The 70,313-nt window shown below is 52.1% G+C and overlaps 2 protein-coding genes and 1 non-coding gene across 8 annotated transcripts; 1 reads left to right on the forward strand and 2 right to left on the reverse strand.

Annotated features, from left to right (window-relative positions):
* Positions 1-567: 567 nt before the first annotated feature.
* LOC105187035 (MD-2-related lipid-recognition protein) lies at positions 568-5,905 on the reverse strand. The gene is made up of 4 exons (XM_011147601.2): positions 5,711-5,905; positions 1,788-1,904; positions 1,243-1,409; positions 568-748 (listed from the first exon to the last, which is right to left on the reverse strand). The coding sequence occupies exons 1-4, from the start codon at positions 5,874-5,876 to the stop codon at positions 665-667; spliced, it is 534 nt and encodes a 177-aa protein (XP_011145903.1). The 5' UTR covers positions 5,877-5,905; the 3' UTR covers positions 568-664.
* A 759-nt stretch (positions 5,906-6,664) lies between these two features.
* Positions 6,665-6,746, reverse strand: TRNAS-CGA (transfer RNA serine (anticodon CGA)). The gene has a single exon. It is a non-coding gene; the product is annotated as a tRNA-Ser (tRNA).
* A 3,721-nt stretch (positions 6,747-10,467) lies between these two features.
* LOC105187036 (echinoderm microtubule-associated protein-like 2) lies at positions 10,468-47,879 on the forward strand. Of its 6 annotated transcripts, none has more exons than XM_025303294.1 (18): positions 10,468-11,014; positions 23,950-24,056; positions 31,765-31,995; positions 34,186-34,342; positions 34,969-35,082; positions 35,552-35,680; positions 36,409-36,477; positions 40,046-40,351; positions 40,546-40,618; positions 40,802-41,008; positions 41,216-41,453; positions 41,682-41,839; positions 41,919-42,176; positions 42,614-42,751; positions 42,977-43,093; positions 44,407-44,494; positions 44,709-44,935; positions 45,147-47,879. In XM_025303294.1, exons 2-18 carry the CDS (start codon positions 24,008-24,010, stop codon positions 45,270-45,272), a joined length of 2,685 nt encoding a protein of 894 aa, XP_025159079.1. In that variant the 5' UTR covers positions 10,468-11,014; positions 23,950-24,007; the 3' UTR covers positions 45,273-47,879. The 6 variants fall into 6 exon arrangements, with proteins under 6 accessions (XP_025159079.1, XP_011145904.1, XP_025159080.1 ...); XM_011147602.3 differs by lacking the exons at positions 10,468-11,014; positions 23,950-24,056 and adding exons at positions 27,256-27,985; positions 30,158-30,485; XM_025303295.1 differs by lacking the exons at positions 10,468-11,014; positions 23,950-24,056 and adding exons at positions 27,256-27,985; positions 30,158-30,485 and having other exon boundaries at positions 34,972-35,082.
* The last annotated feature ends 22,434 nt before the right edge of the window (positions 47,880-70,313 follow it).

Raw genomic sequence — 70,313 nt, forward strand, 5'->3', positions numbered from 1 at the left:
AAAACGCTACGTTACCTGAACGCGGCAAAGTAAAAAGTGAAAGACAGAGACGCGACGAGATGGGGGTGTGTGACACTAAACGTCCATTATTGTAAATGTAACGTGAGACAGAAGGAATCATATCGTGATAAAATTATGAGGGCCCAATTAAAATAAACACCGAGGGCCGTCACTCACCAAGTGGGAAATCTTCCACATCGGCGATACATCGACTGAATATGTTTGCTTTCGGCCGGCCTGGACCGGACAAACGGTGGACGGTACACCCGTTGAATTTTCGACACCACAAAAATTCCATATCCCTGGATTCAAAAGCCCAGTACGACATGCTGCTCACTGTTAGCCACTGAACGCGTGGCGTCTTTTCTATTGTTCTTGATCGTGCGCGTGCATTCTTCTACATACGCATCGCCTCGCGATGAACGCGACTCGCGAGATAATGAGTTCGATCCTTCCAAAGTAGGTAATTTAGCTTGGCGTGTCTGAATCCGTAACAGAGAGACAGAGAGAGAGAGAGAGAGAGAGAGAGAGAGAGAGAGAGAGAGAGAAAAGGGGGAGACAGCATTATCAATATGAATATACATCGTTTATTTAGTTAAATTATCGATCAGCGAATTATAATCATCGCGAAGAATGACGTGCGTTGGATTTAAGAACAACAGTGTCACTTCAGCAATTTAATGGCCAACATGAAACAGCAACTGTTCTCCTGCTCGTTCCACAACTTCCACTTGAGATCGTACTTTCGCTGCAATAAAAGAAAAGCATTTCATGTTACGATTCGTGTTCATGATACTGTAAGGTCGCAATTTGCCTTAGCATAAATTAAGTGCACTTTGCAAACCGCTCCGCGTTTGCATCGTCCTACATTTGTCCTTGGTTTATCCTTATATATTTATTGTTACGTCATTCATTTTAATATATGTATATGCCTTGCATCTATAATGATTTTCTTGTAGCCCCTACTTGTCTCTCCTTCGATCCGAAGATATTCAAAGTCGTGTCTCGACGTGAAAAACTTTGCGTTCACACGCGAGTGCAAAGTCTGAATAAAAACGCGACGTTATCTGAATGCGGTAATGCAAAAAACGACAGACAGACGCGACGAGATGGGGGGGGGGAGGGGGGAGTGTGTAACATCGAACGTTCATTATTATCGATGCAACGTGAGAGAAGAAGGAATCATATCTTGATAGAATTATAGGGGCCAAATTAAAGTGGACGCCGAGGGTCGTCACTCACCGTAGGGAATTTCTTTGATATTGGCAATACTACTGAATATGTTTGCCTCTGACCGGGCTGGACCGGACAAACAGTGGACGTACACGCGTCGAGTGGCATGCCCAAGAACGGTAGATCCATGAGTTCGGAAGCCCAGTACGCCCTGCTGAACACATTGCCGCTGAAGTCTGGAATAAAATACACGCACCGCTGACACATCACCGTACGCATCGTAACGTTGCGGAATTTTCGCACGCGACACGGCCGCGCTCGACATCATTCGAGACGACATTATTCTCACTCTCACTCTGCCGAGAGAAGAGATACTTTCGTTTTCGGAGGGGAGCAGGTCGAACGCCTGATTGTCTCCGTTTGTTTGTCGGTTCGGAGGCCGATTTGAACTCGATCGAAGAGTCCGAGTCTCAGGCCGAGCGCAAAACTCGACCGGAACGAACGCTTGATCCTGAACGCGAGGACGCGAGGAAGGTGTCCATTCTGACCCGCGATGTGATTTTTCGCGTTATAGGGCTGTTATTGTGCCGCGGCAACGCCGCGGCGATACTCACCGGCGGTGTAGTCGAAACTTATGCTCGCATTGCGACCTCTCTTCAAGCCACAGGGCTTCGATTCCAGGGCCTCTGCGCACGGTTCCACGCGTACCTCGTGTATGACGCAATTTGTAGCTGAAATTCAAGGAGTGATGAATTTGTAGACCACGGCTGCAGCAGAGAAAGCTGCTTCGCAACTGTTGTAAAATTGTTGTGAATCTGATTGGAGCATTCTTCTGAATTCAGCCAAATTTAAGAGCACACGCCAATTAGATTCACGAATTTTACGACGATTTTTACGACGAGTCGTAAAAAGCAAAGCAGCTTTTTCTGCTGAACGCAAGCAATGACATCGCCGACGAGCAACAAGACACCGAGGCAATAAGACCGAGGAGAAGGAGAACGATCGATCGTGTCCTGTCACCTGTAGGTCGTTACCGCTATTGTCCGACTTGCGCCTGACGCTCGCGAATATCCGGCTTAATTTTAGAATAACACAGCGAGACTCTCTCCCTGTCTCGCACAATATTCGGATAATCGTCGTCTTTCGAATTCGGCGCGATAATCGCGAGCGGGTCGTTCGACTGCGAGGAGTTCGCACAGGACTTTTAATTAGCGTTTGTACGCGACGCCGCGTGACGAAAGACATTCCGTTCGCGCGACTATTCGCGCGAATTGAATCGCAAATCTTCGCGCTCGCTTCGCGTTGATTTATTCTCGAGTTACTCGAGCGATGAATTACGCTGTCGCCGCGATTATCGCGATGCACTTTCGCCACTCGGGCGAACGTCACATGCGCGGGTCATTATGTTGCAACGAAAACCGGCAAGATCTACTTTCTACTTCTTACTTGAAATGTTTTGCACAAAACGACGAGTTGAGCGAAAATTTTCGCTGGCAATGGGGAAAAAGATGCGCGACACGTGTCATCGGTGGCGCAAGGAACTGATGTAAAGTTGCAGCTCGAAACTATGAGCGATCCGACCGAGTTATCTCGGCTTGCTCCAAGCGAGCTTTAAAAGATACCACGATATACTTTATCTCTCTTCTCTCTCTCTCTCTCTCTCTCTCTCTCTCTCTCTCTCTCTCGGGTTTTCACGCGAGGTCACTCGAGCCATTTGTTACTCAATTTATTTTCCACAAATTAACGGACGATAAAGGCGCGAAAGAAAATCGTCGGCGGGTGTAGCAATAATAAGAATACAAGCAGACTGATAACAACAACGATAAAAATAATAATTACGCACGGGATTGGCGAAACCGCGTCTCGTCTCGGCGAGAAACCGCCCAAGTCCCGCCGCTCCGCCGGCGTGAAGCGGCGGACGCTCAGTTTCTCAGCACGTTTTACGCGGCGCGTTAAAACTACCGTTTATCCCTTTTTTGCGCTTAAACTCTCACGTGCCTTTCACAACCCCCCGCGTTTCTTCGCCTGTAATATCCCCACGCTCGCGCATCGAGCGCTCATCGAGGAACTTCGGTGTTTATTTTTCTTGTGAATGCCTGCAAACTTCTTGTTTACGGAGCGCGAGGATTTTCTTTCTCTTCCTTTTTTTCTTCAACTTCTCCGGCTACCTTATCATTTGATGCGCTTCTTTTTCGTCCCGCTTTCTACATGCTCCAATGAGAAGTCACTGCGCGATCATATCTCCCGATGTGCGTGTTTCGTTGTTGATTAAACAAGAACCGACCGAACCGGCTATTTGCGAGAGCAGAATTTCTTTCAGACTGCCTGTATCTTCGAACGAATCTCCCACACGAATTATTCCACGCTAGCACGGCTGTTTTAGAGCGAAAGTCTAAGATGGTCTTGTCAGTCTTCGACTAGAGAAATGTGCTAGGAATGAACTTTCCACGCGTTCGACGCGTGCTCGTTTCCTCCTTATCGCGAAAGAAGGCTAAATGCAAAGAGACGATTACTCGTAATGATTCGTTGACCCTTTTCTTCGAGGCAACAACGGGAAAGCCTAATCTTGGACTTGGCCCGCCGCGAGAATCATCGAGCGGCCCATGTTCCGATGCGTATGGAACACGTGGCTGGCAAGTGAAAGAGAAAGACTGAGATTGAAGGCGACGCTATTCTGGTCTAGTAGTTCCTTCTTTGTTTGCTTAGGAAGAGGCACCGTTGCTTCAATCTTCGTCTTTCTTCCTCGCTTGCTACTTACACGTTTGTAATTCGTTCGTAGTTTAGAACAATCATGTGTAGTTGAGAGCTGCGCCAGCGATAATATCTGACAAATTAACGGAGAAAGTGCATTCTCTCTAAATTGCAATAAGCTCACGACAAGCGAATTATTAATCCTATCCGGCTCAACATCCGTTTTTTACAATCTGCTGCTCAATTGCTGCGCGGATGCGCCTCGTTCGAGCAGATTTTACTTGCGAATCTTGCGTAAATCTTGCGTCTTGGTGTTAAAAACCACTTATATCACGAGGCGATATCTTTAGGCCTGTTCGTGTTGTCTGCACTGCTGAACTGGTGCGACAAGTTGAAGTGAGAAAACCTACGTTTGTCTCACTTTAACTTAATGCACCAGTTCAGCAATGCAGACAAAACGAACGGGCCTTTTGTCTGCTCAAGATTTACGTGCTAATTTAAAAAAAAAAAAAATATATATATATATATATATCTTTAAACGCGAAGAACTCTTATGACAAATTCACTCCATTCTCCAAATGAAACTCTTCCGTTTCTTCATTAAAGAAATTAAAGGATTATTGTAAGGAGTTGATGAGATTGACAGTGATATCTCATGATAGCGCAATCGCGACTTCACGATGTTGCATCTTCGCTTCGTGGATAACCTCATCAAGAGCGCTATTTTGTTCACACGTACTGACAATTGTCGACTTAACGATGTTGGTCGGCAACTAACGAGAAAAGCTATTCTGTACAGCTGCTAACGACAGCTGTTTACAACGATACTTGACGCTCACGAGCGATAGTCATCGTTTCAAATTTAACGCGACCCATCTCAAGTGACAAGGCACATTTTAAAGTAGACATTTTCTACATATTTTTGACATTTCAAGTTTTTATGACGACTGGGGGGAGGAGAGGTACTTAATATTTAATACCAACCAACCAAGTTTCCGTACTCTTATTTGCTACATAATACTCGGATTGTTTTCTTCTTTGTCTCAGATCTCGTCTTATACGAGGTCTCATACTATACACGACATCGGACTAACATGTAAGAATTTTGTATTTTTTCTTTTATAAATCTGTCATGCCATCGGCTGAGAAATATCCTTTCTAATTTTTAAACGTGCGTGTACCAATGACTGTCGCTTGCAACGACAATTGCAAAAGCTCGCAGGCGTCGCTGTCAGTAGAAGAAGAAGCCGATCAATAGAAGTCGATAGAAAATCAATAGAGGAAGAAAAGAAGAGGTATCAGAATAGTCTACATTTATCTTTGTCGCTCCTGCAAGCAAGATGGATATCGTTAACGTAACCGGTAGTTGTCGGTAGGCATATATCCCAGCGCCATGCGCCATATCGAGATCGCAAATGAAATAATAAACCGAAATAAAAAGCCTCATCGAGAGCGACTTTGAATACATTCGGACTTATTTGCGCGCGCGCGCGCATGCGAGCGAAGTCGATATATCGTAATTGCGCTAAACAGTCATGTTGTTACGAGCCTTGAGCCATGAACCGTAACAATCCGCGATTGGAATTCCTGCGCAACTGCAACGTCTCGAGCGGCAGTTTTCCCCGATTTTCGTCGGTTCCCCGGTTGATCGACGCGAGTCCGATCGCAGATTCCGCGAGCTGCGAAGGCGAAGAGTCACCGACGACGTCACGAGCGAGAGAAACGTACTGTCACTTCTAACGCTATCACGCTAGCCTGTCGCGAGCTCCTTCTCGGGCGCTTCGTTCATTAGCGACACATGGAAATCGCGGGCTCATGTCGCGATCACGACGCAGCGAATACTCACAAATAGGCTCAGGACATGAATGCCAATGCACGACTTCCGCATGAGTCGCGTATACGACCAGGCTCAGGAAGACTGCGGTGACGAGCGCGCTGTTCCGGTTCATCCTCGATGGACGGTGGTTCGTAGTCAAGTGAAAGAAGAGCAACGTGAGGGTCAGTTCACACATAGGCAGGCAGACAACCGAGCGGAGTATCGCGAGAGCAGAGAGAGAGAGAGAGAGAGAGAGAGAGAGAGTGGGGCTATAGGTCAATTGAGATAGAGCGTGGAACTTGTACACACTTTGGCCGTATCTCTCCTCCTCCTCCGAGGAATCACAATGTAGAATTTCGTTTTGATTTAGTGACTAGGCAACGTATTTCTTACGATAATCTTATCCCAAGCAACGTTCGTCGTTTCAACGAATAATGTCGTTTTTTATTGTTTGGTAAGTACGATATATCGCATGATCTAAAAATACTCGAGTCGATTTGACATCCTCCGAGTCGAGACATCGGACGGCTCTAAGAAGGTTGGGCGAAATTAAAGAAGAAAAGAAGTTAACGTCGTCTTATTTTAATAATATTTACACGAATATATTTACACGAGTATATTTACACGAAAAAGCATTCTTGTGACTTTTGCGAAATCATATTTCGCAACGAAGGAAGTTGTGACAATCATCTCGACGAAAAGTTACGCTATTTTAGATATTTAAAGATATTTCGATTTTTACGAGGACAAGTTCGACTCAAATAAATCGGAATGCGAGACAAATCGGCCGAGAGCCAGGGAACAGTGAATGAAATTAGAAAAGAAAGCGACGGTACACGCATAGGTATATTTGCGCATAAATATTAAAAATTACGCTGCATTTGTTACGTTGAGAATGGATGATTCCTTCTATTTTATCGCTACCTAGTTCGTAAATTACATAAAGAAATAGCAGAAAGCATTAATGCGAAAAAAAAAAGAGAACGCTGCGGACAGGATTCGAACCTGTGCGGGCAAAGCCCATTGGATTTCGAGTCCAACTCCTTAACCACTCGGACACCGCAGCTCGTGATAATACTAGTACGTACTGCGGCATATAAAGTCATTTGTCGTATCAGTAATAATATTGTTAAAATGTATAAAACAAAAAATTACTGCAACAATGTCATACCTAAAAATATGTTTGTTTAATAGTGACACGAGAAAAATATAACAACGACCAATGTACGGATACTCGACAAGGATACACACTATCTGACTATAAAATTTTTAAAGATTAATAATTAAATTATATTTTGACGATAATGACTTTTCGCAAATGCAAAATGCGAGCGATAACATAATAATAAGTATATATGTGTGATCGTTACGTTGTATTAAAATTAAAATTATAATTACATAAACGACTCACACACACACACACACACACACACAGCAGTATGTCGATCGTGTACGCGTAGCGACGTTACATCAATTTTTTTCTTTATTTTCTTTGTCGTAGAAAGTAGATTGGTCGTTCTGTGTTAGCAGCTGGAAAAATTCAATAAAACGTCACTGAGAATCCTCTATAGTGGCGACATCTGCCAACGAACTGCCAACGAGAGCGGCACGTCGTCTCGTCGTCGAACTTCATCGGTAAAATAAATAAGAATAACAAAGTAGACACACACAGTATCTTTTATCATAGATTTTTTTAATTTACTTTCCGACACTAAATTCATTTATTTCTAAAATATAAAGAATTGCGATAAAACGAAGAGGAAACATATTTCTGCATCTATAAAAAGTTCCAACATTGTTTTTCTTTAGATTTTCTCTATATTTGCTATTATTCCGATATCTATCCGATATTTTATATTCGATCGAAACGATTACATTTTGCGCCATAATGCAGTAATTAAAATTTCTTGTATAAATGCCCGAATTCTTACACGAATTCTTAGAAATGATATCTTGTATCTGTCTCGTCTCATACAGACACGTTATCAATTTTAAATGATATCCTGATTTTCCTGATCAACTTCTTTCCTGTTGTATCACTTCGACTTTGTTGTGCCGAAAATGAAAGAAACATTTCAAACCGTGAATGCGATTTTCATGTCTCTATTTCTCATCTGTTAGGGAGGAACTTCACGGATCGTGTGACGATCTGACACGTTCTCCCTGGAATCGATACGTTCGCGAATAATACCGGCCGTGAACCGTTCATGCGAGAGGCATGCGGGTTCTATCAGTTTCGCAAGTCGGCGAACAATGTGGTCATCGCGGAGAACACAGCGCGAGGATCGCAACACGGCGCGATCGAGCGAATTCCGCTCGTGCGACACGGCGCCGCGATGCGATTAATGATCAATGGCAAACGCGAACGCGATTTATCGATCCGCCACGCTGCGCGCCGCGCAGCGGTCCACCTGCAGGCCTCTATTGTGTATCGCGCCGGGTGCGCTTTATTACGCGAGCGGTGTCGCGCCTACGTTCGTGCGTCGGATGACCATAGAAAGAGGAGGAAAAAAGGAGACACTCGCGCAATAATTGTCACCCGTGACGCAGAATTGCCGAGTTTGCGAGCTCGTTCCGTACAACTTATCGCGACGACGTTGCACAGGAGTTTAGTTAAACTCCGCCCTTTTCTGCGATCTTGAACAATCCGGCGTCTGCGACAGCTCTGTATTTCGTCTCTGTTCTCAGCACAATCAAACAATTTTATTTTTATTTTCTGTTGTTGAGTTATTTTATTTTATTTCATTTTTATTTTATGCGTGTATGCGTGTTATTTGCTCCCTTCCCCGTTTCCCGTTCTACCGGCTGTCTTTTGTTGTTCGCTTCACTTCCCCCTTGATCGACCCCCCCCCCAAATCAAATATACGTCATTATTCCCTGGATAACATAAAATTAGTCTGCTTATGAAGAAGCTTGAAACATTATTTTGCTGTCTGTATAATAAGCGACGAAATTTGCTACAATGGTCTAAAGTACGCCACGCCTCTGCGGTAATTACTTTCCTCTATGCTACGTCACGTATCCAAGCGTAGAGAAAAACCAAGTCGGGCAGCCAAATAACGACGATCCTCAGGCGCGCGCGCGCGGATTATGTCACTCCGCGTGCTGTAATCACCGCAGAAAATAGAAGTCGCCTGTGGAAGTGATACGAGAAGCGCGCGTGGGTAGCTCACAGCGGATCCGCCACTCGAGAGAGATTCGCATACGCGCGACGGCTCGGGGAAGCGCTTTCGGAAATCGGCCGGATGATTTGAATAAAAAAGAGAGAGAGAGAGAGAGAGAGAGAGAGGATTGTGCAAAAACAGCTCGGCCACGCGCGACGCTTCTCCGAAGAGGCACTTTTACTCTGCACTAGGTGGAAAGGAAGCCGCTAAAGGAAGCGGTGGTGTTGGCACGTTGGGTGCGCGAATGTAACCTACATTCGATATGATTGGCTGATCTCGTTCATTATAACGCAGCGAATCTCCCCTTTTTACAAGATGGATCTTTTCGCGCGTGACTCGAGAGACTCGTGAGATAAGAGAAGATGAGATTTTCGCAAGATTTCGCCGTCCTGCTAATATTGTATCATCCCGGATGAGAATTCGTTTGTGGCGTAAAAGGTCGATTAGAAAAGCACCTTTGACAAACAATTGACAGACGAATGTCGTTACTGTCGTGCAATTTTACGTTGTGTTGCGTTGTGTTTCACACAGACGCGGATTACGCATTCGACGTCGCTCGCACCGTGCTTGTAACGTGATGAATGTTCACGCGTGCAAATTTCAGACAGGAGGTCTCTGAAAAAACGCGCAATTATCGAGCCCACCGCGACGTGCGATTACTCATCGATTTTTGCATTCGCAACATTTTTAATCGCGAGGTCTCCGAGTAACAGAAGAGGGACGCAAAGAGTGAAATTGATCGCGCGTGTCGCGCAGAAATGCGGATGCAGATGTTTCGCGCCGGAAAGCGCGATCGTCGATATTTATGAGAACCGGCGCGCAGCGCCGGTGAATTACCCGGGAACATTTGTTCGACATATGTTTCTTCCGGATTCGGGGGGAACCGGTTCTCTCTCTCTCTCTCTCTTCCACAAACTTCTGCGACTTAATTCAGAGACGATCCAATAGATCCCAATTACGAAATTGTTTCATCGTGCACGAGATTATCAGATACGTCTATCCAACTGTCATCCCCCCGTTTTTACCTAGCACTCGTACCACTTACTCTCCTCCCTCCTCCCCTTACCGTTCTCACATTCGCATTCAAATTTACAGCACAATCGCACCTACCGACTGCAGTCGCGAGATGCAATTAATCTCTCTATTCTGCTCGTTAGGAATCAAAGTCTGGAGAGCGTTCTCAGGAACGACGTGCATCGACTTCGACACTCGCCGCGAGATTTCTCATCGATACGCTCCTCAGTGCCAATTTCCAGAGATATCTCTGATTTCACCCGGACCGTAGCCACCTGGACTGGAACGTGCGTCGTCCATATCAATTAATCCGATTTCTCTCAGCTGCGCGCTTATCCCGCAGAAGCGACAGCTTCGCTTAGAGCCCACCGCAGAGTCTCTCGCAGGATACAGAAGCTGAGCGCCTCTGCCAACGACATCCTTTTTGCCGGTGTTATCGAAGCGACTGCGACCGCGCGCGCGCGAGCGCGCGAGAGCTGAGCGACACCTCGGCAGGCTACGCTCCTGACGTCGCGCGGCGCGTCGTCACACCTGTTGCCCTCGGCAGGATACCAGCGTGGTACGCCACTGGCCGTAAACCGCTGGCACGGCTCACCTGTTGGCCTCAGCAGTGTTACCTGGGTTCTCGACCGCGCGGCACCTTTCGCCCAGCGTTGCCGCCGCCGACGAGTTTCCGTTTGCTATATCCCTCATCCGGCGAGCTCTCGCGAGCGAGCGAGCGAGCGAGCGAACCACACGCGTGTTCCAAGGGACGAGCTCCGGTCGAGCGAGGTCGTCCTCTCTCGTCCGAGGAGACGACTGCTCGAGCGGATGGACGAGGAGCGCATCTTCGTGGGTCGATTTTCCCCGTGACTTCCGGCGCAACGGGAAACCGCACTGGAAGGAAGGAGCAGAAGAAGAGCCCCCGAAGCGAGGCCCTCGCCCTCAGCCTCTCGAGCCGAGCTGAGGAACGCACGACGCGCCTGACGAATAGGAGGGAAGGAAGGTGGGGAAGCTAACCGGTCGGCCGCTTTCCGCGGATTCCTGAACCGCCGTCGGCCACCGTCGTCGGGATTGTATGCAAATACCTCGCGGAAACATCCTCGCGCGGGCTGCTGCCGGGCCAGGAGAGCACAGAGCGCCGCCGTCGTCGTCGCCGCTGTTCTTCCCTGAGGAGGTGAGGAGCGCTGTCTCTCTTCCACTTCCTTCTCCTCCTCCTCCTCCTCTTCCTCCTCCTCCTCCTCTTCGTGCGAGTCGTCGCCGTGCAACGAAGCTCAGGTACGATCGCGTATCGATAGCGTGAAATTTCGCGACTTGCGTAAGCGTAGCGCGACGACAGGCGGTCTCTCGGCGAGCGCGATCTATGCGTGGAGAAGAGAGGTACGGTGAGGAACGAAGGAACCTCTCTCCCGATTCGGCACGTCTAACGTGGAAATGAGCGATCAGTGAAGACGAGTAACACGTCTCGGTCTCGTGCTCGCGATCGATCTCGCTTCACGAAAAATTCCGAACGTGTGATTCGGAGAGCGCGTCGTTTACAGCTGTGACATTGTTCATTTCCGTCTCGTCGGAGTCGTTCGTCCGACGAACGACATGAGCCAATGTGTGAGACAAATTGGGCTTCGAAACGCGCGAGAAAATTGTTTCCAAACAATAGCCAAACGATAGCTGAGAGCCTGCTCGACATCGCCCCGCATCGTGTTTGACGATTAATAGCGTCCTGAGACGCCGAAGGCGACAGAAAACTCTTAATCGCATATTTAGTCATAGTTATTTCAAGACAAAGTGCCGTCTCTGCGAGCGCGAATGATCGGAATCAACGTAGAGATTAGTGCGTGTGTGTGTGTGTGTGTGTCGCGTGTTATCGTTTATACAGATAATCGCCGGGGCAGCGCGTTCGATACTAGAAAATGCCGATTGCTTAGTAATAGACCACGATAAAACGTGTCGCGGTCATTTGCAAAGTTACACTTCGCTCGCGCCGCCGCGATCGCGCGAACAAGCGGACGCAGTAAGATTCGTAGATACACCGGCAAACGGATTTTTAATATCGATGACGCAGATATGATATCTTGCCGGGTATGAGATAAAAAGCTTCGTAAATAGTATCGAGTACTCGTCTCGTTGACTCTGATTGACATCCTTTTTCTCTCTCTCTCTCTCTCTCTCTCTCTCTCTCTCTCTCTCTCTCTCTCTCTCTCTCTCTCTCTCTCTCTCGCACGCTCCATCCTCCGCGCGCGAATAAAACACGAGCGAGTCCGCACGTGTAAACGACTCGCGAGCGAAGACCACGCGGCCGCTGATATTCGCACGTCGAATCATCGGGCGTTTTTCGCGCAGCCTCGCCGTTCCCCCTTTTTCCTCCTCTGCGCAAAGTCGTTTAACGGAACCGCGGACGCGCGCGCGCACGAGACGAAGCTTCAGACAACAAACTGTCGACGCGATAATTCGATAAGATCGAGGAGAAAACTTTGCTGCTCAGGCGAGCGTTTCGAAACGCTTCGCGCAGAAGAAGACAATGCGGTCTCCCTTTAATGATTATTCCGCTAATAGCCCGATACGCGGCGTATAAAGGCGTGCTCTCTTCGCGCATGGTAAACATCTTGCTCTGAATTCAACATTTCTCCCACGTACCACTGGCGATGACGATATTACGGTATCGGCTCTGATAACGGAGTTTCACTTTCTCCTGTACACTCTCCCCGCTGAAATTCTGCCCGCCAATGTCCGACCGACCGGCCGGGATCGGGACGGAATAAAAACGACTCGATGACAAAACAGTCTCGATGACGCGATTGACGATCATTAAACCCCCTCGTCCGAAGTCGCGACCGAGCTCTTCCTCCCGCTCCCCTCCCCCCCCCCCTCTTTCGGATTCGCTCGTGCGCGCGAGTCAATTCCCTATTCTGGAACGCGAAGACCGCGCGTTATTCCCCGGGCGCCAATTCCGCAAGGTTCACGCGACAGAACGGCTGTTTTTGCAGGTGAAACCACGCGCGCGCGCGCGCGCGACTTCCGCTCCGCTTCGAGTCGGTCGGTCGGTCGGTCGGTCTCGCGGAATATATTCGGCGCGGGATGAAACGGCCGAAGATCTCGAGCGCACGAAGATCCCGTGCCGCAAATTACACGAGCGTTCTGACAATGAGCCGAGCAACGGTGCGCGCAGCGGCTTTCTCACGACATTCACCGACGTAATTTCTCTCGCCATTGTCTAAGTCGCCACACGCGTACAGGGAGAGAGTGAGATTCTCATATAGCGCTGACAACGACGACGAGGACGACGCAAAAGCGGAACGTAACGGTGCCGCGGTGCCGGCAGGAAGGCAGGAAGGAAATGTCGCGTGCGAAATCGCCGGGCAGTCCAGAGCTGTCCAGAGCTGGAGATTCGCGCGACGGATGGACCGGCTGGCGGATGGACGCGTTCGCTCGTGTCGTACGTGGCGGAGCGGGAAAACACGTTCGTTCGCACGCGAATTCGAGACGTCCGAAGGCGCGAGTTGGCCGCGACGAGTACACAACACCGGCGGGTTGTTTGTGTCGCCTGAGAGAGATCGGCAGAAAAACACGCGGCGCGCTGAATCGTCGGATCCGCGCAGGGAAGACGCTGGAGACGCCCGCCCGCGCCGTCGCGCTGACAATTATGAGAGCGCGCCTTGCGACAGGATTTATTATTCCTTAGGTCGTTTTAAACAATCTTCCACCACTTGCGACACACGTCTTGAGAGAACGCCAGCGCGTTAATAATAGCGCGTTATATATAAACTTCTTTCTCGACTCACGCGCGCGACTCACAAGAGGTGAGGTGAGAGAGATATCGCAAAGCTCTCGCTTCTCGCTATTTCGCGCGGAACAATGTCCCCCGTCGAGCCCCGTGAGCTCGATAAGACAATGGTGCTCTGGTCTTTTATGGTGATTCAGGAGCTTCGAGAATATACCGTTTCGCCCGGCTCGGCTCGCCGCGCCGCGGCTAAGTAAGGCTGCACAGGGGGGAGAATTTTATCGCAGGATATCGGCGCTCGTAAATCGAGCAGCTGGACGAGGCTAATGCCTCGTCCAGCTGCAAACTACTCGCGAAACTCGAGAGAGATTGTCCGGCGAACATGACAAGCGTGTCAGCTCGAGAAGGCTCATTCGAGCAAAGCGGTTGCCGAGCCCAACCGCCTCATCCAGCACGGTTCTCGTGCGAATATACGGTCGCGGTCGCGCGTCGCAAACACGCTCATTTTTGCCAGCCGACGTGATGTGGGTAAACGTCGCTGATGTCGCGGCAACAGTCGACTACAATAACAGTCGTCGTGCGAACAGTCGACGGGTGTCGAGCGCGCGCGCGGAGTTTACCCGTGCGCGTTCACGGCTTCGAGTCGATTTACGAGCGTGAGAAGCCAACGAGCGAGTGCCAACAATAAACTTGGCGCGTGCGCGAGAAGGAGGAGACACGCTGGTATTAATAAATAATTGATCGGATAATCGCCGTGGCGCCGCGTATCGCGTCCTGCGAGGGTAGTCACGGAGAGGATACGCGATACCCCCCCCCCCCCCGTGGCCGATAACCGTCGGCCACGGTGGAATTACGCGTACGCGACAATGGCCGGCCGGGTTTATCGCGGCCGCCTTAGAGGCTCGCAACGCGCACAATGCCGGTCTGTAAAAATACACCGACCGCCGCCTAATGGCCCTCGCTACCTGCGCCGGTGCATTCCCGCCTGGAAACCCGACGGACCGAACGGACGAGCGAACGAACTCGACGATTCCGCGCGCGAGCGCGCGAAGGAGACGGTGTCGGCAACGCGACTCTTTCGAGGTGGACGGTCGCGTTTAGGTAAATTTGCTGTCGCGCCTGAGGACGCTGCGGCGAGATAGAAAGATACCGCGTAATTTCCCGGCTCTCTAGGCTTACACAATAGCGGCTAAATACGGCTGGCTGTACGTACGGCCGTGCAGGTGGGGAATAATTTGCACTTTAGGTCGGAAGACGCTTCCGAAACGGCGGAGACACTTTTATATCGCGTTGTCTTAATCTCGCGTCTCGATGGCTCGTGGCAGCGGCGGATAAAATATTATTACCTCCAAGTGCGTGATGAAGGTGAGAAAAAGCGGGGGAGGAGGAAAAACAGATAGATCGCCGTGCGCGCCGCGCACATTTCACGCGGCGTTACCGATTGTGTTTAGAAAGTCACACACGCATGTCGCGCCGTTAGAAAGTAAATTGGACGTTGGCTGAGTTGTGCAGCCGCAGAAAGAGGATGGATACGCTCATGCGATCTCCGCGCGATCGGAATCCGTGCGACATTAAAAAAATGTGTCAGTGGACTCTTCATCGCGCTGGACTCAATTCAGACGCTCTCTTCGTCCGCGCGAACCGTCGCGATAAAAAATGCGCACGATCATCACGTTCTGCTGCGAACCGGTGAAATTTCATCGAGGCGCGGAAGCGGGGAATGAAGGGGGGGGACGGATGATATACAGGGGATGTAAAAAATAAGTATAATAGCGCGCGCGCGCGCCCCGACGTCGGCGATAAGAATTTCTTCTTCTCTCCCCGCCGATGCGCGGCGCGGCGCGAGACACTCTCCTTCAGAGAGAGAGAGAGAGAGAGAGAGAGCCGTCTACGAATTTATTTTACGGGAGCGTAGGGTGCGCAGGTTCCCACGGGATCGCGATTCGGCGATAGCGGCGATACGCGTTACGCGAGAACATCGCGCAGTATGCCGGCCTATCGTGCCGTCCTTATCGTCCGTCGAGGGGGAATTTCAAACAAGAAGGCGTATTCTCTCGTGTCGGAGCTCATTATCTGCTTACGATAAGTGTCAAGGCCGCCGCCGAGCGTGGGCGCTCTATCAAAAGTAACCGCGGCGCTTAATTACCGCCGTTTTTAGGCGTGACGGCCTTGGGCCGTGCAGCCGAAATGCCGAAATGGGGAAGAGTTTGGCGTTTCGCGCGCGCTTCGGCAGCTTGCGCGGGAAGAAGACGGTATTGACGAAGCATCTCGCGTGAGTGAAGCGCCTCGTCATCGCCTTATTACGCGGACAGCGAATATCGCGTATTTTCAACACGGAGAAGAGACCTGAGATTCGAGTCGCTGCTCGCAATCGCGTCCCCGTTGTCCGATTGCTGCCGACTGAGGACTGACGAGGCGATCGTAGACGACGAGAGAGCGCGATGTTTTGCGCGGCGGGATGCGCGGAACAGATGCCGGGAGAAGAGCGGGAATTTTTGGCAAAGCTCTCCCGCCGCCTCGAACCGCGCGCCTAAATATAGCCGAACGCCGCTATAATTTAACGTTCGACCCTGACTACTAATGAGCGCTTTTGTGCCTTGATTTTCTCGCGCCGCGATACGCACAACACCGCCGTTCGCCTTTGAGCCGCTGGCTCCTCACTGGCTCCGGACAGGAGCGGAGTGCCCGCCACAAGATTCCGCGCATCGTGCGGGTTCAACACGCTGTTTCAACGTTTGCGCGGTTATCGCCTCGCAAATATTCATCACGCATATTTACGTACGATACGCTGACTCACGTATACGATATCGCGATATCGCGGTGCAATATCGTGCGAAACGGTACGGTGGAAATGGGACAGCCATGTGAGAAAGTTTTACAGTTTCAATATAACGCGCGAATTAAACGACGGAGCGTAATAATCCTACGAGACTCGGGTAGCTGCAGACACCTACCTTATCGTCGCCGTCGTCGTCGTCGTCGTCGCGCGCGCGCGCGCGCGCGCGCCGAGGAGGTCAGTCAACTCACATCGCAACGCGATGTGAGGTATACGTTTGCATGCGCGAGATTGACACGTGGACGACCTGTCAGCGAGTCCCGGGACTTTCTTGATATCGACCGGTTCGATTCCCTCTCTTTGTCTCGCCAATGGGCCAACATACGTGTGTCAACACATCGCCTCGGCGGTGTCACTTTGTCAAAAGCATGCGCGATATCAACCGGCGCTTTCTCAAAGCGCGACTCCGCTATAGCGAATCTCGCAAGACCTGTCCGCGAGGAGCCTCCTCCTCCTCCTCCTCCCTGGGATATTTGATACTTTTCTCTTTTCCAAATTCACCTTTGGAACTGCTCGCCAGATTCACGGACGCGGCGGTAATTTCGAAAAGGAAAAAAACAAAATATCGAATTTCGACGCTGGCGGTTCAAGACGAAGGTAAACCGCGGGGCGGTAAAAATGGTGAATGAGAAGAAGCGGAGCTCTCTTGCTGTAAAGCGCACGCGATTGCGCGCGTTAATTACGCAAATGGCAGGGCAGGTTAAATGTTGACACATTATGCGCGGCTCGATAGCCATGATTCCGCGCGCGGAATCACCGAGATTACGTTGCCTGATTGGTACACATTACCAGCCGCGGCGTGTATTAATATGTATTTACCAGCGCGTGCGGCGCACGCAGAGGATAAGCCGCCGAAGGGTGAAGTCCACGGATTAAAGTTCGGAATTAGCGCTCTAGGCTGGACGTGTAATGAGCGAGCAGCGCGCTTCCTCTGACGACCGCGGCCAGGACGTTGCCACGCAAGACCGTTCTAACGCGAACCTCAGTCAAAGTTAATCCAAACGGGCAAACGCGTTCCCGGGCCAGCTCTGCCAGCTCGCGAGCTGGAAATCGATTAATTAATCCGCCGCCGACACACGAAGCCGGGACGCCGAAGACGACCGCGGTTAACGAATGTTGACGGCGAGGTTTCGAGCAAGCTACGCGACGCGACGCGACGCGACTTGCGGTCGAGCGAGAAGTCGCAAAGGCTCGCGCGCGAATGCGCCTCTTATCGACCCGATCTCGCGCGTAATTGTCCTCGGAAACGCTTCCCCACGCCGGCTCGTAGCGACGCTCGCTACGTCAGATAAGGGAGAAGCGGCGGAGCTGTCTCGCGGATGCGAATTTGCATGAGCCATAAAGGATGCGGCGCGGCACATTTTCTGCATAACTAACGCCGCGTTGCGACTCGTTCCTATCCGGGACGAGATTTAAAAGCCCAGCGGGAACACGGAGGGTCCTTCCAACGGGATCTCGCGGCCGATAACGTTGTCGATTGACGTCATCCTTTATAAGAGTCGCGCGCGCCGGATGTTCATCCTCTCGTCATTCAATGAGCCGTGGAAATTTGTACGACGAGGAATATCTCGCTACTTGGATATCAACTCGAATAGCGGACAACAAGTCCGAGGAATCAAGTGGTCTGTTATTAAACGATAATTACAAACGTTCGACGCAGCTTCAAACGGACGTGTAAGTTTGTTTTGTCTCCATGACCGGTTTAATTTCATATCTCGGCCGCCTTCTCTCGCTTTCTCACAGTAGCTCATGGCTGCGCGCTCTTAGACACACCACAGAATATATTCAGCCACGAGTGCCCGTGTCCCTTGCTGCTTATCTATCTTGACGCTAGTCGCATGCCTTCACGGACGCGTCAGGTTAACGCGAAGGATGCAGCGCCGAAGTTTGCATAGCACTCGCTCACATCTTGTTAACTGAGAATGGGTCCAGGCACGAGACGCGATTGATTTGATGTCACTTCCGGGCGATCGCCGCGAAATGGCATCGCGACTGAGTCGATGGAGACGAAATCGCCGCGATTCGCACGTCCCGTTCCACGTCTTTCGATTCTACAAAAGTGAATTTCTCGATCACCCCGAAAAAAAAGTCACTTCAGAACAAGCGGAATCGTCTAAATTTTAGACAGGATTTTATTCTTATACATGGCCTCAAGAAGATTCCTCTAAGATTAAGAGGACAATATCATTAACACATTAACATATTCCTTTCTTTTTTCATCTCGGTGGGGAAATCCCCTCATGAGGGTACCCCTCATCCCTCGGGGGAGGCGAGGGTTACGCCGGGTTACATATTCCTCTTCATATAAGAGATTAAATTAATTTATATAAAAGGAAATCTTGAAATAAGAGGAAAACAATTAGAATAATATCTAATAAATTTTAGACGAATGACTCACTTTAATCACTTTGTGAAAAGAAGAATCCTTTTTCTATTAAAGGCATCGCTCAGAATATTAGACTATGAGAAAAATCATGTTACAAATGGAATACGTTTTTTGGGTGATATCTCTCGGCGGCCGAGCGCAGTCGCATCGATCAGCATTCCTGTTTCACGTGAAGAAATTCTCGCCTCGCAGCGTCCCGCAGTTGCCGAGAAATTAAAAGGGAGAAATAAACCGAGCGAACGTGACAGTGAATAAAAAATTCAAAGAGCTCCGCAACACGTTGCTCTCTCGAGCAGCCTCATCTGTCGAATGGGAAATCGCTGCGAGAATTAATCGGAATGCAGAGAGATTAGATAATTCATTCCTGCGGAACGCACATCGTCGTCTAGGGTCACGATCGCCAGCACGAACCTCGCGACTCGTCGCGAATGCGGCGCGCGTACAAGGGAAACGCGTGATTAGAAACTGGAAACGCGCGCGACAGAGAGAGAGAGAGAGAGAGAGAGAGAGAGAGGGGGGGGAGGGGGGAAAGATGGAGGATTCTACGCACATAGTCGTTTTATTTAGCGCTGACTGCGTGCGCGGCCATTAGCGCCTGGGATACGCCGCCGAAATTTGCATAACATTCACGTACGCGTCGCCGGCTGTGAGGGAACTCGGCGCATGTCGAAGAGATTATCGCGCCGACGTGTAGCACGGATAGAATTATGTAATATCGCATATAATTCGATAAACAACGCGCGGGGCGACTTTATAAAGTCCGCTGTGCGTGTTCGCGCCTTTCGAGGACTCGCGCGTATCGACTCCAACGAAACGAAAATGTCCCTCTCGCCTTTCGTCGGAAAACCGTCGCTTTCCGCTCCCGTCGAATAAAAGGCGCGTCGGATTGTAGCAGATAATGGATCCTTGCGAGAGGAACGCAAATGTCAACCTGACGAAATGCACATCTCCGGAGAAAAAGAGAGAGAGAGAGGAGAGAGAGAGAGGAGAGAGAGAGAGAGAGAGAGAGAGAGGAGGTTGCTGCAGCGGTCTTTCACGCGCATTCTCACTCGGTGCGTCCGCGAATGGAGAAACGGGAAACGAGGGCGCCGTGAGAAGCGCGTCGCGGCGAAAATTGAGCTCGCGCTGCTCGCAAATAAAGAGTTATTTTATTACCGCGGGAACAGGCAAGGTCGAGGCTGCGACGGATCGATCGCGCTCATGTTGCGAGCGCGCGTCCTTGCTCTTTCCGGCGCTCTTACCGAGCCGAAAGCGGAAAAGGGGTATAAAACGAAACGGACGCGCAATGAAATCCTGCGCAAATTATTCGCGACTCGGAGAGCGGCTCGCTCGGCGAAATCCATGAGCCGGATACTTGATACTCGCGCACGCTTCTCTTCATTACGCTCCCCCGCTGAGAAATTACACGCTGTCATACCCGCGAGCAGCGGGCTAATTGAGAATATTTAACCCGATGGAGTCACATGTACCGCGCGAATCGCGCGCTGTTACATAAGAGACGGCCACGGATTAATTAAGCGGCAGCTTGATTAGACGCGCAACACATCTGCGCGGCGCATTGTTGCGTCTCCCCCTCCCCCTCCTACCACCCGCTTTCTGCCCTAATTCGCCCTCTTTTTTGCATAAAAAAATTATATTACAGTTGCGCCAGAGGCTACCGCCCACAGTCGCGTCGCGCGGCCGCAATTAGCATCGATTAACAGACCACGCGCGACAATATCGAGATATCGCGTGAAAGGAGACGCGCGCGCGGTCGTCCTCTCACCGACGCGGCGCGGCGAGGGCGGCATCGCCGAGGACGTTACGAGAACGTCGTCACCGACGACGCCTCGGCGACGTTAATGCAATAACGACGACCTGTCGCATCAAGCAGCAAGCCCGCCTAGAACGATTAGATTCACGACTAATACTTGGAGAAAAGAAAAACGGCTAAACACCGCCGGGCCATCGGGCGCGTTCCTGCCGCCGTAAATCCAACGCTGTGGTCCACTTTCGACGCTGCCTGCCGAATGTCTATCAAGTCTATCCGGCTGTGTTTAACGAGGCAACCGAGAGGGCCGCGTATTGGCCGTCGTCGCGATTCGCGCTCAATGCAAATTCGCCTCGCATTCCGTCCGTAATTGTGCGAAACGCACAAACGCGAACGCCGCCCTCGCCGACTTCGCCGGCTCTATTTCGACCCGTATGCCCCTATTAGGCTCGGCGACCAGCGTGCGTCGCGGATTAAACAGATGCAGCGGCCGCGGGAATTTTCCCGCGATAGAGAAAGTTCGCTCTGCCCTTTCCGAGCGCGCGCCTGTCGCAAGGATTGAGATACGCGCAATCGGTCCGATGCGCGATCGCTCCCTCCGAGACCCGATCGCTCTCGTCGAACGACTCGATCGTTACCGTTCGATTCTCTCTCTCTCTCTCTCTCTCTCTCTCTCTCTCTCTTATCCGGACTCATTTGACTTTCACTCTTGCCGCGAACTTGTGAGAAACGCACCGCGCGCGCGCGCGCGCGAGAGGCATGAGCGGAATGAGCAATTGCGAGCGCGAGTACGCGGTTGGCTTTCGGCAGGTTGGAAATGTCAAAAGTCGCTGTAGACAGTCCGCCGATGTGCGTCATGTGCGCGCCACAGCTGCTCCGATAAAGGCCGCGATTAGTCCGCGGACGAGAATTGCGATGAAAGAGAGAGCTTTGGGATTCACGGCGGGACGCGTGGAAAAAGCGCTCGGATCGTCGTGTCGGCTGGAAAAATGCAGTTCAGACTCGGGCGAGACCGCGTCCGGTATACGCACACGCGCGTATCCTTTTTCGCCGATCAATCTCGACCGCAACTCGCGATGGTGGATCCTTACGGCGACTCCTGCGGCGATTTTTCACGGTCTATCAGCCGGCGAGTCGACGTAACAGAGATACTCCAGCCGGGCCGATGACAACGGACGATCGTCTCGCGAGATTCGACGCGGTCAAAAGTCACGCGTCCTCGCGTCTAAAACGCCAAGCGGAATATCGTAAAACGCCGCAGCGCGCGCGCGCGCGCACTCTCATGGGCGCGGCTGTTTATGTAAAGCTAATGTCGCTTGACTGGCTCGGCAGTCTTAACATTGGCTTAACACTGTGATCTCTCTCTCTCTCTCTCTCTCCCCCCCTCCCTCTCGCTGTCTCTCTTTCTCTGCCTACAGACGGAGATCGGTGAACCAATTATCCACGTCGTGTGTAATACGTATAAGGCGGCGTATACATGTCGTTACGGCACCGCGGCGCAATGGATATCTCGTAAAATAAGCACCGTGGGGTTCGGCCTTACTTACGCACCAATAAGGCAGCATTCTGGCCGGGTCAATGCTTACTGGTTTTGTGTTTCGAGTCGACGCGACTCTCGCTCCCGTTCGCTCCTCCGTCTCTCCTTTTCCGAGGATAGAGCCGATCTCGCACTCTCTCGGAGATGCGGTCGATTCTCCGACAAGCGGAGGAGCGCCAGGAGGAGAATCCAGACTTTGCCCTTCGAAGGTGCGCGATGGCGTCGGACGCAAATTTTCTCGTGAAGATTCGACAAGGCCTTTTGCGGCCTCGTTCGACTCTCGCACCGCGTTGAAAAGCTTGCCGCCGGCTGAGCCGGCCGTTGCCCGGCGCCGGAATTGGGATACCGCCAATCCGTCAATTTCCGCCAGATCTTATCGGCTTTTTTGCAGGAATACGTCGCGCCAAGGAATTCCAGTTGGCGCGCTTCACGGGTCGCCGCAATGCGAATCGCCGCTGCGCAGCGGCGATCTTTAATTCGAGTGGCCGAGGAGCGAGCATCGCGTCGACATCGCGGGCGTAGATTGCGAAGCAGCGAGTCTGGGACGCGTATCCTGGCCATATTCGCCGAGTAATACACTCTCGGCGTGTCCCAGTTCGAGATAATGCACTGGAGATCGCTCTGCGTTTCCGACACACATTCGAGCCCGCTCGGCCGAAGCGGGTATCAATGGTCGCGGGACGCGTAAAAGCGGAGGCGCGCGCGCGCGCGCCGTGAGACGCAAAAATCGAGAGCCGGTCACAATGACGACGAAGAACGAGATGAGACGAGACGGGACGAAATGATGTCTCTCGGGCGATTGAGAAATCGCGACTGCGAGAAAGCGGAACACGGCGAAAGGACGTGCGAAAGCACACGCCTGAAAAATTTGCGCTCGCCTCGCACTTGCGATTTTGGACTGCTGAGGCTACCCGAGACGAGCGATCAGGTAGGGGCCGCGCTCCTCAGCAACTTGACGTCTGCTCGCGCGCGTCCTCGGAAATTGCGAATTTATCATCCAAGAATATGGCTTGACAGTCGCAACAATTTGAACAATGTTTCAATTCGCTGATGTTGATAAACTCTTCTCGTAGATAATTGACGATCAAATATGAATAATCGACAAATGGTCCTCTGGCGTGGGATTCGATTACGATTTAATTTACCACATGAAGAGAGAGAGAGAGAGAGAGAGAGGGGGGAGATCATGTATTCGAATCGCATCGCGTTTGCGCGACAGACTTGCGTGAAGAGCCAATTGCTCGCTCGATTGATAAAAGTCTGCCGGCTGTGCACTTTCTTCTCGCATCGACTGCAGCGTAAACATGAAAGGCGCGCGCGATGCGTCCTAGATTCTTCGGTAATTCTTTCTGCACGCACACACACGCACACACACACACACACACACACACACGCAGACCGGCAGACCGGCACATGATCGCGTACGCCACTCGTTTTCATCGGCCAAGGTCGTTATACGTCGGGTGTTCCTCCTTTCGAGCGAAATCGCCGGCGATTGAGGTGCCGCGGAAAAACACACGCGTTTAAAAGTTACGCGATCCTGCTGCCCACAACTCCTTACGTAAAGGCCGAACGCGCCCGTCGGACTTCCCCGATGGGGGGAAATAGTCCGCGCGCGCGCGCGCGCGCGCACTCTGAGCATTTTAATGTTTCGAGGAGAAAAAAATTACGCGACACGCGTGAACGCCCCGTTCCGTTTCCGCGGCTGATGGATTTTGCGCGAGCGATCGTGGCGCGAATCATGTAGGCGGTTAATAGGAAGGCGCGATTGAAAGTAGCGCGTGTGCGATATTTCGATGAGAATGAGGTAACGATCACTCTCGGTGAGCACCTCACGGTAAGCGGCTCACCGCGCGCGCAATAATGTTACCCTCTTCTTTCGCAGACAGACGGAGTCTTCGAGCGGGCCGCTGCGGCAGCATGAAGAGGAAAGTCCGGAGTCGATGATGCGCGTAAACGGCCATTCGGCACACGGTGCGAAGCAAGAAATGGGTAAGTCTTTCGACACTTTCGACACTCGTAACGACGACGACTTGACGAATTTGCTCGATCGACAAGCACCACGAGCTCGCGGCGTTTCCCTACGTTTCCCTACGTTTCCCTACGTTTCCCTACGTTTCGCTGCCAAGGTTACACTTTCAGAAATGAGTAACAGTAGGCAGTAGGCAGTAGGTAATCGTGGACTCGATCAAGATATCCGGAGTTTACAACACAAGGATAAGATATAGTTGCCTCAGATCGTTGTCGGTGGTATTATGAAGTGAAATTGAAGGGTCTTTCTTCTCTTCCGTTTGAAGAATCAGCCAACTTTCTCATCAGTCGTCGAATTAACGTGAGAAATGAGAAGGGATAAAAGTCATGACGTGTGTTGGTCCGCGCAAATAACAGCGCGGAACAGCTGAGAGAAACTCGGGAAAGTGATGCTAAAGTGGAAAGGAAACATCCTTGGAGGAATATTCAAGGTAAAACCGAGACTTTCCCTTCGTCCTTTTTCGATTCGTCGCCCTTTTTCCTAAAACGGAACGCACATCGCTTCTAGTCGATCGCTTCTCTTCTAATCGCATCGCGAAGGCTACGGGTCGAACGATTCGACGGATTCCTCGCGCGCGTCCTTGCGCGACGATTGAAAAATTGTGGTCGTAGACAATGCGCGCACAAGCTCGCACACGCGTCACGTAGGGTACATTGTCTACGGTACAGTGGCACTTGTTACATAAGCCATTCAAGGTGGCGCGATGACGTTACCCGAAGGTGCGCCCGCAGCTCATCCTGTTCTTTCATTAATAACGATCCTCCGCCGGCACGGTTCTTCGGCTGCCGCGGAAGCGCGACGGCTATAACTTGGCGAAATTCCTCGTCCTCGACCCCGCTCCCACCCTTCCTTCGGCTGAATTTCCGACGCTCCGTGAAATAACCGTGCGGTGAAGTTTGCCTCTCGCTTCGGATCTCAATCGATTTCAACATTTTTCTGTAGTAACCGATAGCAGTTTTGTAGTTCCACTTTGATCCTTCGAGCAGTCGAGCACTGGCCTTTACCAAATTCCACTTGCCTTTGACCACCCTTGCCTGCTCCTCTTTTGCCATCTCTCAACAAGCAGGTGACTCTGCCCCGTGATTGATTGTCTATTTGAGCGGACAAAGTGGCAACTGGCAGTTGTCACGTCGATTAAATGTATCGCAGTCCTTTGAAAGTCGGCGCTGCCGACGGTGGAAATTTTCCGAAGGAGGATAAACGCGCGATTGCGAATACACACTCTCGTCGTCGTCGTCGTCGTCGTCGTCGTCGTCGTGAAAAGCGAGACGAGGGAAATCCACTTAGCGTCGACGAGACGCAAAGCGGATGCGTGCGAGGATGACGAGAACGAATTTATGCGTAATTTATGCACGGCGAACGTCGATCGCTTTATTAATGATCACGTGGCTTGTAATTAAGCGACAGCCGACAGACTGCGCTGTCGTATTATGTACGTGCTCGCATTGTTCCGCGTTGACTTCATCTAAAAATATATTATACCACTGCCGATCTTCTCATCTCCTTGCTCGCTTATTTGTGTATCGCTTCTGCTCGAGGATGCGGAACAGGTGCAACGGAGATCCGCGCGCGCGAAAGCCGCTTTCGCCAATCTGACGGAGCGCGTCAGATAAATTTATTAACCACCAGACTTTTCGATGGTTTATCTCTCAGCGGACGGACAGAACGACGCCGACTCGGATAATTGGAGACGTTGAATACACAGAGCATTAAAATTTCGCCTGGTAACAAAAGAGTTCCAACGGACTCTCTCCAAGTTCGGAGTTTCTCGCGAGTGCGATCCAACGCGACTAGCGATTCTTTCGAAAGGGGGGATCTCGTTATTACCGAGCGATTATTAAATCGACGCGCCGCTCGTTACTCGCTCCGTCCGCGTCGTCGCCTATTACTTTTGCCACTCTATTAGCGGCGCAACTTTCGCGACAATACACGCGCTCGTTATGCAACTCGAAAGTTGCCGACCGCGTCGATACACCATAGCGCGGCGCGAGAGATGCGATTAGTATGCATGCGCGCCGCGCGATGCAATTAAGACCGCATTGTCTTCCGAGTAATTTATTATTCCGAAAGTTTCGGCGGGTAATCCTAGAAGCGGATAGATTTGCATCGACGGCTCGCGTGTCGTGTTACCACGCTGTACTTTCGATCCCCCCCTCCCTCCCCCCCCCTCTCTCTCTCTCTCTCTCTCTCTCCTTCCACCAGAATCGAAGGATTACGCAACGACGTAACAATCGCGACTATATGCCGCACTATATGGCGCTTAATTCGCGCCTCTTCTTTCCGCCTGCCGCCTGTGGATCGATTCCCTTCGAGCGCGGCTGCAATTTCGCAACAAAGAGCCGAACACTTTCAGCGGCGCACCGCGCGTAGATTCGTCGGGCGGATATCGCGCCCCGACGTGATGTAACGTCGATGTTTTTAGCGAACCAATTCGCACGATGCAACGAGATTTCCAAGAATCGCGAGGGTGCGCCGATATACGCGGGAGGTGAGGGAGGGGGGGGGGAGGGGGGCGACGTCGTTTGCGGAGGGCAAACGCGAGAGATTGATCCAGACAGATGGGTGATTCATTTTGCGAGGTCGCACGCGCGGCTCCGAGCGTTTGAAACACGCGGTTTACGTGACGAGATGCATTTTCGCCGCGTAAACAATGTCCGCGCGCGCGCGCAGGCAACGGCGGCCGACCTCGTCTCGGGAACACATTTTCGTCGAGGGCGAGGATATCTTCTCTCCGAGATATATTCTCACCGCGCTACGTTTTCATGGGATCTCATTCTCCGGTCGATTTTCCATCGAGCTCTTTTGAACGTGGAAACACCGAGGCACCTCTGTAATTTCTGAATTACAGACTACTGGGGGGGGGGGGGGGGGGAGGAAAAGGCTTCTCGCGAAGTAGACAGTCAGGCCATGAATTTCGGCCACGAATTTGGGCCGAAAATCTGGTAACCGGGTCACGTTGCAATTAAAACGACCGGCAATTAATTCCCGCTCGTATCGGCGCGGCGCGGCGCGGCGCGGCGAATCTCGAGATCGCGCGCTGCGTATGCGTACGTTCTAGCCGCAGTCAATGGCACGGCGAGCTACGCCGCCGTCATCTGGATTATCTCGACTATCTAGACCGTATTGATCGCGGCCGAAGCAGCTGTAGCCGCTCTGACAGTAACGTTGGGGCGGTCGCACGGGAGACACACGTGTTACACGAGCAGCAGCGCGGCGCGCGAGCGCGATGGAGTCGGCGTCGGCGTCGGCGTCGGCGACGTTCTCGCGACGGACGAGCGCAGCAGTTTTCGAGGGCGAAGACCGGCCGTGTTAGTCGACGGGATCCGCGAGGGATCGACTTCCGGCGAGTCGGAAGCACCCTGACGCCGGCGTGTCCGTTCCGTTGCGCTGCGTATCGCGGACGCGTCCCGCGGAAGTTCCCGCCGTCGAAAACGACGGAGGCCTCGGCGGCGGCGGCAGGTGTGTCGTTCGCACTCGACTTCGCGCTGGACTCGTGTAATCGATGAGTCTTTCGCTCGAAACCGCGGCACGCGGAAATGCCCAGGCGCTCTCGCGCGCTCTCTCGCTCTCGCTCTCGCTCGCTACCCTCTTTTACGCTCTATTTTTCGCCCGTGCGACAAGTGAAAGCCTTGGCCGGCAAGGCTGTCGGGGTTGATTCTTCTGGTTGTTGTGCCGCTCGACGCGGATGTGGCCGCGGTGTCGATGAACGACCTGGTCGTTGCCGGACGACTCGGGATGTCGGTGTGTGTCGATTGTGCGAGCTGATTTCTGTTGACTCGGCTCGGCTGGTGCCTCGGCGGAAAATTCATTTCGCTCGTGGCTGCGCGGCTCGAGCGCGCCCGGAGCGCTTCCGCACGGTGGATCCTCTCCACGTCGATATCAATCGCAGGTTATTATCGCAGGCGATTCGGCCGGATATGTCTCATAAATATCTTACGTGCGTTCGGACTGTTCCAGTCCGCATGCTCCAGTTGTCGCGTTGATTCGCCTCGAGTGTTACGTTCGTAGAGGAGGACGAGGCTCAGAGAACTCGCGCCGACTTCTCCTCCCCCGTGCGATCTGACGTATTATTTTTTTTTAATTTAGCGTCGTGTATTTTGTGCCGTCAGGCTATTTATAGCCCCGTCTCTTGCAGCGCGGATTACGAAACTACCGCGTGGAAAAAATAGCGGGGATACTTATTCGACACGGGTGAATAAGTAATGCTCCGCTCGAGCCTCGGCACAGCTTCAACACAGCGTTCGCACAAAGCTGTGCTGCAGTCGGCGGGCGCAGTCCCGTCCCGAGAATGTTATCGCCGAGCGGAACATATTCCGCAGACGCGGATAATTGTATCAGCGCACGCAGCTGTTCGTCGTCGACGAAAGAAAGGGAAACCAGCAACGCGACGCTTCGACGCGACACATTTGCTTTCAGAGCCAATTGAGCAACCTTCGCGTCGCGTTTGTACGTTTGCCGCACGAAAGCCGCGTGCGGTAATTCGACGCGACAACAATTTCTCCGCGATTACAATTACGATTACAATTACATTACAATGATTCTACACAATTATCGAAAGATCTCGCGTAAAGTTGCAGAAATATCGGGGAGGGGGGGGGGGAACGCGAGGCGAGCGGTTGAGACTCTTCGATAGGCCGCCGATAAAACGAGTCGCCGAAACGGCTATTAACGTACGTCTCGCGGAGAGAGAGTGTTTCCTTCCGTTTTAGTACGTGATCGATCGCGGGGTGGGGGTTTTTTTTCTGAAAGGCGTCGGGCGAGAGCACGAGACACAAAGAGGCGGCGGTGTAAGTACGAGGGTAAAGAGCCTACGGTCCGATTATCGTTCATCTCGTCGAGCGGTTATCGCATCTTCCACTGGGGAAAGCATCGACGCGCAGGAAGGGGCCACAAGTTCCACGCTCCTCGGGCTCTCTCTAAGAGATACGCGCATTTACATAACATGTACAATATTCCCGCGAGAATATCGCGAATAACCGTGCTTTGCATCGCCCAGCGCCAGATTTTATCACGCGGTTTCGTATCGTCGTCGTCGTCGTCGTCGTCGTCGTCGTCGTCGTCAGCGTCTCATTAGCGGTGGGTCACCGCGATCGCGATGTCGTATCTTCGTTCACCGTCCTAAAATGCGCAGAAAACGTAAAGGAGAATAAAGGAGAGCTCGGTGTAATTTCGGCGGCAAGAACGATGTCTCGGACAGTGCTGGAATCTCCAATTTCGGGTCTCGAGCGAAAAGGACTTTTCTCCGGTACGGGAGCGAACACGATCGCGGCCTGTTGCAACATGAACGCGTTTATTATGTATTTTCAAATGCACACCGACGGCTCTATCAGGGCCACGGCGTGCGTCCGAACGAGAGACACGGTCGCGCGCCGTAAAATTTTTATTCCGCTCGGTTACGTAAAGCGCGCCGCGCCGCGCTGCGCCGCGCCGCGGCCGGTGCTTTAGGCCCACTCTTGCCTCGAAACGTCACGCTGATACGTCAGCGCTAGAACGTGTCCACGTGACAGCGTCGCGCTCGGCGTGTTCGAATTCTCGCCATTCCGCGAGCGGGCTACTACACACACACACACACAGTTTCGCCGGCGACGACGGCAGGAAGGCGCGTTTCGCGCGCGCGATATGTCAGCAGCTTCCAGGCCGCGCGCATTCCCATCGCGGCGGCTCTTTCTCCGGCGATCTCGGTCCGTCGTCAGTCACGTTGACGAAACACTCGCGCCCGCTAACTCGACCGATGTGGCGCGACGAGGCGCGTCGCGGATGAGTGCTCCCGCTCGCGCTAATTGCCACGGCGCTAATTTACGCCCGAGACTGAGTAGTTGCCGAGGACTGATGGCGGCTCGCGCTGTCGAAGCGACGTGTCGCGAACTCGATCGCCCGGCGTCCGACGGATCGCTCTCGTGGAGAAGGTGGGAAACGGTTACCGAGAGTGCCCGTCGAATTACCGTGACCGTGCGAACGCTCGGCAATTAGCGTGCGCCCGACGCGACGCGACGCGAAAGGCGGATTATTGTTCGCGTCGCCTTCGTTCCTTCGAGCCTTATCGACTTCTGTTTGCCGGCAGACGATGCAACTAAGAATAGTCGCGTAGGCGAGCAGCGAGGCACGCCGTCGTGGAGCCTAGCAGGAAGCTAGAAAAAGCTGGGAAACTCGGAACGGCCGCTGCTCATTAGTTGTCGTTTCGGGGGAAAGCGAGTCGACAGAGTGCTGAGAGCGCGCGTCGGCGCATGAAAGGCATGCCCCGCTCAACGCATGGTGCATTGCCTCTGTTTGCGCTCGTTAATCAGTTCAATTGAATAACGTATTAATACATCGGGGTCACCGCGAGGGGTTAATCGCAATGTCCACGCCGGACACGATGGATACTATCGACGAGGCGGAGCAAGCGTGGCGTGAGTATAAAAATAATTCGTCGTTTCTCTCTCTCTCTCTCTCTCTCTCTCTCTCTCTCTCTCTCTCTCTTCATTTTCTTTCTTTTCTTTTAGACGCTGCTTTTTCGGAAAGCGCGTATCCTCCGGCAGCGTCTAACTTAACCGATACAAGAGTTAGCGATTTTGTAGCACACACGAGAGAAGCACGCCGAATCGCGGCGTCAAACAACGAGCGTTTCTCCCGACTACGACGTTACAGAAATGCAAATATTATCGGGCACCGTTGCGACACAACGCGATTCGACCTCTGACGTCCGGATATAACCGAGCCGGCAGGCGGCACGTGTGAGGCGAGTGGCGATTTATCGAAACTCGACTTTGCACGACTTTCGCTTAATATATTCCATGAATTGTAAGTCGAAGCCGGGAGATACTCGCCGTTACGCGGCGAGTCGCCGCGACAGCGCCGTTTTCTCGCTTTTTCTCGTTACCCTCGCGCGCTACTCGCGCGTACGCCAAGTGCGGAAGATTCGGCCGATAGTCATGCAAAATTAAACGCCCGTCACACGCATGCAAGATTCATGAACGCGCGCTGCCACGTGGCCGCAGCGCGCCGCTATCGCGCTCGGCGTCGGCCGAGGAATCCAATTTTTTTCCTATCTCGACCCTGCCTAGGGAACCGTGACCCACTTGCTCTATCTCGATGTGTACGTACAAGCTGATGTTCTTTTTCTCTGCCGGAGGGCCGGGGGCGGAGGGGGGAGGGGGGAGGGGGGGTTATGCCGGGGCGCCCAGATAATAATACATAGTCGCGTGTCAACTGAATCCTCGAGTTGTCGATGTCCGACGTGTTTGAACTTACACACAACGACGAAGAGTCCCGAGGGTATCGGGAAGAGTATAACCCACCCGGAGTGGATACTAGAATACTCCATTTCCCCTCCCCTCCCCTCCCCTCCCCTCCCCCCTCTTCCGGGGTCTTAAATTTCTGCCTTATTTCGCGCTGTGTTACGGTCGTTTTCGGCGCCAGTCGACATTCCGGCTGTACCTTCCTGTTATCTCGATCGCAGCATGCATATAAAATCAGCGACGACATTGTGCATGTGTGTGTGTGCGCGTGAGATTTAATTGAATTTTTACACAATACATAAGGTAGGGAAATGGCATTTGTGCCATTTGTGCCTAGCCGTTTGTGAGGGTGAAAATCATGTACCCGTTTGGCGGGTGAAAGGGAGTTGGTGAGCGGGACGAAGGGTCGCGTTGTCCTCGCATGGTCGTAAAGAGAAATCCCTTTTTACAGATGAGATGCTGGAGTGCGAGACCGGGTCCCTTTTGGGTAGAGTGGCCGACCTCGAGAGGCAGTCGTTGGCGCAGAGGGATGAGATAGTATGTCTCCGCGCCACTCTGGCGGACGCGCTAAGGCGGATCGCCCAGCTCGAGGGCAGAGAGAAGCGCGAGGAGGAGAGGAACGAGAGGAGAAACGAGAGGCTGGTGTCCTCGCCGTTGAGGAACGGCCACGTGCCTCTCAGGAGTAAGTTGACGAAGTTTCGTATCGATTATAGAAGCCCGACACTGATATCGCGCGCCACGAGATTCCTCGCAATTTGCGTCCCCGATGTTTACACTTGCCGCCTTGAGGCGGCAAGTGTGACAGCTGGTCACTTTTATTCAGTTATGATTGCTCGTACTCAAGTTACATACATAATATATACTGGGGTGATGCTGAAAATTTAAACGTTACGATTGATTGAGCAAAAACTCGAGTCTTGCACGCTTCGTTCAATCAATTCTATCGATTACCGAGCTTCGGTGATCGAGTCGCGCGAGCCGGTATCGTCCGTCCGCTCCTGCCGGAGCACCGATCCCGAATACCCATACCGCGAGGATATACCGTTTTGCTCCGACACGTAATACGTATACGCAGCGGCGGATACGTCCGCAGCGTCGCGATGTTGCGAGGCGCGAATTAATACGTCGACGTGAATGCGAACGCGGGGCGATTGCGACATGCAACCCAAGTCAGGCGTGCGCATATTTCCGGCGGACTTGCGAGCGAGCACGCGCTTACTTCTAAAGTTTCGATCGTTACGACAGGAATCGCGGATGCGAGGAAGCCTCGCGAGAGATCGCGCGCGCGTCGAGTGTCTGGAAACGACCCGGCCGCGGCCGGCGCGAGCGTCGGCTGGTGTGTGTGTGTGTGTGTGTGTGTGTGTGTGTGTACCTGTTGGCACGCGACGGGGCTTTGAGGTCACGTTCGGTTTCGCCCCGCGCAATCGAGAAACTCACGAACGAACGAACGAACGAACGAACGAACGTGAATGGGGCTCGTAATTGTTCTCGGTATTCTCGGCATTCGCGCAGACCTTGGGAAACGGTCATCACCGACCAGCCGTCGCGGAGGCTCCCCGCGCGGAGGAACGCCGCTTGAATTCGCTTGAAGGGAGAGGGCGGACTGCAAGTCGAATCGAACCGACATTGAAGGAGACTTCTCGCGGACGCAAGAGATTCGCTTTTCCCATCAAGTTTTTACTCGCGAGGTATCGCGACGTCGTCTTCAATCTCGTTTTCAATCTCATCTGACAAGCACGACAAATTCTTTGCACCGACCGGATAAAAGGATCCTCTGAGAGTCCTCTCCTAGAGTCTGATAAACGCAGTCGCGTCTGCGTCTAGAACCGCGCGATAAACGTGAGTAGTTTGGAAAGAAAAAATATCTCCGTTTTATCGCGAAGAAGAGCGTCGCGCGCGCATTTGAGAAAATCGTGTCAGCTTCGCGTTTCCAGCCTGTCGCGCATTTCTATTCAGAGGCTCACAAACAACACCCTCTCTCGACCGAATCGAAGCTGAGGCGAAAATCGGAGAATGGGAGAACCCTTGTTCCTCACGTCCATTAATAAATCCTCTCCCGTGCAATCAAGACGCACGCTCGCTCGTGAATAGATTTCTAATTACTCTTCTTCTGCGCTCCCTGCGATATTCCCGGCGATCGGCAGCACGCGAAAGAATACCTCTGGTCTAGCAGCCGCTAAACCGGCCGGCTGGGCGATCCGCAGAACATAAAACGGAGAATCGCCGGCGATGCATTAATTAGCCAACGCCGACAGCGCGCTCTTACCAAAGCGCGATTGATGAACTACCGCGGGAAAGCCGCGGTAATACACGCGGAAGACGCTCTGAATATCCTTAGATCGTTATACCGTTACATCCCTATTGAAACCCAATTATCTATGCTTCGCCTCTCGCGAGAGGCGAGTCCACTGCATATTACCTGCGCGATGCCGCCCGAAGCGCGCGCCGCGCGAAAAACAGGAGCGTCTTAACTTAAATCGATTCAGCGGGGACGGGAGAAAGACGAGCCGAGCCTCGATGAGCGAGCCGACGCCGACGCCGACGCTGACGCCGACGTTTTAGAAAGGACATCGCTTTGTAACAGGGCTGCGCAACAGAATACCGCTCGATACGACGCGTCGCCTGGGTCGCCTCGTGAAATATGTATAAAGCCCCTATACTTTGAAAAAGCAACAGACTCGAATACGCGCCGATACGGAGCCGAAATTTCGCTGCCGCGTTAAGCCTGCGCAAACACGCGTACAATATCGCCGCCGTGTTTCGCGAAACGGACGTTTCGCACGTTGCGGCACAAGGTTCATATGTTCGCGCAACGAAATATTGTCCAGCGCGCGCGACCATGCTCCGAATGAGAGAGAAAGTATGTTTTCAGGTAGTCAAAATTCGGTGCCACAAAAGGACCCGAGGCTGCGCCAGACAGGTGGTCTCAGGAATTCCTCTTCCTCGGGATCGTCGCAGGACGTCCGTGACGCGACGTCCAGTCCGAGGCGGCCTGTCAGTTACGTGCATCCCTCTCAACTACCCCAAAGGTGAGTTGTTTGGAATAACCGGGGTGACCACATTTCCGCCAGACGCGACCATTGTTTCTCGCTTCGCGCAACAAAGAGATAGAACTCGTTGCAACGAGTTCTATCTCTTTGTTGCGCGGAACTTTGTATTTGTATTCGCGTTGCGATGCATTCGGCCGAAAACTCAATCTGCCGGATTTGCCGGAAATTAGAACTAAAAGAGAAAACTGAGAGATAATAAAAGGTGAAAGTTAGCCAAGTTTAAATAGAAAAAAATGTCGATTAAAAAATAAAGGTTCAAAGAAGAGACTGAATTTCGTTTCCTTTCCTCCTGTTAACGTGTTTTTTCATTGCTGTGCATTACTCGAAAAGTAGACCAGTTTTTTAAATTATATTTTTATTATTGTCGATGGAACCTCCCTCGTCGAAAAATGTCCGAGTTATATCCCAGACAAAGATGATCACCCTAATTAGAATCGACACAGTCTAAATTATATGTTCTTCGTTTAGAGAAAGTTTACTTACTAAGTATATACCCGCGGCGTATTTTCTAATAAATATTTCATAAATATATAAATATTTCAATACCTTACCCCTCTTCACCCCTTTGCGTCACTTAATCATGTTCGTTCTCTCTATGATTTTAGAAGATCCGTCCATTATCAGTCAACAGGATCTTTACATTCGGATAGCCCGAGTAGTAGTAGCGTCTCTCCGGTGCCATCGCCAAGCCCTAGAGCTACACCACTGCCTGTAGCCAGGTGAGATATCCGACGACGAACGAACGTGAGGAAACTCACCGTGAGTCGGATCGTTGGCCGAAAAATCACACGCCGTGAAAGCGAGAGAGAAGTGACCAGCTCTGTGCTGTGCAATTTTGCTGCAGATTTCAATCGTAGACCCGATTTCAGGCAAAGTTTCAGGCAGACTTTTCGACTCGACAACGTTGAAATTGTGCCCTCCCCTTGACCCCCCCCCCCGTTGACCCATTATTAATCGTATATATTGCGTATGCGATCGTAACGTAGGCATGCGCATGCTGATATGTGTTGATGGCGTTAATATCGTCGTCAGGTTAACGAGCGTGTTAATTAGCGGCGATACTTTTCGATGTTGTTTAGCGTCGATTAGGGTCGTTAGACCTAACGTGTAGATGCAGTCGTCGCAGTTGTGTCGTGTGTGTGTGTGTGTGTGTGTGTGTTGAGCGTGAATTGAATTCGATGCCCTTAGATCGCCCACTGCAAGATCAAACGGACCGCCGCAGAGCAGCCTGAGAAGAGCGAAGAGATGGTCGTCCACCGGCGATTTTACACACTCGCCGCAAAATCAGGGAAGCAATTCCCAGCTCGTCGGTAGCAGGTAAGTCTGCGGCTGATAATGTAGCAGCTAAGAGCACCGTTTGTGCCCCGCCACTCGTGACTTTCTTCACTATTCACCGATCATACGAGTTTAACGTTTTTGTTACACCGCCGAGTCTACATTTCTTCTTCTTCTTCTTCTTCTTCCACTTCTTCGCGTGCTTCCTCCTTCGAATGATCGAGCGTATTTCCCCGCTGCCGTCGCCGCCGTCATCGTTCACTCGCGTCTTCCGACATCGGCTCGGGATGGTTAAGGGATAGGATAGGCTTCGTCTTATCCTCTCGCGCGTCGCTTTATCCTTTTCTCGCTGCCGCGCACGATAAGTGAAGATTAAACGAGCGTTACATTTTCCGACGCGACGATAACGTAAATTCTGACAGGTGTCTCGCGAGACAGCGAAATTTCGACGAACCAAGCAGTGTATTCGCTTATATTTGCATTCACTTCTTCGTTCATCGAACAATCAATTTACAATCAGAGCCAATTCCACAACGGACCGGATGTTTGCAAGTAAAAGTCACTTTCTCCCTCGCGTGGATCTTTCTCGCTCATGCAGGAAAGCCCGCGTCAATGAAAATCTCCAGGCGTACGCGGGAAAATACGTCGATCGCTCGAGGGCGATTTTTCTTCGCCTCTGCCCCCCCCCCTCTCTCTCTCTCTCTTTTCTCTGAACTCTTTCGTTTTGTTACGCACCGCATGGTTTTCGTTTGCATTTTCATTCGTTATAGATTGTCCGCATCCACCAAGTCCCTGTTCAACCTGTTCAAGCCACCGGCCATGAACAACGTCAAGCACGGGTAAATAATATGAAAAGTACTTCAGACGAGATGTGTATATATATCTTCCTTTCTCTCTCTCTCTCACTCTCTCTCTCTCGCACGTAACATCTCTCCGGGGCTTCCGTCGCGCTCGCGCATTTGGCCGAGCCACGTGCCTTTCTCGACATGCAATTTCGTAGCTCCGCAGGTGAGCGCGCGCGCGCGCGCGCGCGCCAACGTAAAGCCACCACGGTGAAGCCGCTCGAAGCGGACGTTAAACGTAAACGGCTAGTGTGTTTCCTGCGGGTTATCAGCGTGATATATCTCAGCGCGACACGCGATCCGCTCGCTCGCGATATCTTTCGTCGCCGAGGACCGATACTCGCGGCGGTTTGCCTCTTTACGCGAGTAAAGCGTGCAAAGCGCATCGCGCGAGAGAGCCCCTCGGAGATGTGAGAGAGCGTTCAGGTAACATCGGCCGCTGGCCGGCGCTGTTTCTAACGATTAATACGGCATGAGCGCGCGTGATTTATCCGCAATCCCCAGCAGCCCGGCCGCGGCGGAACGTTCGCTCGCGAGCGAACTTCTCTCCTTTTTCTCTCTCTCTCTCTCTCTCTCTCTCTCTCTCTCTCTCTCTCTCTCTGTCTCTCTGTCTCTCTCTCGGTAGTCTCGACGGCGACGCTTCGCGCTTCACTCTCACAGCAGACGAAAAACTCACACGCTGACTAATTCCTTGTCGATGCCTCGTCAGTTGCACGTGTTTGCGCGCGGAGCGGAGGAGTCTGCCGTGTGCCGTGTGCGTTTTGCACGTTTTGCACGCAGCATGATGCATTATCACCGTGCCGGCGTCATGCCGGCGTAATTAGCACGATACGCGTCGCTTTCGGCCTTGGACCGAATGGTGCATGCAAGCGCAGTATGGCGCTGGTGGCGCACGAATTTCTCTCGAAGGGACGCTCGCGGACGCGAGCGAAAATACAAAGAGGCCGTGATGCGGCGATTAGCGCGTGCGAAGCGTAAGGAGATTTAAATACCGCGCCACGGCCGATTGTCTCACGCGAGGCTCTCTGTGTGTCGCAGCGAGAATGGGCCACGTTCAGCGGAGAAAGCCGCCGCTTCGCGCAACTGTTGTCAAACGCGCCAATCTGATTGGTGCATGCTCTTGGATTCAGGCAAATTTAAGAGCACACGCCAATCGGACTGACGAATTTCACGGTTGCACGGTTTACAAAGCGGCCTTCTCCGCTGAACGCGCGAGCAATGACAATCAGTAATTGCAATCACGTTCCGCTGCGCAAGAAGCCGATCAACGTTTTGCGCAACAGCGCAGCGCGCCGAGTGGCACGTAGTGGCTCCGACTGCTTTATCGCGGTCACAATGTATCCTCTCTCGAGATAGGAGGAATCGAGCTATTTTTTTGCAGGACCGGCTCCGTCCTGGGGGAATATTGATACTGATAGGGAAACGCGCGCGTATCGCGAGAGTGGAGCGGAATACACGAGCGAGTGAGTGTACACTCGAGTGTGAATAAAGTAACGCGGCTTGTTCGTTGTTTTTGCAACGTCGATTCCGCTCGTCGATTCGTAATTACAAAGGCAAATTCTTCGTCGCTGAAAACGATCGCTCGAGATGCACGAACGCGCGCCACGAGTTCCTGCTAACAATTTATCATTTCTTGTTTCTTTTATTTCTACCAGCGGCGATCTCTTGCCACAGTGCGAATATCGATCGCGAAATTCGCGCGCGCGCGCGAATATTTATCGCTGAAATCAAGATCTCGGCGAGCAGCGCTGAAAATTCGTTCGCCACCGACGCCACCGACGCCACGAACGCTCGAACGCGGCGGCGTTTCCGGCGGTGCTCGTGACGCCGTGACGCCGCGACGTCGTCACGGCACCAGGAAACGCGGTACGCACGCGGTTGCGCAATCGCAGCAGGAATCGCGCGACTCACTTTCTTCGGTAACGCGCGAGGACGCTAAATGAGCCGTTAACCAGCAGCAGCAGCGCACGTGGCTCAGTACCTGTTGCCGCCTGCTTGGCCGGATCGCTCGACATCAAAAATGCAAGTGCGGAAGTGCTTTATCCGCGTGTCCGCTCGTTGCATCGTCTGCCAGCGAGCCAGCCTGCAATCCACCGTAATGTTCGAGCGACGCGGGCGGGGCAGCTTCATTTGAATTTATCGACCCACCCGGAATTGATTGTGCTATGCGCAAATGCGCGTCGGCAGGTCGGAAGCCTCGAAAATGATTACAACCGGGATCGCTTGTAATCGCTTTGTCGGGTCTCGGGTCTCGGGTCTCGGATCTCGGGGAAGATTCTTATCGCTATCATCAGAACATCAGAAGGGTCAATTGTACAATTATCGAGATTTTCGACAGAATGTAGATCGCGCGAATCAGGCATGAATTGTAGGGAGAGGGATTGTTCCTCCACGATCGATCCGCGAAAAACGAACAGTCGGAAGAACTTGAATGAAATTCAAGTCGGTGAGAAGGAAAGGTAGAGAGAAAGCGGACGTTGCTTGCTCGCGACTTTACGGTACGATATATAGCCACCTTGCTCCCAATCGAGCCGGTCATTAAGCGGACTCGAAAGAGGACCTTGATCGCATCCTGGCTGAACAGACGCTGTGATATCGCGAGGCTAAAAAACGGAGGAAAAGAATGCAAAGTATGACGTAACAGAGCGCGCGCGCAACACGCTTCGTGGGGTAATAAAGCCGAGCTCGTTGCTCGCGTGAGTCACTCGTCGCGGTTACCACCAGACCTCATCGACGCGAAAAGTCTGACGAATCGCCTCAGTGTAGCGTGAGCAGCGCGATTGTGGAGTGCGCCGCTCGGCGGATTTGTGCGATTTTTGTGCGACCTGTGTGCGAGATCGCAAATGGGAATTTCCGCGCGGAGCGGCTAACGAGGCGTCGCCATTGTTGGACACGCAACGACACGTGAGGAGATCTCGATTCGAATCCCGATCGAGCAGATTTCGCGCGAAGGTGAATCCCTTCGACGCGAACGAAATTTCAGATTACCCTCGCTGTATCCTCGCTGTATCGTCGTGCTATTAATCGAAGTACGATTAATTGATTCCGCTCAAAGAGAGTAAAATCACGAAACACGTCGCTTTATCCTTCAAAATAGTCGAAATTGCTCGAGAAAGAGCCTAGAAATCTCCTAGATATTTCGTCCGACCGATCCTGACGATAATACATCGAGGGTTGAGAGGAAATCAAGGACCTTACTTCGACGTTCACGCGACGTCGCGCGACGTCGCTGCAGCGTCAGCGTCTGCAAATGGCAGCGACAGGAAAGAAACTTGCCTACCGAGATGACAAGTTTCGCCTTCGGATCTGAGACCTCGTTCAAGTCATTGAACGTGGTCTCGCCGTGATAGAATTGTAGTTGTGCGAGAGCAAGAAACGCGACTCGAACGCGCGCCGAGAGAAGGTGCCGAGACGTAAAATCAGACCGGGGTGAAATGGGAACGAGGGTGTGAGGGGAAACGAGCGATCTCTATATCTCTCTATCTCTCTATCTCTCTATCTCTCTATCTCTCTCTCTCTCTCTCTCTCTCTCTCTCTCTCTCTCTCTCTCTTTCTCTCTCCGCAGCACCAGAGACATGCAGTACAACGAGGAGGAAAGCACCGTTCGCATGTACCTGCGCGGCCGACCGGTCGTCCTTTACGTACCCACGCCTATGATGGAATCCTACGATCTTCATAAAGTCAGCACGCCGCCCCAGAGCAAATTGAAGCTCGACTGGGTCTACGGGTACCGGGGCCGGGACTGCCGTAGTAATTTACACCTGCTGCCGACCGGCGAGATCGTATACTTCGTCGCGGCGGTGGTCGTTCTGTACAACATGGAGGAGCACAGCCAGAGGCACTACCTGGGTCATACGGACGACGTCAAATGGTGAGTTTCGCGCATTGGACGCGCTTCGCCTCGCGCGAGTAAACGGTTATTTCGTTCTTTTCTCGGATTCGTCTGCCAATTTTTCTCCCATCTTCTACCGACAGCAATTACGACAGCAAACATCTCATTTAGTGCGCGAATCTCATTTAGCTCGCATTTCTTTGCGTCTGACGCAAATCTCCTCTTCATTGCAGCATAGCGATCCATCCCAACAAACTGGTCGTCGCGACGGGGCAAGTATGCGGAACGGATCGCCGAGATGCTATGGTAAAGTTATCAGAAATGTCCCTCTCTCTCTCTCTCTCTCTCTCTCTCTCTCTCTTGGATACTACAAGTAGAGTAGAATTGACGCTACGGAGGAGAAAACAAAATGGCAATCGATTGCTCGCGGGTTGCGCGTGAGACATCAGTTTCGTCGCGCGGTAGAAACAACGGCTTTTCAAATTCCAGCCGCACATCAGAATATGGAACTCGGTGAGCCTGACGACCTTGAGCGTGATCGGCAACGGTGAGTTCGACGGGTCGATCTGCTGTCTGTCGTTCTCCAAGGCCGACGGCGGGAATTACCTGTGCGCCATCGACGAGACCGCCGACCACAATATATCGATTTGGGATTGGCAGAAGAGCGACCGCGGCACCAAAGTCACCGAGACGAAGGTATCTCGATGCGCGACGAGCCGCGTCGTTCGTGATCGGTCGTGACAATTACAAGTTTCCCGCGGCGTGTCTCGCCGCGTCGCGCCGCGTCGCACGTCGCGGGGATAATCATCGTATTTGCGTACATTCCGGCTGTCGTAACGATGCGCGCGCACAGACGGCGGGCCGGAAGCGGGCCATTTAACGGCTGATGACTGTCTATTGCAGTGCTCCGTCGACACGGTGGTTTGCGCCGAGTGGCATCCGCTGGAACGGAACCAGATCGTATCTTGCGGCAAAGGACACGTGTCCTTCTGGTCCTTGGACAATGGCGGCATGCTGTACAAGCGTATGGGCATCTTCGAGAGCAGGGACAAGCCCAGGTACGTCACCTGCGTCGCCTTCAATCAAAACGGCGACGTCCTCACCGGCGACAGCAACGGCAACATCATCGTCTGGGCCAGAGGTACTTGCGATTCTTCTTCCACTCGCAGCGAGAATCGTACGCTGCGTGTGTGTGTGTGTGTGTGTGTGTGTGTGTATATGTGGATGGGTGGGTGAGGTTTTACAATACATTTATACACCGCTACTATTATTTTGTCGTTTTTTACAACAGCAACAAAAGCAAACGATCTCTGTGCCTCCACTTAAATGTAATCTCATGATTCTTTCCTTTCCCCTGTGATTTAATTAGGTACTAACACAATCTCGAGGTTAGTGAGAAATCTCCACGAAGGATCCATCTTCTCCATATGCGTTCTCAAGAATGGCAACATCATCACGGGCGGCGGGAAGGACGGCAGGATTTTGCATTTCGACGCGACTTTAAATTTGACCGGCGAGGAGGCGCAGGTGAGCGTGATTCTCTCGAGTTCTACTTGACGCGAAAGAGTAAATAGAAATTCACGAAATAACGACGTTTCTCGGACAGATCGAGGATCACTTTGGTGGGATCCGAACGCTCTCGGAGGGAAGAGGCTCCCAATTGCTGGTCGGCACGACGCGAAATTGCATTCTCGTCGGCGACGTTGAAATGGGCTTCAACCCGGCCATGTTGGGTCACGCCGAGGAGGTTTGGGGACTCGCGGCCCATCCGACCCTGCCTCAATTCGCCACCGCTGGGCACGACAGATTGTTGCAAATGTGGGACAGTCTGAGCCACACCGTAGTGTGGAGTAAAGACATCGGGGTAGGTTGTGCTTGTCCGTCCAACAGCGTTCTGGAAAAATCACGACGCGAAAGAATCGAAGCGACACTGAGCGCCTGGCTGATTTTCGTGGCTCTTTCTACGAGAAACGATCGACTTGCGGCGTCGATCCTTGAGGACCAGCAGCGTCAAATTTAGAAAATAATATCTTCTCATTGAGACAATTTAGACCATTTTAAATCTTGATAATCGCCGTCATTATTGTTTATATCCAACAAATCATCGTCCTCGGATGATTACTCAGCAATACTCGACGAGACGTCGAGTCTTTAGCATTTTAAGTTTACAGACAAAAAATATATTTTTTTTTAATAATCGATAAGTCGATATGCTTTATAATACGTAAACCGGCATTCTCCCAGTGCATCCCGTTATCTCTTGTTTACTTAATACTTTGCATGCTTTCGTCTTTTCTTCAGGAGCAAGCGCAGAGCATTGTCTTTTCCCCGGACGGCAACGTCATAGTCGTCGGTTGCGTGTCCGGGAAATGGCTCGCTATTGACAGCGAGACGCGAGAATTGTACACGCACCACAGTGATGGTTCCGAACCTCTACAGGTACGTACGTTCGTAGAAACAGCCTGGTAATGGTTTCTAATTCTCGAGAAATTCGAATCCCCCCTCCCCCCCCACCGTGAAAGTGCCCCGACTTTCCCTTAATTTTTGACACGAATATGTTCGCTGAAACAACTCTGCGAAGTGCGGTGTAGGATGATATCGAGAAGGCATAATCAGCGATATCAGTGATTTTATCGGGATTTTCACGATTTCTCGCGATTTTAGGCCGTGCAATTCTCGCCCGATGGTTCTCTGCTCGCACTGGGTTCCAGAGACAATTACATTTACATCTACCAAGTGAACGACGACGCGACCAAGTACAGTCGAGTCGGACGGTGTATGGTGAGTAAATTAAGACGAAATAATCGCCCAATCACAGAGTAATCACCGCGACATTAGTCAAACTTGTGCTATTTTCTGCGATTTTTACGAAAGTGCTGCTTTCTGCCGCGACTCAATTCACTTCCGCGTTCCACAGTACACGCGCCTTCTCAAGCGCGATATTGGACGAAATAAGTTTCTCTTTACATTTTACGCCGGATATATCACCCGATTGTGTGTACCTGTTATCCTAGATTCGGTCCTCTTTTCGATTCATTCGCGTCGTTATTTTCTTTTCATTGCCTAATTAATTTTTCAATCTGTAAAATATTCCACGTTAATACCCATTATCACATGTGCTGTAAATAACGCAGATTTAAGCGCGTGTATATACATTTATCCCGCTACAGGATTCAATCAATCGTCGACAAAACTGGATTTATATTATCCGACGGTTGGGCTTGTTGCCTTTCAAGCGAACATAAACTATTCCATCCATCATGCCTTATGTAAAATATACACATCGTGTATACATTATAATTCAGAGAACCGACTCTAAAATTATACATATATACAGGGTGTCCGGGATCTTTTGAAGACGAGCTTTTCTTTCCACTTTGATCCGATTAATCTTCACAATTTTTCGTTTCCGAAAGATCCCGAACACTCGGTATATCTGTATCTCCGTATAATATCATGTACACACACACACACACACACACACACACAAAACCTAAGCGATTTCATCGACTCAGTAGTATTACAGTAGCCCTCAGCGAATTGTGATCCCCGGTCGATGGTACTCAATGCGACTCTTTTCCATTTTTAGCCAAAGCGGATTCGAAGGCACAGAGTAAGACTTGTGTTTCGGCCACTCGAGAACGTAGAACTGTGTGGACGTCGCGTTGCGCGCGTAAAGTCGTTCGTCTCTTGACTGAGCAGCTACTTACACACTTGTCTCCTCCGTGATATCGAGCGTGCAACGCGACGTACTTGACACTTTTTATTCTCGCACGCGATCATAGAAATGCTGAGATGATTAGCTGAACTACTCTCGCTTAACTCTTCCTAAGCACCCCGCAGCAGCAGCACACGCACGTTAAAACCACTTCTCGCACAAAGTAACTCGGATCAAGCATCTCGCAACTGCGACACGATAGATACGATAAGAACTGTGTCGTCGGCTAGTTCGTCGCAAGACGAGCGTCCAATACTTTAGCTAAGAACAGCAACAACAACAACACAGCAACACGCTTGCAACAATTTCTCGCGACAGTTCGCGTTGGGTTCCGCGCACGACAGCGCGCGTATATACGGAAATTTCTTCATTTCAGGGTCATTCGAGTTTCATAACTCATCTGGACTGGTCCGTGGACGGTCAGTATCTGCGCAGCAACAGTGGAGACTACGAATTGCTATACTGTGAGTAACCCTCTCTCTCTCCCTCTCTCTCTCTCTCGAAACGAAGCAAATTTATTCGCTCCGATGAATCGATAGACACGGGGAGTCTGTCATCCGTGGAGGAACATTGAGAAGTTGACGAGAGATAAAGTGCAAAATTAACAATGCAAATGTTCGCGTATACAAAATAACGTTCTCCCTCCTTCCCCTCCTCCCCCGCCCCGTTATTTGGCAGGGAATCCCGGCGTGTGTCGTCAAATTCCACAACCGTCAATGCTGAGGAACGTTGACTGGGCGACCCACACCTGCGTGATATCCTTCGAGACCATCGGCATCTGGCCGGAAGGTGCCGACGGGACCGACGTGAACAATTGCACGCGGAGCGGCGACGGCAAACTCCTGGCTACCGGCGACGACTTTGGCAAAGTCAAGTTATTCTCCCACCCGGCGTGTCAGCCGAAGGTAAAATCGAGGCGGTAAACGAGCAGTTTGTGATCCAAAACTTTGATTCTCCACTTCGCCCACCTTTCTCGGCGGCCGACCGCCGACCGGTCGAACATTAGACATTAAACTCGTTTTCGACTTGATCGGAGGCAAAACGAAAAGAGTCGAAGAGGGGGGAGCCTCTGCAGATCGTCACTGACCCCGAGGTCAAATTCGATTTTCGTTTCAGTCACTCTACCATTCCTACGGCGGTCACTCGAGTCACGTGACAAACGTGTCGTTCCTGCAGGACGATTCCCGGCTGGTATCGACCGGCGGCGCCGATACCAGCGTTCTCCAGTGGATAGTCAATTGAGCGAATAGTCCTTAAAGGAGCGGATAACTTTTCCAAGTGCACTTCAGAGGATAATCGAACTGAGAAGAGGAAGGAGGGGGGGGGGCGGGGGGATTCATCGACGCGTCGCTTGGGATGGAAAGGAACGAGCATGCTCTTCGCCGCGTCATCTACTTAATCGCCGTGATCGGGAGGATCCAAACTAACGACGATTTCGATACCTCGCGGATTTCTCGACGCGCGCTTTATCTTCGTTCGAGTCGGGCGAGTTGGACTCGCGCGAGTGGAGCGGGTGTCGCGCGCGCGTGCGATTCGCATCGTCTCCTTCACCTACCTACCGGTATCGGTATCGGTGTGATGTGGCACCGGCCACGTTTCTCTTTACATTCGTGTCCAATTATCAACGCACCGTATCAACGAGCGCCTGTCTCTGAGCGCGATCAACGTTGTGCTCTGCTCTGAGTCTGCTTTCATTCAAGGGTGCTTTACGTTCAAAGGTGCTGCTTTTTATTCTCCTTAAGCAAGCTTCTTAATTCGCCAACAAATTCGCCGGTAAAAAGCTTCTCCCAGACGCTCGATTTTCATTCGCTAGCGTCTAAAATTCAGAAGTCGCGGCGTCTGGTGATTAAAGCTCAACAACAAAAGAGTTCAACTTTATCGCGCCTTAAAAATTTTAGCCGCTAGCGAACAAAAATGCGTTGCTCAGGAGAAGCTTGCTCAGAACGAATAAAAGAAGCACCGCGTAAAAAATTGCCCTTAATCGGACGAACGACGATTTTTGCACGGCAATCGCGATTTTTGCCGCGTGCGCCTTTCCTCTGTCTCTTGGTTTCCTGCGATTGCAGCACGACTGTTCGATATTTCTATACGGCGCGATCCGTCGCTCTCGTTGGTGATTTATACTACGAGCTAAGCGAGTAAAATAATTTAGTTTCCCTTGTTCTCTTTGCTTTTGGTTTTCTCCTTCTCGATCGGCTTCATATGCATACGTACACTTTACGAAGCTTTTTACACGAGTGGGGTCCTTAAACATCTCCAAACGATTAAATGTCATCCCCACTCTCTTCATCCCCGTGAACATGTACGCGCACACGCACACGTACGTGCGAGATCCGTCGTGTATCGATCTCGCGCGCGCGCGCGCGCGAGAGAAATGCCCAAATGCGCGGACCACTGTTAACGCGGCGGCCGAGCTTCGGTCGGACGACGATATCTCGCTCGGCTCGCAACCGAGATCGGCTCGGTATAATTTAAGGAAAATGTACTTTGCAACGTCACCCGCGCAATGTGGCGAAGGTACTCTCGCATCGCGTTCTAACATAGTGTTTCGATACTCGATACTTTCGCTTTCTCGTACTTCGCGCCGGCGCGGCGACGTTGCGATTATTTATTTTTCATACTCGACAACAGACGAAGGAAAGCTTTCCAAGCGATTAATTTAAGAAGCTAGATGTTTAGAGAGAAGGATTATACCGAGATACACATAAGTATGTATACACGTATAGTTTCGTTATAAATATATGTTACTGCATAACGATACACGCATTTCGCGCGACTGGCCGATCAAGCTGCGCATCCGAGGAAAATCCTTCGACGATTTCGGCTCGCGCGTCAAGAGTCACACGCACACGCATGTACGCGCGTACGTACGTACCTCACATGTGTGCGCGAAGTATGAAACCGAAAAGCCACCTGCCTCTCTCGAGCTATTCCGGATACATTTTGAACGCGATTGAAGACGAATCTCGAGCGGACAAGCAAGCGCTTCTTCTTCTTCTTCTTCTTCTTCTTCTTCTTCTTCTTCTTCTTCTTCTTCTTCTTCTTCTTCTTCTTCTTCTTCTTCTTCTTCTTCTTTTTCTGCGACGAGAACGCATCGAAAGTAACTAGTCGTGGACGAAAAGATCGCGAGGCGCCCCGCGCATTTTCAGGAGGGGGCGGGGGCAGGGAAACAAGAAAACACGAAAAACAGACACGGAGAAACGCATCGTCGCAAAGCCGCAAACCAACTCACAGTGCCGTATTATGCCGTCCAATAGGAAAGTACGTAGCGTTATTAATTCGCGACTCGACGGGTGGTGCTTTCGACGCGCGATTGTCACGGCGGTTCGACGAGCGAGTAGGTATATTATTACGATTGCGGTAGGATAAGTTGCGAGAGAGGATAAGACGAAGAAAGAAAGAAAGAAAGAAAGAAAGAGAGAGAGAGAGAGAGAGAGAGAGAGAGAGAGAGAGAGAGAGAGAGAGAGACACGACGGGAGAAGGAATAGAGAAGGAAAGAAGTACTTTTCGTACACGCTCGAACACGGTGAATGTACGTTTATCGCCTTTTTCCACGTATTTTGCGGTCACATAATTTGTGCCGTCTCTTCTACCCCCCCCCTTGCCTCCTCTACTCCACCCTGCGCCTACTTTCCGCCTACCACCGTTCTCCTCTATTTTGGCATCAATCCAATCTTACCAAAGTCTTAACAGAGCAATGATAATCACTTTATTTTCACTCGTCGTCAACGTGTAAGATATATCTATATATTTTATTTATGTCCACGGTAAAATATATACGCGTGTATGCGTGTATGCATTATGTATGTATCTTCGAGACAGATAAAATAAATCGTCCTCCCGAGACAACGTTACACAATTATAAATCATCACACTTGGAGTTGACGCGACGTCTAGCTACGCGCAGCTATGCGCGGCGTCTGCAAATATGTTGCAGAGTAATATGCGCGAGAAGAAAAGCCTTGATTGTAAAGAAAATTTGGATCGTCGCGATAAAATCGCAAGGTTTACGACCGCGTCGAATTTTTCGGCCGGCCGGACGAGACGGCCGTCGCGTGAATGTGCGAGCGGCGACTTCCTGGGCAAACGCGACCGTTGCGGTGTGCGTTGGGAAATCGAAAGCGGTGAAAGTGCAGTCGTTTAACAGCGATCCGTTAAACTCAAGGTCGTAAAGGGGGATTTCCTCCGAAGGAAGAGGTTAGGTGCGACGATGGGGACGACGAGAGGAGATCAAGGATGCGTGGCGATGAAAGCGTATCCCAAATCTCGCAGCGAATTTTCCATGTCGATCGCGTCGCGTTCGAGCAGCCGCCTTAATCGCGCTCTCTTCGCGTCCAGCACTTCCTGCCGGCTGCGTTTCAACGGATTCTGCGATACCGGGACTTCCTTCCGCGAGCGACATTGAATTTTTCGGGCACACGCGGTATCAACGATGCTCGTTTCCGCCTCGCCGCCCTCTTCCTCCGATCTGCGGACGGAAACTCGTCGTTACAACGACGTCGCTCGCCAACGGTTCGCTCCCCGACCGAATGTTTCCTCGGAGATACGAAGGAGGAACGGGTAATCGCGCGGGGACGCGAGAAGGATACTGTCATTACGCTTACGGTCATAAATATCAAACATTTTTTTTCTTTCTCTTAGAAATATTCCTAGAGAGAAAAGACAGTACGACGTCTCGTAGACGTCGTTCGCGCCACTTGGGAAGATTCGCTTCGACAAATCTGCTTCCAGATTGCCACCTTGACGTCGTTCGTCGCTCACACTACATTTCGCGATCGCTCCGCGATAAGTTTGCGTTGTACCGTCCGTGAATGGCGAAATGCAGTCGCACGGCGATGCTCTGCTGCTTTGTTATTTAAAACGCGCTCATGTACATACGTGCACATGGCTGTCAAAAGCCAAACGAGATAACCTCGCGAGGCAGCGCGAGAAACCGACACGAAGACGACGGCCCCCGACGGTCGTAAAATTTACGCTCGTGCGAAAGAGAAACTTACATTATCGTCGGCGTAACGATCGACGCTCGCGACTGCACGCGCTCGCGCCTGCCGTCGTCGGCTGATACTTTTTCTCCCCCCATCTCTCTCTCTCTCTCTCTCTCTCCTCGTTTTACGTCTCTCAATCGCGAAGATAAATTTCTAATGGCGACGCGACGCAAAGACGCGAGAGAGTTTCAAATGTCTCGGAAGAATTTCACAGAGGGAACGCGAGAACGCCGCGCGGAGGACTCCCGAAAGGCCGCTTTCGAAAATAACTTGGTTTACTTGGAGAACCGACCGAGGATGCCGACTAGCCGCGTTTGATAAATAATCCCGCGCTTTGTTCCGCGCGCTGCGCGTCGTATGTGCGTGCGTCGCGCGGCCGCGCGGCTCATGAATGAACGTAAACTCAGAGTCGGCTCCTTTCGCCCGCTGACGCGTGATTCGATCGTTTGGAACTTTTTTCAATTATTCTTTCTTTCTCGCCGGCGCGGGCGCGGGCGCGGGCGTTTGATGAATTGCGCGTCGACGAATCGCTCTCTCGCGAGATCCCTCATCCCTCGCGAGAAACGGCCGCGAGAGGATGAAGATCTGGCGAGAGGCGAGAAACAACAATTTTCCGAAAATGGTCGCCCAAATCCCAAAGAAAGAGACTCCTAAACCGTGTCCTCAATGTCCTTAATTTATCGCGGGACGACAGGATATCAGGTCTGTTCCGAAATCGATTTCGGGAACTTTGCTTATAGTTATAAAGTTGGTAGGGCTTAAAAAACTAATTCAGGTGCGTTCCGCGATTGATCGGCTGCTGGTCAATTATCAAGATAATACGTAATAAAAAATCTACCCGTTTCTCTATCTAATATTAGATAAATAAAATTAATAGCTAAAACTACATTCGTAAACGAAAGTAGTGCGTGGCTGTGAACGTGATCAGCCGATCAATTACGAGACGTGTCCAAGCCCTACCCCGACCTTGCAAGCACCTTAAAGGCAAATTTTCAGAAACCGATTTCGGAACAGGCGCGGCGCAGCGGCTGCCGAGATGTTGTTACGCGAAAACGCAGAATCGAAATCTGTCGATTCTGCGTTTAGCGATTGTTTGCAAAACAAGTTCCGCGCGGGCGCGCGCATCGTCCGTTGCGCAACGTCGCGTCGTCCGAGGAGAAACATTTGTTTACGTCGACGTAATTATACTTTCGACACGGCGGACGGCCAACAGGATGTGTGAGGTTGGGATTCATTAAATCAATACGAGATCGTTTATTTTCCGATAAAGCCATCGCGCGAGATCGCGCGTGTACTGAATAAAAATGACAACGACGACGACGACGACGACGACATTCGTCGTTGCACTTCTTCTCTCCGATTCAATTCAGAGGCGAGATCGAGGTGGGGTCTGTCTCTTTCGGGCAGCCTCGAAACAACACGTCGCCGTCTCGCCGAGCAGTTAAGCACTTCTGGATCCACTCGGCCGTTCGGTCGCCTGAATCATCGATCATGCTTAATTGTATCCATCGTCCGCATCGCCGATATCACCCTGTCATGCGCTAATACATTATGCACGGCTATCGATCGGAATCCACATGACGAGGTGGATGGGAAGGGAGGAGAAGATAAAAAGAGAGAAAGGGAGCGGGAGGCAAGCGCTAAGGAGATATCAAACAATCATTCATCGGCTGCTCCAATTTAGAGAAGCGAGATTAATCGCGGCGCGCCTTGCGAAACAAACGCGACGAAAAAGTCCCGCCGGAGGTGACGTCAGAGTTGCGCGCTGATTTATGCAAGCTTCGGCTTCGCGCGATAACACGTATTGAGAGAGGGGGAGAGAGAGAGAGAGAGAGAGAGAGAGAGCTGATTGCGGCGCTCGTTCTTTTTGACTTTGAGAGACCAAATTGGCAGGATTACATGAGCAAATTAATTGCAGTATCCCTTCCCCTCCCTCTCTTGCTTTCTACCGCGGACGAAAAGAGCTCGAGACTGCAAATTTGAATTTCAGGAGGCCGGATCGAGGCCGATTTCAGTTTCAACGGGTACTTCCGTTCCGTTCGCCGATGTTGTCGAGAGCGGCGCGAAAAATCGGGATACGCACAGAATCAGAGCGGAAACGCACGGTGAAAATCTTACGCCATCGACGAACGAAAGTGTGCCCCCTCGAAAGACAATTCCTATCGTTTCGTCAATGTACTCGCCCGCGGTGCTCGTGGCACAGATCGTGGCACGAAAAATTGAGAAACCAGCGCGAGAGGGGAAACACCTCCGATCGATGTACTCGCCGATCGTGGTCGGCAGATTATAATAATCGCGGGCGACTTTGGTCCTTGAGAGAATCGCGAAAGCACGTCTTCACGAAGATATGCTTTGAAATGCTTGAAATTTGGCAGACGCACGGGACGCTGAGGACCAAGCCTGACGAGAGCGAGACTTTTTGACAGGAAATGACTCCGAGGCTAGATAAGGTCGTCTCACAGGTCGACGAGGAAATTGCGTCATCCGGGAACCGGGAATGTAACAGAAAACGATCAATCTGCGCCATTGCGCAGATTCGGTTCCAGGTTCGTCTAACGACGAACGACCCCGGTCATCGCTAAATCGCGACAGCAGAGGGAGAAGTCCGATATCGCGCTGCACAGGTCGATTGAGCTGTCCATTGTCTTAAATTTAATTAATCCCTGCAATCTACGATGCAAGATACGAGCGGCTGACATCTGACATTTGCGGCCTCGACCGAACGACGTGTGTCTGCATATGCACGCTGGAAATTCGCATTAGCACACGCGGCGAGACAAAGCGCGCGAGCGCGAGCGCGAGCGCGAGCGCACGTCTCGCCTCGATTCATTTACCGGGATCTGGAACGAACGGCGATCGACTAACTGGCGCGGCGCGGCAGCGATAAAAATGATTTCCCGAGTGGTGTGGTCGGCCAGTCGGAAGGAAAAGTAGCCGTTTCCCACGTTCGACGAAGGGTCCCCGATTGCTCGAGTCGGAGCCCGCTCGAGCTTTAAAGCAACTCTCGTTCTCGCCTGGCGCGAGCGCACACACGTGTGTGTTCATCGCCGGTGAACACAGGTACACGTACGCTGCCGCGGCAGCGCGAGCGAGTGAACTTAAAGGCACGTTCACAGTGAAGAGAAACCTCTCCTCCGTCTTTACGGTTACAAGACAGTACCGGCGCGTGCCGGCGCTTTCAAAAACCGGAATTTCAAAAACGCCGTGATACGGCGAGAGAAAAGTACCTGGCCAACGTGGAGTCGGCGCGCTGTTTCGCTGAGACTTTGATCGTCTCAGCGGAAAACAGGTGGGATTTGATATTTCTGGAGGAGCTGGAAAAGCTCCGACGCACGAAGGTGCGAGATACGAGAGAGAGAGAGAGAGAGAGAGAAATGTTACGATGTTACGGCAGTTTCCCGGCGCGCAGAAACTCGGCTACGCTTTCGCGAACAGTCGTTTGTATTAGGTAAGCACAGGAAAGTTCGTTTGAATCGATAGAGATAAATAATTAATTTCCGTGAATGTTGTACACACCGGTGAGTTCTCTGTTAAGTAAGCTTTTGTTAAGTAAGCGTGCGTAACCACGTTTTTAACCGATACCGGACGCGCATGCGCAGTTTGACGGTGACAAAACCTCAAAACGGTCAATCAACTCCGTCTTGGTTGCCGTTCTGGTATAAAGGTTCGTGTCGGTTTGTAGAATAGAATATTCTGCATCCCATTCACATATTTCGCCCAGTCCGTTTCCGAAACTCTCTCCCCCGGCCCGTCGCGACGCTCTCTCGGCGGTTCTCGCGCTCCGCGCGTTGCGGATTTTCCTTAAGGAACGAGCCGAGCAATCCGCCGAGGGAAAGTGCTGTCCTACTTGCGCGCCCACCACCGCGCGCGTACAGACGGACGATCGGACGCGGCCACACTGTCGCGCTCGCTGTTGTCGCTTTACACAGCGCACAGCGCACAGCGCACAGCGCACAGCGGCGGTCGGTCGTGTGCGCAGCCGGCGCGCGCGTCTCACCGCGCTGTGGACACAGCTCTAGCAGTTGCAACGTCGAGCCGACGAACGCACGTATGCGAGGCGCTCTCTCGTTCGAGACGTACGCCTTTATGTAATCGAGCGTGTAATGCGGCGCGAGAGAGCGTGTCGCAACATTTCATGAATGAATCGCGCGACTCGTGTATCGGCACGTTCGCGCCGCGGCCGATCCGCCGGGCTGAGCCAACCGACCGGCAGCGAGAGAAGTCGGTGTCTTCGACGGCGGACCAGCGGCTTTTAGGCTTTTAGGCAACACGATATCTCCGCCCGCGCCGGGGTCCGCGCGCGAATCCGCCGTGCGCGGATGATCACGAGCGGCTCAGAGAGAGAGAGAGAGAGAGAGAGAGAGAGAGCGCGTTCGCACACCCCGTGTGCGTGTAACAAAGCGGAGACGTTCATCGGGCGTAGGGTTACCGTAGACTTTCGTCTACATATTTGCGCACGGTGACTACCGTTTCAGGTACCGGTGTTGTATCGGTGTTGAATACCTCAGGATATCTCGAACACCAGCCGAGTATCCTGGATGCTCGAGTAGTCTCCCGAGATTAGTCAGGGCTAGCGAGCCCTGTTTGGATATCTTTCGAAATTCCTGGGATACTCGGCCAGCTATGAGCCAGCAGCCTCTCCTGGCGCCGTCTGATATCTTCCGGGTATGCTTTTCGAATATCTCGGGATAGCGAGCACATATCTAAGGTATTAACCGAGCTTTTACGACACGCTCGGGAGCGCGACGTTACGAATAGCGCGTTGAGTTCTCGGTCGAGCCGTCGACGACGATGACGCGCGGACCCACCTCTCCTCAAATCTGCGTCGACCCGCGTTGAATTGTCAAGGAACTCACGAGAGTCGATCAAAGGACTCGCAAAGGTTTGCTTCACATCGGTCACGGGGGTCTGGAAAAGAGAACAGACGCGCAGTCGCGAGACTCGCGGTCGAAATGAGAGAAAAAGAGGAGAGCGGCGTGCGTTGCGGAAAAGATTCGTGCGACAGAAAAGAGGGGTTGGGAGTCGGGAGAGAATTGGAGAAAGCACACGGGAAGAAAATTGCCGTGCCATCATGCCCCGGTAGCCTGCGGTTTTCGTACTCTCGCTGGCGCATTCGCGCGGTCGTGCAGTTTTCCAACGCGCAACGACGCAGACGCATGCAGGCGCGCCGATTATCGCTGCTCTAATCGCGGCTCGCTATGAGTCACGTAATGCGGTATCCGGCTCGCGCGCGATACAAAATATATTATGAATTAATGTATGAGTAGGTTTGCCAGGTGTAACGAATGCGCGCATACGCGGTCGCTTCTCGGGGCTGAGCGCGTCGCGCGTCGCGCGCTTCAGCTTCATTTTTGAAATCGCCGCGCCGCGCCGTGCGAAACTCCACGAGATCTGCCGCGGCGCGGTCGTTCAGAACCCCTCCTCCTTTGTCCCTTTTTGTCGTGTTATTCGGGGGAAAAGCGTGCGCGGGAGTGAGGCGAAACGCGATTTCCAGAGACCGCGCGCGGGCGCGGGAGGAGAAACCCGTGGATATGTTAATTAAGTTAGGTGAGCGCCGCGCCGCGCCGCGCCAAGTCGCTCGTCGGCTCTTACTCTCGCGCTCCGCGTATCGCTGCGACTAACTCTGCGTCGTTGTTCCCCGGAAAGTATGCTCGAACACGTAACCTGCGTCGCACAAGCGCAGCGGCCCCGAGATTACAGGTTGGCGTCGGCCGCCTATCGGCTGGAATTCCGAGGTTCCCTCAACCTCGGAAAGTGCAGAGAGAAGCTCGGGAAAAAATGTCACGCGTCTTGTGGAGGGGAACAAGACTCGAGGAAACCGCGCGAGGAAGGCCCGCGAAACAACAACGCGTTTATCTTGTTTGCTTCAACCGAGTTGCGAGACGCGCAAGTTTGCTGCTTAACACGCGGCAGCCATCATGATTTATCTGTTTACAAAGCAGCAAAACGCGGCGAGGAACGCGTTATTCTTTGCGTGTTGTTTGTTGAGAAGATAGTGCAGCAACGTTACGTCACGAAACTGGCCCCGGAGATCAGCCGATCAATACGCGCCTCATTCCGTGATCTTTATTACGGCTGTCTCGCCGCGCCGCGTGCGGATAAACATGTATGAACCGCTGATACTGAGATCAGTTGATCTTTCTTCTCGACGTTTCGACACGAGACGTACAACAAGCGCGTTCTCTCGTCGCGAAATCGTCGCGGCACACGCGGATATAATCGACCCTTAAAATCTGCCGTCAAAGAAAATCACGTTAATGCCGTCATGGATAAAGTTTCACACTCCGGCGTATATTTTTCTACTTTGGAAATAAAAGAGTCAAACAAATGTGCAATTTTAAGTGTGCTTTATCATTAAGAACGAAATTAAAGTCGCGTGGGGTGAAATTTCATTCACCCCACCGTGATATATGGCCTTTGAACGTTAATCCCGGCTCGACGACGATGTCGGCGCTTAACGTTCGTTCCGCCGTCTTCCCAATTCTCGTCTTTGAATCTCGTGCCTTTTCGTCGCCTCAGCCTTTAATTAAACGAGTAACTTTAATGTTACTCACGAGTAGCGATCTACTCGTCTCCTTCGCTCCTGCTTCTCGCATTCCCCGCTAGCATAAAATTGCACAAAATTCGTTCAGCAAAATTCAGCGATAACAATTTTACGACAGGCGTCTCCCCCTCCCTCCGCGCGTATAGACGCACACGCTCGTATAAACTCGTACCACTTAAAGCTCGATAAACATCGGTCGGTCGGTTTGACGAAAGCGCGATATCGCTCGGGCCGGAAACGAGCGGCAATAATCTATTAATTGAGCAGCAAACGTCGCGAGCGGAATAGTTCAGAGGTGAAAACCGGACGCTCTCTTTCGCGCGCACTTTTGCGCGGACTTTCGGTCGACGGAACGATCGGCCATTAAAGAAGTTAATATGCCGTTTGTACACTTATAAATATTCAGTCCTCGATATATATCATTAGCGCTTAATAGCACAGATATCTCGTGACGCGCGGCGAACGATAAAGCGCTAATAAAGCTTCAAGCCTTCACGCTTCTGCCTCATCTCCTTCCTCTTCCTCGCTCGTCGTAAAATCATAGCGCGCGGGCGCGCATAATTGCTCCGCAGGACGAAATCGGCGCGGTAATTAAGCAGCTCCTTTCTACCGACGCCGCGGACGGATTAACTGTATACGAAAAGCCCGCAATAATTACAGAGCGCGACCGCGCGAAACGTTAAGTGTCGCGTGTCGTGCTCCTGCTGCATCCGCGTCATCTTGAAACACATTCCCCGACGTCGTGGTGCATTTACGCAATCTTGCCGCTTCTCCACGTCCACGTCGCGCGCGCGCGCGCGCGCGCGCTTCGACAGGGATGAGCTGTTATTCTCGGGATCGAGACGCAATTAGCGAGGAAGAGTCCGCGTAGGTAATTGCGTCTTGCGGAAAGTGTCGCTGCGGCATCGTCACCGCTTGTGACAAGACAATGTATGCACAAAGGATGTTTCGGAATCGCGCCGACGATTGCCCAAAGTGCCGCAAGTCGATGTCACATCCTGTGCTCGTTTTCGCATCGAATAGAAACTCTCTCGATTGACCTCTCTCTTGTGCTTTTTTTTATTTATTTTTATGTCCCCAACTAAAATATCCGCGCCTTTGGTAGATGTAAGTCTAATCTGTAGGAAATAAAAGCAGACCGATGTTCGTGAGTTTTCGTTGTAATGTAATTACGCTTTTAATGCAATGAAATTACTTGAGTTTCACTGGCTGACTTCGAATAGTCTTCGAGAAGTCGCTGAAAAGCCAGACTGCTCGTTCGATGGAAATTGAGTGATTTCCGTGAAGAGCCGCAAGGCTCTTTTCAAAGGAGTCCAAAATCTCCACGAGCGCGATGTTAGAGTTCTCCCCTCCAGGAGAGAAGAGGCGGACTTGATCGGTCAATCTTAACAGAGCTGCCTCGGAGAGCTGCGTTTTCAGCAAACGTTCGCGCATAAAATGAAATCTGTTTCACCCTCGATCCACGGCGCGCGTCAACCCCTGCGCTCAGCTCCGCGCGGGGGTGACACGTTCGAGCGTAGCCGCGCGAGACGAGGGTCTCGACCGGACCAATTAGAGAAAAGCTCGTGTGTCGCGCGAGGGGTAAACAAAATGCCAGGAGAGGTGCAGCGCGCGCGCGCGCGCGCGCGCAACCACCGGGACGGTAGCAGGCAACGCCCTTAAAAGCGAAGCGAAAACGATCACGATGGCGAGCGGATTCTCTCTCTCTCTCTCTCTCTCTCTCTCTCTCTCTCTCTCTCTCTCTCCTACAGAGGGGAAAAGGACGAGGCTAGACGGGAGGGATGCGGCCCGTGAGACGCAGGACGGCAGCGAAGGGGACGTCGAGAGGAGGACGAGAGGGGCCGAAGGGGGAGCAGAAAAATGGAGGAAAAAGAAGGAGGATACTCTCTTTGCTTCAAATCAAGGACCAGACGAACCGGTCTACCCCGTCCGCGGGATGCGTCTCTCGTTTTTTTCCACGACTCTCCTTTTTTCCCCCGAACGTATCCTTCCTTTTTCTCCCTCCCCGCTCGTCTCCCTGCTCCTTGCGCCCCCCTCCTACCCCGGCCGCCCCGTTGCAGCCTCACTCTCTCTCTCTCTCTCGCTTCATCCGCCCGCTCGCTCGAATCCTCGCAGGTGTCCGAGGAGGCAAGGGCTGGCCAAAAGTCGCGGCTGAGCGCGCGGGCCCAGCTCCACGACCCTCTCGCATTGTTATTTCGAGGGGAATCGGGGCGAACGGTCCGGCCTCGCGAGCGATTCGCTCGGTCGTCGTCGGGGTGGCGCAGTCGGAGAAAAGAGCGAGAGAGAGAGAGAGAGAGAGAGACAGAGTACCTGCCGGGATATAATCAACGCGACTTGCGCTCGTTGCAACACTTGATATGTTAATCAGAAACGGAATAATCCGCCGATGCGCATCGATCGTTAGTTTCGTGCAAGGAAATCCGCGCGACTACTTGCGACTACACGTGACACATTGTGCGAATTACGTGTGTCGCGCGACAGCGCGACAGGATCGGACAGCACGCAAGATCCTGCGCAGGAAATAATGTTCTCCGATAATCCGTTCCGTCGCGGCGTCCTCTTTCGGTCAGCCACTCGGAGGCTGCTTAAAAAGAGGACAATTTAGCAATCGCGAGAGTCTCTCATATGCGAGACTCGCCTTATTTCTTTTGCGCGATGCGCTCACAGGTGATCGAACTCCGTCAAGGGTCGCGCGAGGATCCTCCTGGAGAGAAGGAAGACAGGAACGCCTCTCTCCTGAGTGCTTTTTGCTCCGCGAGGGACCGCCTCTCGCGCAAATTTTTTTATCCCCCTCTTATGACTCGGTAATTTAAATTTTCGGAGCTGTCTCTCTCACGCGCGCACACGCGCGCGTGCGAGAGAGAGAGAGAGAGAGAGAGAGAGAGAGAGGAAGAGCAGATACTCGCGGCGAATGAGACGCACGCGCTGGGCTTTTTTCTTCGTCGCGACACTCTCTCTCTCTCTCTCTCTCTCTCTCTCTCTCTCTCTCTCTCTCTCCAGGATCGCGTCGGTCCTTCACGATCACGGGCCAGGATCTACTTCGGAAACGTTCGCCCGAAGGAAATCGCACGGCGGTCGAAGGCGTACGAGAGGAATACCTAAGGAGGCGCATTGTTGCGCGACCCGTCGATTCGAATGCAAAGCTGCGGTGTAAAAGGCGAGACGAATCGTCGACGGTCGCTTCTTCTTCTTCTTTTCCTTCTTCTCTTTCTTCTTCTTCTTCTTCTTCTTCTTCTTCTTCTTCTTCCTCTTCTTCTTCTTCTTCTTCTTCTTCTTCTTCTTCTTCTTCTCGCCTCTCCCGCCGTGCAATTTTATTCTATTCGCGACCGACACGCGGGCTATTCGGCTGAATCGGTGATTGTTATTTTAATAGCGGAATGTTTCATCGGTGCAAAGTCGATCCCTCCCCGACTAACAACAAGAGAAAAACATCGAGAGTTATAAATAATACTTCGCTTGTAAGCGACCAAGAATGCAGCGCTTTGCAGTGATTTAATACACGCTACCCGTAATATGTAAACGTAGAAACTAAATTGTGAAACTGTAATAATGTTTATCGGATATCAATGTCGGTAATCGGACGGCGGAAAGCCACAGCATTTTTGTCTCGAAGACTTTTACAAAATAAAACTCGACATTTTGTCGAGTTACGCTACGCTAGAACTATCTTTCAGCGATATTAATAAATATTTTTCCTCCACATTCACGATACGAATGGAATGTGGGAAGAAATGAATCCTTTAAGCACGCAAACTGCCGGAAGGGAAACGTTGAGTTCAAAGGCGCACTCGTACGAGACTCGTACGAAGAATCGAACGTATCGGAATTAATTTTGCGGGCTCGACAAGTCTCGGTCAGACACGACACACGCGTTCGATTGCACGCGACCTTTGACAATCGGTCGTGCCGTACATCTATTTATTATTATCATCAATGCGGAAGCGGCTTCCGGCCGCATCGCAACGCTTCCTTCCGGCCGGAATTATTATTCGAAGAGTCGCGCCTCGCCGCGCCGGCGCCGGTGACGAGGCGAGGGCGCGCGCCGAGTTTTCGCTTTTCAAGCAGGAAGAGGTGAAAAGAGAAATGCCGACGCAACGTTATTTTACCGACGTTATTTCATCGCGTTACCGTCGCGTCGCCGCAATGCACCTCGCTGATCGCGCGCGCGCGCGCCGCGATGGCGTAACGGTACACAGGCGAAACGTTTTTATTGTTGCTCGGGAGAGGCAGAACGCGACAACGTCAAAGAACGACAACAACAAGCTGTTCACGAGGGGGCACAAGATTTCGAGAATGAATCAAAGTCGAAAACACAAGGAGGACGATAAGCAATCGCTCGCGATGCGCCTAAACGCGCGGTGGATTAATCGTTTGGTATCCTCGTAAAGCTTGCTCGCCCGCCTTTCTCTTGAAAATGAGCAAACCAACTCTTGATTGTTATCTGTACTGAAGCGCAATTTACTTTAATTTAGTTTAATTTATCTGTTTTCCTGGTAATTTATAATGTAAACGTTCGTTAAGATGACGAAAGAACGCGTAATATGTCCCAAAAGAAAAACCTATCTATTATTTGTCTTCAGTTTGATTTTTCTCCCAAGGCTGCCGAGAGGCCGCCCGCGAATCAATCCGCATCGAAGAAGTAACGCTTATTTCTGTCGATACGGCAAATTTCGCGTATCAAGTCGATGATAATGGACGTCGGTAATTGTCATGATTTCAGCTCGTAATTACGCTCGGTCGCGGGCGACGCGATTCCGAGGGATAAAAATAACGCTTCTGTCATAAAAATCGCTCGTCGACGCGCCACGGGGAACCTTGACGCGCGCGGCTGCTGCACCTGTTGCGTTTAATGGACTTTCACCCAGTTTTCAGGTTGGTGTAACGAGGAATTGCCACGTGTAATCTAGCATAAACGCAAATTGTTGGTTACGCCGCGAGCCACGCTTCGCGTATCTCTTCTCTCTCTCTCTCTCTCTCTCTCTCTCTCTCGCTGCGCTCTAACGCGCATTACGCAGTTACACGCACAGCTGGGAGAGGGAGAGAGAGAGAGAGAGAGAGAGAGAGAGAGAGAGAGAGAGATATATATATATGGGTGAAACACGCCTTTATCTACCGCGGAGCAATTTGTATCAATTCAGCGGCCCGTATTTACCCGACTCTTATGTCATTGTTTTCGCTCGTCGCCAAATCGCACGGTTCACGCCGATCTCGCATCTCCTTCCCGCAAGCCCTGGTAATGCGCCTCTGCGATGCTCTTTCGCAACGACCGAGCCACGGAGATAATTGCTCCTTCACGCGGTACGGGAAAACAAGCCCGTACATTTCGCGAAACGTCATACATTCGATAATTGCTAGACCAGATAACGGGTAATAATATAGAGATAGACGTATAATCGGAAATTAGCGGGATCGCGCGGAAGTTTTAGTTTACTAGCCCGTTGGGGTAAATAGACAATTACGTAAGGGACAGCAGTTCCTGTAATTAATCGCAGTATCGCGCCGATTACACGGCCAAATAAAACGTCGGCAAAGAGAGAGAGAGAGAGAGAGAGAGAGAGAGAGAGACGCGTATCGCGAGCAACAGGTCCCCCCGATCTGATTAAAGTTGCTTATCACGCAGCGACTCGCTCATCACTCGAGGAAGAGCTGTTCGTGGCAGAGTGCGAAGACGTCTCGTCGTCGTCGTCGTCGTCGTCGGGCGCATTGCCGCGAAAGCGGAAACGCGCACGTACGACGTAAACTTTTCTGACTGGCCGAGCTCGCGTTCGTCCGTGCATCGTGGCGTTTAACGCCAAAGATCGCGGACGAGGCACTCCGTCTCTAAAAAGGCCAGCAAGAAGCGACCCCTGGGGGCCAGGAGAACCCGTTTTACGACTCTTACTTCTTCCCTCGCGGCCCTCTCGGCATCGCCGAGGCCCTGCGCGCGTCGTTTCTTCTCTCCTCTCTTCTTCTTTTCCCGCTCTTTTTTTTCTCTTCATTTTTTCTTTCCGCTTTTTTCCCTCTCCTCCTTGCTCCTCTCTTTTCTCCTCTCCTCTCCTCTCCTCTCCTCTCCTCTCCTCTCCTCTCCACTCCACGATTACTACGGCTCATGTTGCGCCGACGCGTTTTTTCGACGATTCGAGCGACTCGAATTCGCAAAATCCGCGCGCGATTGTCCCGTGCGGCCCGATACATTCGTCCGGGAGACGAATCGCGAGAACGCTCGTTGTCGTCGTCGTCGTCTTCGTCGTCGTCGTCGTCGTCGTTATCGTCGTCGGTAGATCGTATCCGCCTTCGAAAATTGACGCTCCTCGTATTAACGAGAACACGACGCGAAGATCGTGTAAACGACGCGCGGGGCAAGTTACGAAGTCGCCGGGATTAAATTATGTTCCCGGCTGTGTCCTCGCTTCGCGTTCCTTTATTTGCGTCTCGGCTCTCTTATACGAACGCACGAACGAACGCACGCACGCACGCACGCACGCACGCACACACGTGCACGGCCCGAATTTCTTTGTTATTTTTTTATCACCCTAACGTTAACGACGCCTCGCGATTTTCGGGCGACCCTCTTTCCGTCCGTCAGCCCGGACGAGAATAATTAATACGACAATCAAGGACAATCGCCGCACGCAGAAGAAAGTAAAAGTAATTTCGACGACTCGACTCGACGATTGTTGACTCCCAAAGCCTACTACCATTGCTGAAATTTCACTCTGTACGAATTTCTGATCTTATTTGCAATCTAATTTGTAAAAATTATATACAATATCAGAGGAATATAGCAATCAACAAACTACTTTTATACAAAACTGAAAGAATTTACACGAAAGATTTACGAAATGTAAAATAATAGCACAATTATTATTATGTAAAAAAAAGGCAACGCTGAAAGGTAACGCTTCGTTACTCTCTAAATAATTATAACTGTAACATGTTATTTTTGAAGGTCAGTAACTTGTAACTGTAACTAAAGGTACTTTTGCAAGATAACTTTTCCAACCCCGCTTATAAAGGCTAATAACCACCACACTGCTTGCTTCACGTATCCTCCGTATCAGACCGCTCGACCTAGAGTCGCTCCTTCGCGAAATCGAGCGATGCAACGCGCAACGCGCATGTCGTGCGTCTCGCAACAACACAGGACTAGCGAACGCTCACATCTCGGCCGTCATCGTCATCTCGACCCGCCGCGGCAATTTAGACCAATTGAGGAGCCCGTATGCCAGCAACACGCGACCTGGTCCTCCGCTGCTGCGCTGCGTCAACCGCTGCGACGCGAGGGTTGGCGACGTGGACGTCGACGTCGACGTCGCCGGCTGCGGGCAATGTCGAAATGGCACGCTTCAATGGGGTAGCCCAGTGCGCCCTTGCGCGCGCGCGCGCGCGCACGCGCGCGCGGTCATGCGGGTGTCAATAACAATCGTCAGAGAAGATCCGTCAGAGAAATCTCGTCATTAGCGCGCGTCCTCGCCCGGTCGCGACCACGTGTGAAGCGACCACTCTCGGGATCGCGCGAGCTGTCTTCCCGGATTTTCCCACGGGACTCGTCGCCGCGCGCGATCGGACGACCCAATTTTCATTCCGGCTCGCTGCGCTCTTCGACGCGCTGTCCTGTGTGCAAAGTATTCAGGATATGTCGATGAGAGCCCGCGGCGCGCTGCGGATCGAATCGCGTTTCAACAGGTGCGCGCTCGCAGCAGTTTATCAATGTGAAACGGCGAATCTTTTACTTTCCCAGGGCCCGGAGGATACGGGTTTTGCAAGAGGAACGGCTACGAAACTTTTTTCTCTCCTCGGCCGGGGGCGGGGGGGGGAGGGGGGGCGAGCACGCGCGCATACGGGTGGACACGTTCCTGTTTCCTTTTCTACCTCCTTCAGAATTTATCGCACGAGGCAAAATCGGACGTGCGTTCGCGTATTCGCGCCGTAAGTATGATTGAGTAAACAGCCGGGTGTTCTCTGAGAGGCGAACGCGCACTCCAGTTCTCCTTGAATTCGCCCGGTGTGTTTCCTCCGTTCACGCGTGGACCCGACGAATCGGCCGTGTATTTACCGTGTGTATTATCCGCTTAATCCGGTTGCCGCGGGAGGGAATCGCAGAAATTAAAGCTCCGCTCGCGCGACTGTGGTGGTGTGCCGGCGACGACGACCACGACGCGACTATCGCGCGGCGTATATTTTTACACCGTCCATCAGCGGGGGCGTTGAACCCCGCCGCCGAGGTCATCGCGGAAAATCCGTCACGACGCGGCTGTTTCTTTTTCGTGGAAGAGCTCTTTGTGATGCGCAATGGCGGAAGGAGGAATACGCGGTGGCATTTCAGCTGTGCACGGTCGCTGTGCAGTCGCCGCGCCGGTGAGCGCGACTGTTCGATAATCGTGTTTCGTCAAGTAGAAAGCTGTCGGCGGTCGGCGGGGACCCTCTTGCTCCGGATGAAATGTCTCGCGTTGGTTAGATCATTAATTTTACAATTAGACCTTTCGAGTCAGAGAGCTCAAGTTTCCCCACCAAATTGCGAGATTCGCAGAGAGAGAGAGAGAGAGAGAGAGAGAGAGAGAGAGAGAGATGCCGATTTTAAAGAGATTCAAGAAGATTATTAAGACGCCCCAAAGGAAATATATCCGCCTGGCGGGAAGGAAACAGGAAGGCCATCATAATTGATTGAAGGAAGGAAACAAACCCTAATCCGACGACGTCCATTTTCACAAATCATTCATACTTGAAGACTGCGCAATTTCATCTTGCTCGATGATATCTGACAAGCAGAGACAACAAAGCAGCGATCCAACAGAAATTATCAGGAGCAAGAGAGAGAGAGAGAGAGAGAGAGAGAGAGAGAGGGAGGGAGAGGGGGGAGGAGGGGGGTTAAACCAAGGTCAAAGTTAAGCGATTCTGCCTGCACCGCCCGCTTCGAAGGGCGATCGCTTCTCACTTTTACTCGCTCGAGTCGTCGACATTCGACTCGAGCGAGTTACGAATCTAACGGGTCACGTCGTTTTCTCCTCTCTACGATCGCTCTCTACGAGCTACGCTCGCTCGATGTAACGGTCACCCGCAGCGGACTTTGTAAGTAGTCGCAGTTGTTAGCCGGCAATTTTCAACAGCAGGCGCTTGTCACTAAACGTCAGCGTCACTCTTAGCCACTTGAGGCCATCACGCTCGAGGCGAATCGGCCAATCGACCGCGGTGCGGATTGCGTGCGCGCTCGTCCGCGCGTTTTCTGCCCGTCTGCCTGCCCGTATACCTGCTGATAAGCGGAAAGGACGATATTGTTTCTTCGCGTCGCGGAATCTGAATCACTTTCTCGCGAGAGGCTCGTCAAGCCATCCCGGCTCTTCGTCAAGAGCGCGCGCGCGCGAACACAACGACGTCCTAGCGAGCGATCACGATGCTCGGCGATTAGGCCGGGAATGACGCGTGGGTGGATATACGCGACATCCTCGGTCTCGGCGGCTGCTCGTCGCCGGACATCGTCGCCGGATGACGGCCGTGTCCGGGCCGCCTTCCTCTGCGCGTCGACGAGCGACGAGTCTCTCGGCCCTGCGCCGCTATTTACATCGCCGTAAATTATATACGCCGCGCACGCACACTCCGATAACGAACTGCCCTAATCGAGAGCGCCGTAAATCGGCTCGGTGGCGTAAGAATTAGACGCGCGACGGAGGTAAGCGTGTAATTTGCGCGTTTCGCGCGTTCTGTTTATCGCGCTCGCGTCGGCCCCACCGTGAGTCTCGAACGAACGGTTAGGTGCGATGAGAGAAACTGGAGAATGCTCGCTGCTCGGTGATTTTGACGTTTGACGAGCGCCACGAGCGCACATCGCCGATAGAGTATAGACAGCTCCAGCGGCGGCTCGCTCTCTCGCGCGCGGCGGCTTTTCTCATGGAACTGCGAAGTCGCTAAAACCCCGGCCCGGCCCGGCCGGGGGCTTATAAATACTTGGGGCGCGAAGTCGCAACAAACAAAGTCGAGAGCGGGATCGCACCTGCCGCTTTCTGCCGACATTCCGCGACGTGCAAATTCATTTATTCCTCGTCGCCGTTCAATTCTCCGGTCACCAACGGCGGCCCGATGTAGAACGCCTTGTGAATAGTGCACGACGCGACGTCGCGCCAGCATCCGAGAGCGCTCGGCATCGCTGCCCCGCGGAGTATCGTAATTCTCTTTATCGCTTCGTGTCTGCAGTCTGACGCTCGCTCGCGTATACCAAATGCGATACGACGAATGCACGCACGTGTGTGTGTGTGTGTGTCAATACAAGCGGGCATACGCGTGCATGTACACGGGCGTGAGGAAAATCGCGTATCGCGCCGGATTCGATAAGAAGAGAGCCAAGAGAGAGCCCGGGGAGTATCCTGTCGTGAGCGATGACGGACGCGACTCTCTCGCGAACAAAGCGGCGCTTTATGGAGGAAATTTCGCGAAACGGTGTCGATCGCTCCCTCGAGAGGGGGGCATTCCGCTAGCAACTCGCGCGGAACCAAACGCGATTGTGAGGGCAAATGAGGGTTTAATCCCGGAGAGCGCAATTATCGGCAGAGGTAGCGTCCTCTTCTGATCGACTCGAACAAAATCGATCAATCTTCTACAAGAATCAGGATTTAATAGAAAAGAAGCAATTTCTCCTTTGTAGCAATTTAATATCGCTTTGTTATCGCTTTGTACTCGTTTGTATTATAGTTTCATATCGATGACGTGTCAATTTTAGAATGCTTGGTTTGTGCGATAGCAATTATTGAAACGAAGGAAAAGTTACCGACAAAAGTCGCCTCTGAATGTATCGGACTCGACGCTGTTTCGAGAATCAAAATATTTGTCTCGTGGAAATGGGAATACGCTGTGTGATAACGGTGCGGAAGATAACGCATATGCATGTATGTGTGTGTGTGTGTGTGTATGCTTCAATAAGTTGAAAAATTTGTCACAGCGTGTCCTTACTTGATACTTCCAAGAAACTGCGCTCAAAAAGCTGTATCGTCACTGTTTATTCCGACGCATCCTGCACATGTCGGCGCGCGTATTTCGAAAGCCGCGCGAGATACACGTTTCATCGCGGAGCAAAAATGGAAGCGTCGCAATCTCGCGGAAAATTTTCTGCTATGCTAAAGCGTAAACACAGTCGCGTTTCTTCTGCGTGCGTGCGTGCGTGTATCAGCCGGCAATTTAGCAACACACGCTCATCTCTCTCTATCTCTCTCATGTGTGTGTGTGTGTGTGTGTGTGTGCGCGCGCGTATAGAACGTTGTTATTTATAAATTGTATCGAGACGACTGATTAAAAGCGGAGAGTCATCGTCACGAAGACGTATACGTCCTATCAGTGTTTTCTGGGCGTATAGACGTATAGTTTGCTCGCGTCCAACTAAAAATAGTGACGGTATTACTGCACGATAGTGACGCGTACGCGTTCGAGAGATAATCCCAGATGTAACCCTCGTGAGCGCATGTTTGTTAGAGAGCGGGAGTTTACGCGAGGCAGATTAGTTGCGTAATGTGAAATACTTCTTGTTAACGGAGCGCGAGGAATAACTCTCGCAGCAACAACATCGCAGATCGAACGCACGCACACCCACCACGGGAGATAAACTCCTTCCATGCGATTAACCTTGGGATAAATGCTATAGCTCTTGCGCTCCTTACGCAAGTCGAAATTTCTCGCTCGTTTTTATCAGCCGCTGAAATTCGCGGCTTCGGCCGCGCGCGTTGACACTCGCTTCGCTGTTTGCTCGGAGATTTAGCTTCGGCATTCTCCCGTGCGCCGAGCACGTCACATCGGCTTTTCACGGGTCGCACACGTACGAACAGGTTGAAACAGCCGATCACTGTGTGTGTGTGTGTGTGTGTATGTGTACTCGCGTTTGCAAGCGCGTGAGTGTCGCGTATCTACTACGTGGAGAGTTAAAGCGAGGCGTCGCTTCGAACAATCCTCCGTCCTCCGAGCGAGTGCTCCCGCGTATAAAGTTACACACCCTGTATACGCGATATATAATACGGCGGCATCGTAATCTATTTAGCGCTCAAGGCGCCTCGAGGTCTTAATCGGAGCCCGGTAATGCTGGATATTTCGCAGCACGGCTCGGCAGCAAGGATTCCACGTGTCCTAACCACTTAACCGGCGATAGCCGGACGGAAAATCACTTCTGCCGCAAGTCGCGAGCATTTTGCACCGAGGCGGTCCATTTGCATGAAATAAAGGACGAAAGGGCGGGGCGAGAGACGCGAATTGCCTTATTACCCCGCTTCCACCTGGCCACCGTGTTAAATCAGGAAAATGAGCACGGCGGGCGGGGGGGGGGGAGGACTAATTTCCTCGGGGGCAGCTCGGCAGCTCGGATTACAAAGTCCGCGCGCGTACGATATCGCAAATACTGCGAGTCGCCGCCGAAGCGACTCGTCCCGCCGGCCGGCCGGTTGTGTGAGCGCTCGTGAGAGCGAGCGAGAGAGAGAGAGAGAGAGAGAAAAAGGGAGAAAAAATTGGAAACGATCGAAATTCCCCTACGGGTCGCGGCGAGTCGTCTTTTGCTCGTTCGGCTGACTCAATTTTCATCCCGTGCGACTCGCTCGCAGTGTTTGCGCAACCCCGAAATCTCGTCTCCTTCATCGGCCTCTCCTCCTTCGGTGGCAGGAAAATACGTAACGCGTAAACGCGCTTCCGGAAATACTCCCTTCGAAATTACGGGCGTGCGTGCACATGTCGTGAAGTAAAGTGTATCGGAAGTGTTCCCGCTCAACATCTCGCACTCGTATCGGGCTACGGATAACTCGCGCGCGCTTTAGGCGGTTAAGGCGTTACATAATTCGGCGGGAAAAGGCATCCCGCGGATGCGTGCGTATCTAGAAACCGCCGCCGATTCTCACCGCGAAAGTGGAGCGCGCAGCTCCCCGCGAGAGGAGCTGAGGGAGAGCTTCTTCTTCCTCGGGCAATCACCCGCTGTGTGCATGTCGCGCGAGCTGGTCGTCTCCGGCGAACACGCGCGCATAACCGGAAAGGAAATGAATATTTCGCAGCTCCCGTGTCTTGTGTCATTTGGCGGAGTCGAGAACCGAGACTATCCCCGAGACTATAAGGGGTAAGCCCCGCGCGGATTCAATAAGTCGCCGTGCGGCGCGCGTCTCGTCTTCTTCTCGTTCTCCGCCTTGTCGCCGACAACAACCGCGCGTATCCGCCGCCGGCGTCTTTACACGCAGGATGTCCCGTTTAAGAATATAAATGCGGACTTATCCCGCGAGAGCGCGTATCCTTCCCGCGTTTGCGAGAAAATATTTATACGGGCGCGGTATAATGGCAGGTCCGCGGTATAATGACATGCGCGCGTACGCCTTGCTTTTGCCTTCTTATTGATCTTTCTTCGAGTACACGGTACGGACGATCGCGACTCTGATTGCTCAATGATTCTGTTACATCCACATCCGCGCTATAAGCGCCCCACGTTCCTCGTTTCTTCTCGAGCAGGAGAGAGAGAGAGAGAGAGAGAGAGAGAGAGAGAGAGAGAGAGAGAGAGATTTATTTACCGCGCATGTGGGAGATGTCGTGTGTGGACCGCACTCTCACCCTGTGCCCATCAGTGGAAGTATGATTTATCGCGGGAGGAGGTTTATTTAGCGCGCGCGCGCGCTCAAGTGCTCCTCCGCTCCGGCGGGACGGGAAATACGGCGTATTTTGAGAGAATATCTCTCCAAGGTTGTTTTACCGAATCTCCTCTCTCAAGTACGACGCAAGTACGGAGAAATTTGAAAGTAGCGCCGCTCGATGGTAATTTTGACCCGGTCTTCATCAAATGTATCCTCCCCCCCCCCGTCCGTGAGTGTTTCACACAACACTAACACACACTACGGCCCGCCCCGCCGTCTTCGTGTTTCGCGCTAAATACGCGCTCATACGCGACGTCAGTTTTTCATCCGTTCATCGAGGAACGCGCGCGAGATTGTCAGTAATCACGAATTATCTTTCTGTTTTCTTTTCGCGACGAAAAAGCTGAAGAATGGGGAGGCACGACGAGGTCGAGTGTGTTCGCTACCCTCGCGCGCTACGCGGCGCGCTTTCCTCCGGTGCTCGAAAGGACGCACACTTGTCAACGAGACTGTACCTTCCTTCCAAGTCGCTTGAAAGCCCGCGCGCGCGCGCGCGCGTTCATGCACGGCTCGCTGTGCTCGCGTGTATCGGTGAGGGGCTCGCGTGTGAGACTTAATTTGTGGTTTTGTGACGTGTGCACATACGAACGCGCACACGGAGACGCCGACGGCGCGGCGTGCGTGTGAATGGGGCGAAGACTCACCTTGAAAAGGAGTGAGTATCGAAAGAGAGTCTTGTGCGTCGCCGTGCGCGCCGGCGGTGTGTAACGAATATACACACGTGGACAGCAGCAGCAGCAGCAGCAGCAGCAGCAGCAGCAGCAGCGCGGCCGTTGGACGCGAGACGAGCGGGACGAGCATTTTTACAGACGCGAAAACCGTTACGGCACGTCGTAATGGTGGTAGTTGACGGCGATTGAGAGTGCGGCCGGACGACGAGCTACCGCGGGCGGACGCCCGCGACAATCGAAGGATTCAGCATTATGATCTCGATACGACAAAGCGCGCCTCCCTCCCCCCTCCCATTCACCGGACGCGATCTGCAACGATCGACGAGCTCGCGCTCGGAACGACGCGGCGTCGTTCGTCCGCGACGCCAATTTTCTTCGAGGAAGATGGCGAAATCTTTGGGAAATCTCCTTGTCGAGCTTGTCCCCCGCGCAGGATGGGGGAGCCCCGATCCGCGCGTTAATTACTTACT

Source organism: Harpegnathos saltator, unplaced genomic scaffold (genome assembly GCF_003227715.2).
Source record: "Harpegnathos saltator strain DR-91 unplaced genomic scaffold, Hsal_v8.6 scaffold539, whole genome shotgun sequence".
Taxonomy (NCBI): domain Eukaryota; kingdom Metazoa; phylum Arthropoda; class Insecta; order Hymenoptera; family Formicidae; genus Harpegnathos; species Harpegnathos saltator.

Bases quoted from the DNA above. Each gene is read 5' to 3' on its own strand.
- LOC105187035 (XM_011147601.2), bottom strand. From the start codon at position 5,876: ATGTGTGAACTGACCCTCACGTTGCTCTTCTTTCACTTGACTACGAAC. The intron at 1,905-5,710 runs GTGAGTATTCGC...CTTGAATTTCAG, and splicing joins TTCATGTCCTGAGCCTATTT to CTACAAATTGCGTCATACAC. The intron at 749-1,242 runs GTGAGTGACGAC...CTTTTATTGCAG, and splicing joins TATCAAAGAAATTCCCTACG to CGAAAGTACGATCTCAAGTG.
- LOC105187036 (XM_011147602.3), top strand. From the start codon at position 30,434: ATGTCCACGCCGGACACGATGGATACTATCGACGAGGCGGAGCAAGCG. The intron at 34,343-34,968 runs GTGAGTTGTTTG...CTATGATTTTAG, and splicing joins CCCTCTCAACTACCCCAAAG to AAGATCCGTCCATTATCAGT. The intron at 35,083-35,551 runs GTGAGATATCCG...CGATGCCCTTAG, and splicing joins ACACCACTGCCTGTAGCCAG to ATCGCCCACTGCAAGATCAA.